Here is a 72,089-nt window from a genome sequence, read left to right as displayed (position 1 = left end):
TGTTAATTGCATCAATAGACCTCCTATTGATTTCGATGCCCCGCTGATGCACCATAAAAGCCAAGAATTGACCTGCCGATACACCAAATGCACATTTATTAGGATTTATCTTCAATCCATGCTTCCTTGTGCACTCCAGTATCTTTCGTAGATCGGTTAGATGTTTTGTGATATCTCTAGACTTAATCACTACATCATCAATGTAGATCTCCACTAATGTGCCGATGTATTCATGAAAAATAAAGTTCATAGCTCTTTGATAAGTAGCACCGGCATTTTTCAAACCAAACGTCATGACTATCCACTCAAACAACCCTACATGACCTGGACATCTGAAAGCAGTCTTGGGAATATCTTCTTTAGCCATGAATATTTGATTGTAACCTGCATTACCATCCATGAAGCTGATAATTTGATGTCCGGCTGCAGCATCAATCAACAAATCAGCAATCGGCATTGGATAGCCATCCATTGGTGTGGCTTTGTTAAGATTCCTGAAATCAATACAAACACGAAGTTTTCCATTTTTCTTATAAACAGGAACCACATTAGAGATCCACTCTGCATATCAACACTGCCGAATAAACTTCGCCTTAATTAATTTAGTTATTTCGGCCTTAATGTTAGGAAGTATATTAGGGTTGCATCGGCGCGCTGGCTGCTGATGTGGCTGAAATCCAGATTTGATAGGTAACCGATGTTCAACTATCGATCGGTCTAATCTAGGCATCTCAGTATAATCCCAAGCAAAACAATCTTTATACTCTTTTAACAAATCAGTCATTTGCTGCTTACACTTGGAATCTAACTTAGCACTAATAAAAGTAGGCCTTGGCCTATCGCCATCACCAATATCTACTTCTACTAAATCATCTGCCGATGTGAACCCTTGACCTAATTTTCCATCATCGGCAAACCTATCCATTAAAACTCTTCTTCAGAACCGAATGCTTGGATCGGTGGAATTTCATAATCAGCAACTCTAAGGAACTCTTTTTCCCAAACTTCTCCTGATATGCACTTAGTTTGCTCATAAGTATCTGTTTCTGCCGATGCAATGATATAAGAAGAATCACCAGGGACAAACTCAATCTTATCCCCAATCCACTATATGAGGCATTGATGCATTGTAGAAGGAACACAACAATTAGCATGAATCCAATCCCTCCCTAGAAGCAGATTATATGCACCCTTGCCATTAATGACAAAGAACGTTGTTGGCAAGGTTTTGCTGTCGATAGTCAATTCGACGCATACTGCCCCCTTAGCCGGTGACACATTGCCTTCAAAATCCTTCAGCATCATATCGGTTTTGGCCAAATCTTGACCTCCCTTACCAAATTTCCGATACATCACATAAGGCATAATATTAATTGCAGCCCCTCCATCGATAAGTATCTTAGATATAGGCTGTCCATCAACTCTGCCTTTCACAAACAAAGCCTTAAGATGCTGTCTCTCGTCATCAGTAGGTTTCTCAAAAACAGCCATCATTGGATCTAGTGTCAACTGAGCTACTTGATCAGAGAGAACAACTTCTTCCTCATTATCAGATAGTGCCAAAAACTCCATTGGCAACATGAATACCATATTAACGTCTGCCGATGGACCCTTATTTTTGTGTTTTACCTGCCACTGCTGATGACCGGACCTCTCATTGGAAGAATTTTCCTCTCGGTATAAATCCTCCTGATGCTCATGTTGCATCCTCCTTCTCTGTGTCTTTGTCAGACCCTCCGGGCACCATCGAGGAAACTTGGTTTTCCAAACTAGCTAATAATTGGTCCTAGTTGATTCTACACGGCGTATATTAGGATCCCTGGAGAATATTTCTTCATCGGGAACTCTTGCGTTTGCCATCTCCTCAAGCTCCTCTTGATTCCTTAGAAAATATCTAGCGCATTTACCAAGCCTCTCATGTACACTTAGTCTGCCTCCCAGCCGATCATGCACTGATGTTCTGCCTCTGATCGGCTCATTAATAAATAAACCCTGATCGCTAGGTTGAAACCTCCTTTCTGACCGATTGACCCCATAATAACCATTGCACTCAGGGCAATTTTCAACAGTTGGCAATTTAATATCTTCTTCCCAGCAATGGATGAAAAACAGGCACCTTCAATGATCTTTATGCCGATGCCATTCTTCCTGACGTCTCTCTTCTTGCTGTTGTCGATATCGGTCATTTCGCTGACGCCAACTCTCCTGCTTGCCTTCGATGGGTAATCACAATGCCAGGTCGAGGAGGATTTTTGGAACTACTGCTTTCTCCTAGCAAACCCTTACTTTTTGCTTCATCGGTAGTTATCCGATGTTGGGGATCCACTAATGTGTTTTTTCTCAGCAGCCTCTGACGTCAATACCTTGGTCTTCCCTTTAGCCTCCAACATATTTGCTGGAAAAGGGTGTTGATCAATTTTCATCAGCTTCTGGGCCTTGGAAGTACCAAACTTAATTCTCCCAGATTCAATAGCCGATTGTAACTGTTGCCTGAACACCTTGCACTTATTTGTACTGTGTGAAGTTGCATTGTGCCATTTGCAGTACAAGATCTTCTTCAACTCTTCTGCCGATGGGATCACATGATTAGGTGACAGCTTAATTTGGCCCTCTTGAAGCAGAAGATCAAATATTTTGTCGGCCTTGGTGATATCAAAGGTAAACTTTTCTAGCTCTTTTTGACCAAAGGGACAAGATATCGACTTTTTATTCTTAACCCACTCAGCTAAGCCGATAACTTGTTCTTCATCAGAATTAGAATCTCCTACTTCTTCAACAAATGATACCTTTTTACTCCAATTCTTTTTAGGTTCAAAAACCCTAGTATCTTGATCAGAGATCCTTTGCACGAGATGACTGAGGCTTTCAAATTCCTGAGAAGCATACGTGTCTTTGAGATGTGGCAATAACCCTTGGAAAGCCAAATTGGCAAGCTGCCGATCATCCAGCACCAGGCTGTAGCACTTATTTTTTACATCTCGTAGCCTTTGCACAAAGCTTTCTACCGATTCATCATTACGCTGTCTCAATTTTACTAAATCGGTAAGCTTCTTTTCATGAATTCCAGCAAAGAAATACTTATGAAATTGTTTTTCTAGATCAGCCTAGGTAATAATAGAATTTGGTGGTAACGAAATGAACCATGTAAATGCCGATCTAGACAAAGATGATGAAAATAATCGAACTCTTAATTCATCTCTGCTACCAGCCTCTCCATATTGAATAATGAAGCGATTGACATGTTCCATTGTTGATGTATCATCTTGCCCAGAGAATTTAGTGAAATCTGGTACCTTGTACCGATTTGGGAGAGGAATTAAATCATATGCAGGGGGTAAGGAGTCCGATAAGAATAAGTATTGACCTTGGGCTTTATCCCAAATTGATCCTTCATAATTTCTGCTATCTTATCGGCCCCAAAAAGCACCAGCCTCCTGCTGATGAACTGGCTGAATTTCTACAGGAGGTACCTGCTGATATCCCTCCACATATCTTTGTGGCCCACAATCTCTAGCAATTGGCATATTTGCCGTTACTTATGGTCCATTAACCTGCTGGAAAAGATTCATCGGCTGAGCTGCCGATGCTTGATTCTGGAAACCAGCTTGCATATGACCTTGTTGAACCCCTGCAACCTGCTGATTTTGCTGAACTGTATGTTGAACAGGTAACTGTCCTAGCCAACCATTATTAGAACTCATCGGTACAAAACTTACCGATGGCTGGTAATTTGCTGACATTGTTGGATAATTATAACCAGCTTGAGGCATGAACTGAACCCCAGTTTGACTCATAGCAGGGGCTTTCTACTGCATCGGCAGTAAGCTTGCCAATGGACTTGAATTGGGTGTTTGAACCAAAGGCATCTAGAAACCTCCTAGAGTTGGTTGCATAGTAGTTGCTGTGGCATATTGAGGCACTTGAGCCATCGGCGAAACAGCCGATGGTATAGGAGCTTTCCTACTGCGTCAAATACTTGAGGTAACCCATGATTGAAAGCAGAGGACTCTGGAGGCATACCATATCCCCACCAATTAGCAGGAATCTGGCTATTCTGAGACACAGGGCCTGACATAGCTGATGCCGATAGATCTGTATTAAGCTGAACTCGTCCTCCTGGTAGTACTGGATCTATCGTATCGGTGTAGATTGAATATTAGGTAAGCCTGCTGATACTGGAGGAGAAGTAACTTCTGTACCCACAACGGCCGAGGGAGCCGATGGAGTATTAACAGATACCGGCTCTAGTTGATGATAGGCAGGCCCAACATAATGCGGTGCCATTTGTCCTTCTTTGAGAGTTCGAACCACAGCATTATGAACAGTATTGGACAACACATTGGAATGATTAATTAAAGCATGATTTACTGTAGAATTAACCATCTCTTGAAGTTTACCAGGATTGGAGTCAAAGGTAACCTGCCGAGGCAACGGCAAATCTTGCTTCTGGATGACTTGTCCACTCTTGTTCAGGCTAAACGATTCAGACAAAGCTGCCTGTATTCTTCTACAAGCCTTTTCCATAGCCTGCCTCTGCTCTTCCTTAAGATCTTCTTCTGATACCGCGATAATATTCTCTGAATTGATCTCGGAATTGAACATATTGATCGGATTGATTGGTCCCACCAGGCGTGCCAAAAGATGTGTTGATGCAAAAGTAGATCTGCAAACACAAAGGGCTAATACCCGAATCGATATCCAAAGCGTGCCAATCGATTTAACCTGTTAATCGACAAGGATGAAGATACGAGCACTTTGGTCCTAACAACAGTGATACGCCCGGAAGTCACGGCCAAGAGGTACTCACGCGGAACTCGAGAATCGCCGAAGGTTGCACTGAAGCGATGCAACTCGCCGAATCAATGAGAACTCGTAAAAAGGAAAAATGTGCAAATTGACGAAGTCGCCGAAAAGTAAGTAGATGCAAATAGGAGTAAAAATTGGTTTTGATATTGATTGATATCTATTTACATTGCCCTTCAATCCATATTTATACCCTGATCTAAAGAGACATAACCAAACATAACTAGGACACCAAATCCATACCTAAGGAAATTACGTGACTCTTACATGAATCATATTCTAATAAATACAGAAAAGGAAATCAACTCCTATCTATTTCCCTGTCCACCTTAATTACGATGGAAATCTCACCGACCTCCTCCATCAGCATACTTCCTGTTTCATCGGCAGTAGTCTTCAAACCTTCCTTCATCGGCATCGACAATAACACCTCCAACCACATCGGCAACGCCCGAGTCTAAATCAACCTTTCCATCGATCACCACCAATCATCGGCAACCATCTTTACAAGCTGACTTTCATCGGCTGTCATCGTATACAGTAACTTTCCTCCTGCCGATTAGTCCACTCCGATCATTTTGACATGTGGCAAAAAACAGTGTCAACATTAGGTCATAAGTTAACCCTACATTACATGTCTCAACATGCTTCTTCTCATTTTGCTCATCCAACAAAGTAGAATGAGCTTTTTCAAGCTTCTTGTGAGCCTTGCGAAGCTTCTCATGGGCTTCCTCTAGCCCTCATGAGATGCATTGAGCTCACCAAAGACTTGCTTAAGGGCTTTTAGTTCCTTACGCAAGCTTTTGCATTCCCTTCTTTTAATGTCAAAGTGTTCTTTAGCATTGTCTAGCATGTCAAGTAGTTCCATCCTTAGTTGGTTCATTATCATCACTATCACTTTCATTTTCATTATCATGTTCCTCATCGCTTCCTTCATCATAAATTTGTACCTTAGTGGCCTTAGCCATGAAACATGTTGGAGTGACAAAGAGAGAAGATTTCTTATTGATAGCAATGCTTGCAAGTGCCTTCTTCTTGTGGTCTTGTCATCATCACTATCATCATCATCACTTGAGGAAGCATAACTATCCTAAGTGACCACATATGGAACCTCTCTTTTTCTTCTTCTTGAAGATCATCTTGTCCTTCTTCTCTTTCTTTTCCTTCTTGTCCTTCTTGTTGTCATCATTGTCACTATGTATGGGTATTGAGCAACAAGATGATCTTGCTCCCGCAATTGAAGCACCTTCTTGATTCTTTCTTGTTTATTGGATGAAGACTTTTTTCTTCTAGCATGGTTGTAACACCTCGGTGCTAAGCATGCATTAATATTTTGTAAATCATGATCATAATCATTATTATGCATTCATAAGCATGACATGAAATATAGAATTGAATATATTAATGAAAAGGTATGTGTACAGTCTTATTTTAATAGATTGGATGCTATGTTTGTTTTGCCATGTGTGTACCTTGGTTGATCACTTAGACAACTTAGAAGTAATTAGAATGCATTTTGGAGCAAAGTTTATATTCAAAATTTTACCAAATTATGCTTTTAAAAATAATTCTTCAAAATTGAGTTTGAATTATTTGATTTTTATTTGTAATTCAAAATCTACTTGGAATTTGATTTTGGTCATAAAAGCAAAGTTGTAGATCTCGAAAAATGGAGCAACTTTCATTTTTGCACCAAATCTTGAAAATGATTTTTTTGTTGCTCAAAATGATGAATTTGGGGCTGTTTGATTTAGATTTTAAAAAGAAAATCGTTTCATTTCCTTAGCGGGCTGCCGCCCTCGCTTCTCGGCCCACGGCCAAAGCGGGCTCGACCTGCCTCCGCGCCGCCGCTGCCCCGCCAGTGACGTACCCCCCTCCTCCCACGCCTTTTTTTCTTCGATTCCCACCCGCCAGCAGCTCTGCCTTGGGTCCCTACCTCGCTTGCGCTCGCTCGCGGCTGCGTCGTCGAGGTAAGGGCCAAGCTTGGCCGCTCCTTTCTCTCCGACGAGTGCGCTGCCACGGTCGCGTGGACCGTCACGCCACCGGGCCAACTCCACCCTTCTAGTCAGTGCGGCTTAGCGTGGTGTGCACGCTGACACTTGCCTGCGCCACCGGAGAGCTCATCGCTTTGTGAAGCACTGGTCGGTGGGGCTCCTCCCCTGCTCTTGGTGTCACTGACCCATGGGGCCGCAGGGCCCAGCCACAGTGGCCGATGGAAGTTCCGGGTGCACAGCAACCGGGTGCACCCAGCGTTTGCGCTCAGCTGATTTTTCGTTTTTGAAAGAAAAAAAATATTTCTGGAAAATTGCTTTTAAAGGATTCTAAATACATTGTTGCTGCTGTGGTGCCCCAATTTTGGTGAAAACAAATTTCTTTGTGTTTCTTATTCTTAGATCTACAATATAAAAATGTTGCCATGTCAGTTTTGGGATACATTTATGTAGAGCTTTATTTAATTCTTGATATTGCTAGCTATCTTGTAAAATGGTTAGTAAATCCTATATGTATCAGAAAAATATGATTCCAAGTTTGTTACTCTTCTTGTGTAATGTACTTTCTGTGAAAAATATATTCCATGCATGTCCTGTAGAAAAATTATGAGGTGTAGTTCAAGTGCCTTTAATGGCTGATTTTTATTATTTTTGATAGAGAGCAAAATTTGTATAAAACATGCATGTGATAATTTTGTACAGTGATTGTATGCTATGAAGATCATGGGAAAAATACTAATCTGTTGTTTGACACTTTTCATAAGACAAAGTATTTCATGTTCATAATCATGCCATAGCTTGTTATTTTTGTGTAGGCTAATCCACTCATTCAAATACCATGAAAATCTGATGGTAGACTACTTAGGGTAGTACTGTGATATGGTAATTTTCTAAGATTTTTCTAAGCAATAAAAATAGATGTTGCTATTCAAACCTATTATTAATAAGGGTTTAATCAAGTGTTGCTTTATGTGTGAATAAGAAATTAGTGAAGCTTTGGTGTATCTTTGAAGCATTTAATGAGAGGTGCTGACTTAGCATATTAGTAGTAGAAGAGAATGCAATAGATGACATGTGCTTGTAGTATATGTTTTTGGATGATGTTGACTACCTTGCATTGAAGCATATCCATTGTATTCATCTCATTCGATGCACTGATTTCATAAGCACTTACGCACATTACATCATACAGGATCGCAAACCGAGAACCTAGTCGTCATACCTGAGGAGCCCGAGGAGCAGCTCGAGGTGCAGCCGCAGGAAGTGCCCGAACCAGACGAGGAGGACATTGAGGAACTTCAGAGTGCCCCGATCACCGCCCGAGCTCCTTCGAGAGAGGCAAGCCCCGGAGCATTTTTCTCCCTAGTTTGCAATTATTAATTAAATGCTTTACTTTAATTGATGCATTATGTTCAGGAGTTGTTTGCAACCGTTGCTGCATTATACCTTGTCTACCTTTGTTATACTATATCTTTGTTACCCTGGTATCTGCAATCGAGTCCATGCTTAGCTGGCTTAGATCGGTAGAAGTTAGGTGATTTCCTATCACCTGCGAGCTATAGGTGGTTACCTAGATCTGCTTGGATAACTATGTAGTCATGGTATAACTAAGTGTTAAATGAAGTTGAGACCGGACGGAGACTTATAGAGTTTTGGACTGTAGTACTTTCGTCTGTTTCGATTAAGGACCGACTATTGTTGGGCCTCGACGTTATGTTGAACGCATGCCTTACCATTTAGCTGGCCAAATAAAGTACCTTTCGACCGTGAAGCTAGGAGATTATTCAGGCCGAGTAGATTGCCCACAGCGCACTGTGCCGGAGCAGGTGTGGTAGGACACGGGGGCGAGATGATAAGACCAAAGTGCAGTCGGTCGGCCCCTGGGTACATGTGGTTCCTAGCAAACTCGAGATTCCTGGATAGTTGACTCGGTGACCGATACCTCACTTTAGCGGGTGAGTGAGGTTTGTGAAAGGAATAAATCATCAGCTGGTTAGGAATCGATTCGAATTGCCATCGCTCCTAGATAGTGAGCACTTGACTTGAGTTACTTCATCGTAGTAATGTTAATAGAACACTTGGACAGTTATAATGAATATGACATTATGGAAGTTGATTAATGATCATTGGTTATCATTATCGGCTTAATCACATGTTTGCTCTAGTATAGGTGCAAATCTAGTCGACAGGTTATAAATAATTAACTTGGCAATAATGTTTTTAGAAAGGTTCTTAAAATGCTAAAAATGCTTCTTTTGGCAAATAAGTCAGCTACCCTACTATAAAGGCATTCATAATCATTGTGTCACTCTTATTTTCGGTTATGTCGGGTAAGTCTAGCTAAGTAACCTTCTCGTACTCAGGGTTTATTCCCACTTTGTTGCAGATGGCAGATGTATATGGCTACTGTATCAACTGCCTTTATCCTGCAATGGGTGATGCTTAGGACCATGGGCATAGTCATTCTTACGCTGTCGTCTGATGCTTTTGTTGGGAGATGATCATAGCTGCACTGTAACACCCCGGTGTTATGCCTGCATTTAGGCACTGCAAATCATACATATCATGCATCATCAAGCATCCTAATCATACATGCCTAATCATGTAAATAACAATTGAAACACTGCTTCGAAACATTTGAAACATGTGTGAAACCTGAATGTTACATACACCTTGTTAGAATTGTTTTGCCCTGATTTTGCTTGCTAGGTTAGTAAAACTTGTTTGGCTATCTATGGTAAATCATCTAGAAATGTTTAGTTCAATTTTTGGAGCAAGGTTTGTATTCAAATTAATTCAAAATTTTGCTTCCAAAGTAATTCCCAAAAATTAGGTGAGTTTTGAGTTAAACTGGACTTTGAATTTTACAATTCAAAATCTAGAAAGAATTTGGCTTTGGTCATAAAAGCAAAGTTGTAGAGAATTAAATTCTAATCAACTTTCATTTTTGGTACATTTTCAACAAGATGTCATTTTCTTGCTCAAATAATATTTGAAAGCTGGCATTAAAAATTCTTGAAAATATAAATGGAAAAGGCTTTTCTCCTTCGGGGCCGCCGCCTCGCTTCGGCCCATGACCGAAGCCAGCCCAGCCAGCCTCCCGCGCGCTGCGTGCCTGCCCTTGGCCCTAGCCCAGCCCCGCGCCGCGCCTGGCCTGCCTCCGCGCTTGCCTGCCCGCTGACAGCGCCGCGCCGCGGTCCCGACCGTGGCAGAGCTTCGCCCGCCGCGTGGCGGCCATGCGCCGTACGACGCCGCCGCACGTCGCAGCCGGCCTGCGCCTGTGCAACAACGCCCCCTACTTCTGCCTGAGCCGTGTGCTCGCTGCTCACTCCCGCGCTGCCTCTCCTCTCCGCAAGCACCGAGCGCCCTCACTCTCCCCTCGCCGCGCCACCGCACCCGCCAAAAATCCACCGCTCCTCCACCTCGGCCAGCATCGTGCGCCCGCAGTTCCGCCTCGCTCTCCGTCACTGTGCTGCACTTGCGCTGTGCTGAGCTCAGGTAGCGCCTCTCGGCCCCCACCGTCCATGGCGCCGCCGTGCTCGGCCGCCATGGAAGGCACCTTCCTCTCTTCTCCACCCTGCCTAGCTACCTTCCCCCTTCGCCTTTCTCGAACCATGCTCCCGCTAGCTCGCCCTGTCATGGCCGGCAATGGCCGCCGGTCGTGGCCGAGCCGCGCCGCCGCGACGTCGCAGCCCGGCGTGGCCTGCCTCGCCGAGCCAGGCCGAGAGGCCATGGGCCGACCTGCCGGGCCGCCTCCCCCTTCCTTCGCTCGGGCCGCAGGCCAAATGTGGCCGTGGGCCGCTGATTCCAGCGGGCTGGCCCAGTAGCGATAGGATGAATTGTTTTCAATTTATTCTTTATTATTTGAAAATAGAAATGGTTTGAAAAATGTTTGGATACTCAAAGTTGCTCCAAATCTGTTGAAATAAATTTTTCTAGGTTCCTTATCATCAGATCTACTTGGGAAAATTATTGCATGTCATTTTTGAGATACTTTGCTGTAGAATTTTATTTAATCATGTATATTGCTGATAACTTGAAAAATATGTAGAAAAATCTATAGGCTTCAGAAAAATATGATTCCAAGTTTGTTAATCTTCTTATGTAATGTACTTCCTAGGAAAAATATGTTTCATGCATGTGCTGTGGGAAAATTTTGAGGTGTAGTTCAAGTACCTTTAATGGCTGATTTTTGTTATTTTAGCTAGAGAGCAAACTTTGTATAAAACATGCATGTGATAATTTTGTACAGTCATTGTATGCTATGAAGAACATAGGAAAAATACTAACTCTGTTGTTTGACACTTTTCACAGTTCAAAGTATTTTATGTCATAATCATGCCATAGCTTGTTATTTTTGTGTAGGCTAATCCACTCATTCAAATACCATGAAAATCTGATAGTAGACTACTTAGGGTAGTACTATGCTGTAGTAATTTTCTAAGATTTTTCTAAGCAAGAAAAATAGAGGTTGCTATTCAAACCTATTATTAATTAGGGTTTAATTAAGTGTTGCTTTTTGTGGGATTAAGAAATTAGTAAAGCTTTGGTGTATCTTTGAAGCATTTAATAAGATGTGTTGACTTAACATATTAGTAGTAGAAGAGAATGCAGTAGATGACATGTGCTTGTAGTATATTTTCTTGGATGATGTTGACTACCTTGCATTCAAACATATCCATTGTATTCATCTCATCCGATGCACCGATTGCATAAGCACTTACGCACATTGCATCATACAGGATCGCAAACCGAGAACCCAGTCGTCATACCCGAGGAGCCCGAGGAGCAGTTCGAGGTGCAGCCGCAGGAAGTGCCCGAAGCCGACGAGGAGGACGTTGAGGAACTTCCGGAGTGCCCCGATCACCGCCCGAGCTCCTTCGAGAGAGGCAAGCCCCGGAGCATTTTCTCCTGGTTTGCAATTATTAATTCAATGCTTTACTTTAATTGATGCATTACGTTCAGGAGTTGTTTGCAACCGTTGCTGCATTATACCTTGTTTACCTTTGTTATACTATATCCTTGTTACCCTGGTATCCGCAGTCGAGTCAATGCTTAGCTGGCTTAGACCGGTAGAAGTCGGGTGATTTCCTGTCACCTGCGAGCTATAGGTGGTTACCTGGATCTGCTTGGATGACTATGAAGTCATGGTATAACTAAGTGTTAAATGAAGTTGAGACCGGACGGAGACTTGCAGAGTTTTGGACTGTAGTGCTTTCCGTCTGTGTCGATTAAGGACCGACCGTTGTTGGGCCTCGAGTCATGTTGAACGCATGCCTTACATTTAGCTGGCCGGATAAAGTACCTTCCGACCGCTGAAGCTGGGAGATTATTCGGGCCGAGTAGATTGCCCGCAACGCACTGTGCCGGAGCAGGTGTGGTAGGACACGGGGGCGAGATGATAAGACCAAAGTGCAGTCGGTCGGCCCCCGGGTACATGTGGTTCCTGGCAAACTCGAGATTCCTGGATAGTTGACTCGGTGATCAATATCTCACTTTAGCGGGTGAGTGAGGTTTGTGTAAGGAATAAATCACCAGCTGGTTAGGAATCGATTCGAATCGCCATCGCTCCTGGACAGTGAGCACTTGACTTGAGTTACTTCATCGTAGTAAATGTTTATGGAACACTTGGACAGTTATAGTGAATATGACAGTATGGAAGTTGTTTAATGATCATTGGTTATCATTATCTGCTTAATCACATGTTTGCTCTAGTATAGGTGCAAATCTAGTCGACAGGTTAATAACAATTAACTTGACAATAATGCTTTAAAAAGGGTCTTGAAATGCTAAAAATGCTTCTTTTTGCAAATGAGTCAGCTACCCTACTATAAAGCCCTTCATAATCCTTGGTGTCACTTATTTTCGGTTATGTCGGGTAAGTCTAGCTGAGTACCTTCTCGTACTCAGGGTTTTATTCCCACTTGTTGCAGATGGGCAGATGTATTACGGCTACTGTATCAACTGCCTTTATCCTGCGATGGGTGATGCTTAGGACCATGGGCATGGTCATTCCTTACGTCTCGTCTGATGCTTTTGTTGGAGATGATCATTCGCTGGCACTATATTTGAACTCCGCGTGAGTGTGTGTGTGGTTTGAACAAATGACTTCCGCTACTTTTATTCGAACTTGTTTTGTAATAACTATGTTGAACTCTGATGTATCTGAGATTGCAAACTTTTATGTAATATGTGATGGTGACCGCTAAACTTATTACGATCTTGGCTGGAATGGAAGTTGGTTTGAAATCCTTCGTGATTTCACGGACTACCGGGTTATACGGGCTTAAGTTTGCTAAATCGTCTGCTCTGGCGGATGATTTTCTTACTTAATTTCGTATAATTGGTCGGTTCTGTTACAGCTGGCATCAGAGCATGGTTTAGCGTGTTACTGTTCACAAGTGTATTTAAAACAAAAAGGCATTTGAAAAACGTGATTTCCAAACTATAAAGTGTGCCAGTGATCATATCCTTTATGCCCAGTTAAGGACTTTAGGTGGCTTAATTAAGTACTGACTTGGGGTTCTTGCATCATATTTCTCTTTCGTCGCTCATACGGCGTGCTATTGTATGAGTGCCACTTGTTTGAGTGGTAGTGTATGGATCAATTGCCTCTACGCCTCGGTAAGTGTGAGTTGTGAGAGCATGATCGGATACACCAGCCGATCTAGGGTGAATGCTTATATGATGCTGGAGTAATTACATGTTCTACGCATGTTTTACAAAGGTATCTCATGTATGGGTCTTCCGTCTGTTGAGGCGATGCCGTCAATAGGACGATGGTTCGGGTAGTTACTACCGTTGTACACGTATCTGGGGATTCGTGTAGAAGCGTGTAGATAAAATTTACTGCTTTTATGCATTCATTGGGAATTGGGCTGAAATGAATCTTCTGCAGGTACATAACAACGCTATCGTAGTAGAACGTATTAGCTTACGTATTTGAGAGATCGTTGTATGCCACCGAATTCGTCGTTAGAAATTATTTATTTCATAAGTTTGTGAGAACGTACGGCACGTACATACATCATATTACTTGTGCATTTCATTCATGTCATGCATTCCTCCCCTTATAAATTGATTATCTCCTTTTGATAAAAGTTGTATCACCTAAAATATGTTTCCCTGGGGTAATAAAAGAACTTTTGCTACAGATGGCCCGCACGAAGCAGACCGCCCGTAAGTCCACCGGAGGAAGAGCACCTCGACGTCCGTTGGCCCTAAGGGAGCACCGCACCACGGACACCTTCTTGAGCGAGTTTGGCATGCCGACTTTGCTTTGGAGAGTGCTCCATGATGTGGGGTACCCAGAGGGTCAAGAACCGGTGTACTCTTGGAATGAGAGCCAGTTAGCAGAGGATGGACTTGCAGTGGTGGAGATCACGGTTCCTGCTCTCGGTGATGCTCCAGATTGGGATGGTTGGCACTTGGAGTTTGAGGGTCGCACTCCTAGCTGAGGGTGCAGAGGGAGCAGCCTTCCGTGTCATCAGGGATATTATGAGCAGATTTCCCAGTGAGCTTGCAGCAGCTCTAGCTGGCACTTTTCCTAGGGATGATCCTCGTGATGCCATTTGGGTTCAGCCTCAGGGAAGTGCATTGGTCAGAGGTCCAGCTGAAGGACAGGCTAGCGACAACCAGGCAATGAGTGCTATGTTCGCCGCCATCAGAGCGTATGAGGGTCTCGAGAGTACCTACTGGACTTTGACTGGCTTGCGTGGTGAGGATAAGCTCAAGGGGAGAAAGCAGAAGAAGAGACAGGCACGTGCTATAGCTAGTTTGCAGGAGCAGTTGGCTGATATGAACTTACAGCGAGATCAGGCGGTTGAGAGAGGTGATAGAGCTATGCAGCGGGTGCATACGTTGACTCAAGCCAACAACAATGCAGACCGCATGATTGGACAGTTGGTTCAGGAAAGGAATGAAGCCTGGGACGAGAGGGACCTTCTGCTGCAGAGGGTCGATGAGCTAGAGGAATACAACGGCAACCTGCACGAGGAGTTTCACGCGCTCTACAATGGGGTTGGCCCATATGCTCCACCAGACGCCGCTGGCATGGACATCGACGACGACAACGAGGACGAGCCTGTAGTTTCACCTGGGGCGATGGTGACGTCTCCGATCCCGACGATGGCCCGAGGAGTAGGCTAGTTGCCTTGCGCTAGTATCTAGGTCCTGTCGCGATGACCTTTCTTTTGTTGGCATGTAACCTATTGTATGTTGCTTCGAACGTATGAGACTTGGCATGTGGTTGGAACTTGATTTCGAATGCGATATCTGAACGCATAAAAAGTCCAGTGTATGTATGCTGGCAATTTGGTTGTATGGACGCGATGTTTGCCGTTGAAGTAATTTGATTAAGTGCTGTTGTTTTAATTGGGATGCGATTGTTGTGCCTCTGTTTTATTGTATGAATTTATTCTCTCCAGTAAATTCAGTACGGCATAATTTTTCCTTCACTCGCAATTATTACAGCTTCACTCAATCATTACTTGTTGCTGAAATATGCAGATGACAAACACTCGCCGAACCACGTATGAGGCCGCTGAGACCGGTGCTAACGGTGCGGGGACCGGTGGTGGTGGTGGTGGAAACCACGGCAACAACAATGAACCTCCCCATGAACCGCATTTGCCACCTCCTCCCCCGTTTACCCCCGAGATGTTCCTCGCACAGCTGCTCGGGAGTCAGCGCAACGCGGAACAATCCCAGAAGAACATGGAGGATTTTCTGCGTACCATCGCCAACAACGTTCAACGTGGTAACAATCAAGGTGGTGGCATGGGAGTGAACCAATATAGCAGCTTCAAAGATTTCATGGACACCAGGCCGCCAGTATTCAAGGAAGCAACAGAGCCACTCGATGCTGAGGAATGGATCAACACGATGGAAGATAAATTCCGTGTGTTGAGGATGACTGAGGTGTTGAAAACAGGAGTATGCTGCACTTCAGTTGCAAGGACCAGCGGGAATGTGGTGGAAGCACCATCGCACCACCTTCCCTCCAAATGCTCAGATTTCGTGGAGAGAGTTTGCTGAGGCCTTCCGTGGAGTCTATATTCCACCCGGGCTGACCGAGATGAAGTTGGGAGAATTCTTGGCGTTAAATCAGGGCACCAAGACCATGACGCAATATCTGCATGCCTTCAACAACTTGTGTCGCTATGCTCCCGACATGGTTGACACAGATGCTAAGAGGATAGCTAGTTTCAAGAGGGGACTCAATCCAAAAATGATGAAGCATGTTGGTACCAACAACCGCGTCAGATTCAATGACTTCATCAGCGACTGTCTGAAGCAGGAGAAGAATAACAACGCCAGCACCGCAGCCAAGACACGCAAGAGAGCCCTTGAAGGTGGTCCGTCCCAAGCTAGAGCACCTATGGGAGGTCGTCCTCCATATCGCCCATCGGCACCTGGCGCTAGGTTCAGGCCACCTCAGCAAAGAAGTCAGAATTTCGTGGACCCCAGAAGCCTTACAAGATGGCAGTACAGCCCAACAAAGCAGGCCGCAACTGCGGTACAAGGCAGTTCCAAGGGAGCTGTGGGATCTGCCGGGACAGTGAGGGGACCCTGCTATAACTGTGATCAACCCAGCCATTTCTCGAGGTTTTGTCCGTATCCCGCCCAAGAAGAAGCAGCAGACTTATAATGCTAGAGTGCATAGTACGAACTGTGGATGAAATTCCTGAGGGAGAGCCCGTCACTGCTGGTAAGTTTCCTGTCAACGAAAACCCTGCAGTTGTTCTATTTGATTCTGGATCATCGCATTCTTTTATGAGTCAAGCATTTGCATAGAAACATGAACAACTATGCACAGAATTGGGTTATGGTTACCGTATAAGTTCAGCAGGGGCTGATGTTTTGACCAACCGGATGGTTCGAGGGGCAACCCTTGAATTAGGTAGCAGGAAGTTCCGAGTGAACTTGATAGTTATGCCTAGATTAGTTTTGGATGTCATTATAGGGATGAATTGGATGAAGGATTGGGGAGCAGTCATAGATACTGGAAGTCGAGTACTTACCCTTAAGGATCCCCTAGGTGAGGGTACTTTCCAAGTACCATTGCCTCAGAGAACAGACCTTATAAGTGTTACATGTGCTACGGCAGTCATTCCTATTCATCAGATTCCGGTAGTGTGTGAATTTCTGGATGTATTCCCGGATGAGCTACCTGGTCTTCCGCCAGGATAGGGAGATTGAGTTTGGAATTGAGTTAGTCCCCGGAACAGCTCCGATTTCAAGGAGACCCTATCGGATGCCTCCAGATGAGTTAGCTGAGCTGAAGAAGCAATTAGAAGATTTATCAAAAAAGGGGTTTATTCGGCCAAGCAAGTCTGAATGGGGATGTCCCGCCTTGTTTGTGAAGAAGAAGAAAGAGGGCACGTTGAGAATGTGCGTAGATTATAGGCCACTCAACGCTGTAACCATAAAGAATAAGTATCCCTTGCCTCATATTGATGTTCTGTTTGACCAGTTAGCCAAGGCCAAGGTGTTCTCAAAAATAGATTTGAGATCCGGTTATCATCAGATCAAGATTAGGCCACAGGATATACCGAAAACTGCATTTTCCACCAGATACGGGTTGTATGAGTATCTTGTCATGTCCTTTGGCTTGACAAATGCTCCTGCATACTTTATGTTTTTGATGAATACAGTTTTCATGCCAGAATTGGATAAGTTTGTGGTAGTGTTCATCGATGACATTCTGGTGTACTCCGAGAACGAGAAAGATCATGAAGAGCATCTGAGAACTGTCTTGACCAGACTTAGGGATCATCAACTGTATGCTAAGTTTAGCAAATGCGAATTCTGGTTGAAGGAAGTTCCTTTCCTTGGTCACATTCTGTCAGAGAATGGAGTTTCAGTCGATCCAAGTAAGGTGCAAGAAGTTATGAATTGGAAAGCACCGACCACAGTTCCTGAGATTAGAAGTTTCTTAGGACTAGCGGGTTATTACCGTCGCTTTATACCAGATTTCTCGAAGATTGCCAAACCGATGACAAGTCTCCTACAGAAGGATCACAAGTTTGTGTGGACAGAGGAGTGTGAAGCAGCTTTCCACACTTTGCGGAAACTGTTGACCACTGCTCCTGTTCTAGCACAACCAGATATCGAGAAACCATTTGATGTGTTTTGCGACGCATCAAAGACTGGATTAGGCTGTGTTCTTATGCAAGAAAGGAGAGTCATTGCCTATGCCTCACGTCAATTGAGGAAGCACGAGGTCAACTATCCAACACATGATCTTGAACTTGCTGCAGTTGTGCACGCCCTAAAAATTTGGAGACATTATCTACTTGGTAATGTGTGCAATATTTTCACAGATCACAAGAGTCTTAAGTACATCTTTACCCAACCAGAGCTGAACATGAGACAGCGCAGATGGTTGGAATTGATCAAGGATTACAACTTGAATGTGCAATATCATCCTGGAAAAGCCAATGTAGTGGCAGATGCTTTGAGCAGAAAGTCACATTACTTGAATGTGCAGCCATTACTTGAAGATGGGTTCGATCTAATGCATCCTGCTATGTTACATAGTATTCAGATTAGTTGCTCTTTGGAGAGTAAGATAATAGAAGGCCAGAAAACCGACAAGGGAATATTCCACATCAAAGAGAAAATAAAAGAAAAGTCGTCTCAACACTTTAAAGTGGATGAACAGGGCGTGTTGTGGTTTGACGACCGTCTTGTGGTTCCCAAGGATCGAGAGCTTAGGAATAAACTCATGGATGAAGCTCACCTTTCTAAGCTATCTATCCATCCCAGAAGTAGTAAGATGTATCAAGAACTAAGATCTCGTTATTGGTGGACCAAAATGAAGAAAGAAATTACAGCATATGTTGCTAGATGTGACACATGTTGTCGAGTGAAAGCTATTCATATGAAACCTGCCGGTATGTTGCAACCCTTATCAGTCCCTAGTTGGAAGTGGGACTGATATAAGTATGGATTTTATCATAGGTTTGCCCACTACTCAAAAAGGACATGATTCAATTTGGGTAATTGTGGACCGTCTTACCAAGACCGCTCATTTCTTGCCTGTCAAAACAGAATATCGACCACCTCAATATGCCGAGAAGTATATCGCAGAAATTGTGAGGTTGCATGGTATACCAAAGACCATAGTATCTGATAGAGGCTCACAGTTCACGGCTCACTTTTGGGAATATTTACACTAAAGGCTTAGGAACTAGTTTGATTCGTAGTACCGCTTATCACCCTCAGACAGATGGTCAGACTGAACGAGTGAATGCTGTTTTAGGAGGATATGTTAAGAGCCTGTGTATTGTCTTCTAAGGGATCATGGGAGTCATGGTTACCTGTTAGCTGAGTTTTCTTATAATAATAGTTATCAAGAAGCATCAAGATGGCCCCATTCGAAGCTTTGTATGGCAGAAAATGTAGAACACCATTGAATTAGGTCGAGCCTGGTGATAGAAGGTATTATGGCATTGACTTTGTAGAAGAAGCCAAGAAGAAAGTTCATATTATTCAGCAGAATATGAAAGCGGCCCAATCACGTCAGAAAAGTTATGTAGACAGAAGAAGGAGACCCCTTGTGTTTGAAGTTGGTGACTATGTTTATTTGAAAATCACGCTAATGAAGAAGAAAAGGTTTGGAGTCCAAAGAAAGCTTGCCACGGGATTCATAGGACCATACAAGATTCTGGAACGAAGAGGTCCGGTAGCCTACAAGTTAGAGTTACCTGAGACAACGAGTACCGTTTTCCTAGTTTTCCATGTATCACATCTCAAGAAATGTTTGCGTGTTTCGGAGGAAAGAATAGAACCTCGAGGTATCCAACTCAAATCAGATTTGGTGTATCGTGAGCAACCAGCCCGGGTGTTAGACACTAAGGAATGTGCTACTCAGAATAGTGTGGTGAGAACATATAAGATATAGTGGGATCATCATGATGAGGGAGATGCAACTTGGGAAACAGGAGAGTATCTACAAAAAGCTTATGAAGATTTTTATAACAAATGGTTCGTAACCCAAATCTCGGGACAAGATTTTTATAAGGGGGGAGGGCTGTAACACCCCGGTGTTATGCCTACATTTAGGCACTACAAATCATACATATCATGCATCATCAAGCATCCTAATCATACATGCCTAATCATGTAAATAACAATTGAAACACTGCTTCGAAACATTTGAAACATGTGTGAAACCTGAATGTTGCATACACCTGTCTAAGAGTTGTTTTGCCCTGATTTTGCTTGCTAGGTTAGTAGAACTTATTTGGCTATCATGGTAAATCATCTAGAAATGTTTAGTTCAATTTTTGGAGCAAGGTTTGTATTCAAATTAATTCAAAATTTTGCTTCAAAAGTAATTTCCCAAAAATTAGGGTTTTGAGTTAAACATGGACTTTGATTTTACAATTCAAAATCTAGAAAGAATTTGGCTTTGGTCATAAAAGCAAAGTTGTAGAGAATTAAATTCTAATCAACTTTCATTTTTGGTACATTTTCAAAAGATGTCATTTTCTTACTCAAAATAATATTTGAAAGCTGGCATTTAAAAATTTCTTAAAAATATAAATGGAAAAGGGTTTTTCTCATTCGCGGGCCGCCGCCTTGTTTCCGACCCACGGCCGAAGTCGGCCCAGCCAGCCTCCTACCATGCCACGCGCCTCGCCTTAGCCCAGCCCAGCCCAGCCCAACGCCGCGCCTAGCCTGCCTCTGCGCTCGCCTGCCCGCTGACGCGCCGCGCTGCGCCTGACCACGGCAGAGCTCACCCGCCGTGTGCTGGCCATGTGCCGTTGATGCCGCCGCACGTCGCAGCCGGCCTGCACCCACGCCCACGCGCCCGCCTACTTCTGCTGGAGCCGGTGCGCTGGCTGGCTCACTCCCGCGCTGCCTCTCCTCTCCGCAAGCACCGAGCGCCCTCACTCTCCCCCTCGCCGCGCCACCGCACCCGCCGGCAAAATCCGCCGCGTCTCCTCCACCTTGGCCAGCGATCGTGCACTCGCAGTTCTGCCTCGCTCTTCATCACGTTGTGCTCATGCTTGCGCTGGCTGCTGAGCTCAGGTAGCGCCGTCTCGCGCCCCGCCACCGTCGGCCATGGTGCCGCCGTGCTCGGCCGCCATGGAAGGCACCTTCCTTCTCTTCTCCACACTGCCTAGGTACCTTCCCACCTTCGCCTATTTCTCGCAAACCTCATGCTCCCGCTAGCTCGCCCTGTCACGGTCAGCAATGGCCACCGGTCTCGTGGCCGAGCCGCGCCGCCGCGACGTCGCAGCGCCGGCGTGGCATTCGCCTCGGCCGAGCCAGGCCGAGAGGCCATGGGCCGACGCACTGCCGGGCCGCCTCCCCCTTCCTTTCACTCGGGCCGCACAGGCCAAATGTGGCTGTGGGCCAGCTGATTCCAGCGGGCAGGCCCAGTAGCGATAGGATGAATTGTTTTCAATTTTTCTTTACTATTTGAAAATAGAAATGGTTTGGAAAATTGTTTGGGTACTCAAATTTGCTCCAAAACTGTTGAAATAAATTTTTCTAGGTTCCTTATCATCAAATCTACTTGGGAAAATTATTGCATGTCATTTTTGAGATACTTTCCTGTAGAATTTTATTTAATCATGTATATTGCTGATAACTTGAAAAATATGTAGAAAAATCTATAGGCTTCAGAAAAATATGATTCCAAGTTTGTTAATCTTCTTATGTCATGTACTTCCTAGGAAAAATATTTTTCATGCATGTGCTGTGGGAAAATTTTGAGGTGTAGTCCAAGTACCTTTAATGGCTGATTTTTGTTATTTTAGCTAGGGAGCAAACTTTGTATAAAACATGCATGTGATAATTTTTGTACAGTCATTGTATGCTATGAAGAACCTAGGAAAAATACTAACTCTGTTGTTTGACACTTTTCACAGTTCAAAGTATTTTTATGTTCATAATCATGCCATAGCTTGTTATTTTTGTGTAGGATAATCCACTCATTCAAATACCATGAAAATCTGATAGTAGACTACTTAGGGTAGTACTATGCTGTAGTAATTTTCTAAGATTTTTCTAAGAAAGAAAAATAGGGGTTGCTATTCAAACCTATTATTAATTAGGGTTTAATTAAGTGTTGCTTTTTGTGGGATTAAGAAATTAGTAAAGCTTTGGTGTATCTTTGAAGCATTTAATAAGATGTGTGACTTAACATATTAGTAGTAGAAGAGAATGCAGTAGATGACATGTGCTTGTAGTATATTTTCTTGGATGATGTTGAATACCTTGCATTCAAACATATCCATTGTATTCATCTCATCCGATGCACCGATTTCATAAGCACTTACGCACATTGCATCATACAGGATCGCAAACCGAGAACCCAGTCATCATACCCGAGGAGTCCGAGGAGCAGCTCGAGGTGTAGCCGCAGGAAGTGCTCGAAGCCGACGAGGAGGACGTTGAGGAACTTCCGGAGTGCCCCGATCACCGCCCGAGCTCCTTCGAGAGAGGTAAGCCCCAGAGCATTTTCTCCCAGTTTGCAATTATTAATTCAATGCTTTACTTTAATTGATGCATTACATTTAGGAGTTGTTTGCAACTGTTGCTGCATTATACCTTGTTTACCTTTGTTATACTATATCCTTGTTACCCTGGTATCCGCAGTCGAGTCAATGCTTAGCTGGCTTAGATCGGTAGAAGTCGGGTGATTTCCTGTCACCTGCGAGCTATAGGTGATTACCTGGATCTGCTTGGATGACTATGATGTCATGGTATAACTAAGTGTTAAATGAAATTGAGACCGGACGGAGACTTGTAGAGTTTTGGACTGTAGTGCTTTCCGTCTATGTTGATTAAGGACCGACCGTTGTTGGGCCTCGAATCATGTTGAACGCATGCCTTACATTTAGCTGGCCGGATAAAGTACCTTCCGACCGCAAAGCTGGGAGATTATTCGGGTCGAGTAGATTGCCCACAACGCACTGTGCCGGAGCAGGTGTGGTAGGACACGGGGGCGAGATGATAAGACCAAAGTGCAGTCGGTCGGCCCTCGGGTACATGTGGTTCCTGGCAAACTCAAGATTCCTAGATAGTTGACTCGGTGATCAATATCTCACTTTAGCGGGTGAGTAAGGTTTGTGTAAGGAATAAATCACCAGCTGGTTAGGAATCGATTTGAATTGCCATCGCTCCTGGACAGTGAGCACTTGACTTGAGTTACTTCATCGTAGTAAATGTTTATGGAACACTTGGACAGTTATAGTGAATATGATAGTATGGAAGTTGTTTAATGATCATTGGTTATCATTATCTGCTTAATCACATGTTTGCTCTAGTATAGGTGCAAATCTAGTCGACAGGTTAATAACAATTAACTTGACAATAATGCTTTAAAAAGGGTCTTGAAATGCTAAAAATGCTTCTTTTTGCAAATGAGTCAGCTACCCTACTATAAAGCCCTTCATAATCCTTGGTGTCACTTATTTTCGGTTATGTCGGGTAAGTCTAGCTGAGTACCTTCTCGTACTCAGGGTTTTATTCCCACTTATTGCAGATGGGCAGATGTATTATAGCTACTGTATCAACTGCCTTTATCCTACGATGGGTGATGCTTAGGACCATGGGCATGGTCATTCCTTACGTCTCGTCTGATGCTTTTGTTGGAGATGATCATTCACTGGCACTATATTTGAACTCCGCGTGAGTGGGTGTGTGGTTTGAACAAATGACTTTCGCTACTTTTATTCGAACTGGTTTTGTAATAACTATGTTTTAACTCTGATGTATCTGAGATTGCAAACACTTATGTAATATGTGATGGTGACTGCTAAACTTATTATGATCTTGGCTGGAATGGAAGTTGGTTTGAAATCCTTCGTGATTTCATGGACTACCGGGTTATATGGGCTTAAGTTTGCTAAATCGTCTGCTCTGGCGGATGATTTTCTTACTTAATTTCATATAATTGGTCGGTTCTGTTACAGACACTGTATTTGAACTCCATGTGAGTGTGTGTGGTTTTGAACAAATGGCTTCCGCTATTGCTATTTGAACTCGTTTTATAATAACTATGTTTAAACTCTGATGTATCTGAGATGCAAACTTTTATGTAATATGTGATGGTGACCGCTAAACTTATTATGATCTTGGCTGGTATGTGAGTTGGTTTGAAATCCTTCGGGATTTCACGGACTACCGGGTTATACGGGCTTACGTTTGCTAAATCGTCTGCTCTGGTGGATGATTTTCTTACTTAATTTCTTATAATTGGTCGGTTCTGTTACAGCTAGTATCAGAGCATGGTTTAGCGTGTTACTGTTCACAAGTGTATTTAAAACAAAAAAGCATTTGAAAAACGTGATTTCCAAACTAAAAAGTGTGTTAGTGGTCATATCCTTTATGCCCAGTTAAGGACTCTAGGTGGCTTAATTAAGTACTAACTTGGGGTTCTTGCATCATATTTCTCTTTCGTCGCTCATACGGCGTGCTATTGTATGAGTGCCACTTGTTTGAGTGGTAATGTATGGATCATTTGCCTCTACGCCTTGGTAAGTGTGAGTTGTGAGAGCATGATCGGATACACCACCGATCTAGGGTGAATGCTTATATGATGCTGGAGTAATTACATGTTCTATGCATGTTTTACAAAGGTATCTCATGTGTGGGTATTCCATCTATTGAGGCGATGCCGTCAATAGGACGATGGTTCAGGTAGTTACTACCGTTGTACACGTATCTGGGGATTCATGTAGAGTGTGTAGATAAAATTTACTGTTTTTATGCATTCATCGGGAATTGGGTTGAAATAAATCTTCTGCAGGTACATAACAACGCTATTGTGTAGAACGTATTAGCTACATATTTGAGAGATCGTTTGTATGCCACTGAATTCGTCGCTAGAAATTATTTATTTCATAAGTTTGTGAGAACATACGGCATGTACATACATCATATTACTTGTGCATTTCATTCATGTCATGCATTCCCCCCCTTATAAATTGATTATCTCATTTTGATAAAAGTTGCATCACCTAAAATATGTTCCCATGGAGTAATAAAAGAACTTTTGCTACAGATGGCCCACACGAAGCAGACCGCCCGTTAGTCCACTGGAGGAAGAGCACCTCGACGTCCGTTGGCCCTAAGGGAGCACCACACCACGGACACCTTCTTGAGTGAGTTTGGCATGCCGACCTTGCTTTGGAGAGTGCTCCATGATGTGGGGTACCCAGAGGGTCAAGAGCTGATGTACTCTTGGAATGAGAGCCAGTTAGCAGAGGATGGACTTGCAGTGGTAGAGATCACGGTTCCTACTCTTGGTGATGCTCTAGATTGGGATGGTTGGCACTTGGAGTTTGAGGGTCGCACTCCTGTTGAGGATGCAGAGGGAGTAGCTTTCCGTGTCATCAGGGATATCATGAACAGATTTCCTAGTGAGCTTGCAGCAGCTCTAGCTGGCACCTTTCCTAGGGATGATCCTTGTGATGCTATTTGGGTTTAGCCTCAGGGAAGTGCTTTGGTCAGAGGTCTAGCTGAGGGATAGGCTAGCGACAACCATGCTATGAGTGCTATGTTTGCCGCTATCAGAGCGTATTAGGGTCTTGAGTGTACCTACTAGACTTTGACTGGCTTACGTAGCCATGATAAGCTCAAGGTAAGAAAGCAGAAGAAGAAGCAGGCACGTGCTATAGCTAGTTTGCAAGAGCAGTTGGCTAATATGAGCTTACAGCGGGACCAGGTGGTAGAGAGAGGTGATAGAGCTATGCAGCGGGTGCATACGTTGACTCAAGCCAACAACAATGCAGACCGCATGATTGGACAGTTGGTTTAGGAGAGGAATGAAGCCTAGGATAAGAGGGACCTTCTGCTGTAGAGGGTCGATGAGCTAGAGGAGTACAACATCAACCTACATGAGGAATTTCATGCGCTCTACAATGGGGTTGGCCCATATGCTCCTCTAGATGCCGTTGGCATGGACATCGACAACGACGACGAGGACAAGCCTATAGTTTCACCTAGGGGCGATGGTGACGTCTCTAATCCCGACGATGGCCTCGAGGAGTAGGCTAGTTGCCTTGCGCTAGTGTTTAGGTCCTGTCGTGATGACCTTTCTTTTGTTGGCATGTAACCTAATGTATCTTGCTTCGAACTTATGAGACTGGCATGTGATTGGAACTTGGCTAGGAATGCGATATCTGAACGCATGAAAGTCTAGTGTACGTATGCTGGCAATTTGGTTGTATGGACACGATGTTTGCTGTCGAAGTAATTTAATTAGTGATGTTGTTTTAATTGGGATGCGAATATTGTGCCTCTGTTTTATTGTATGAATTTATTCTCTCCAGTAAATTTAGTTTGGCATAATTTTTCATTCACTCACAATTATTACAGCTTCACTCAATCATTACTTGTTGCTAAAATATGCAGATGACAAATACTCACTGTACCACGTATGAGGCCACTGAGACCAGTGCTAACGGTGCGGAGACTGGTGGTGGTGGTGGAAACCACGGCAACAACAATGAGCCTCCCCATGAACCACATTTGCCACCTCCTCCCCTGTTTACCCCAGAGGTGTTCCTCGCACAGTTGCTTGGGAGTCAGCGCAACACGGAACAATCCTAGAAGAACATGGAGGATTTTCTGCATACCATCGCCAACAATGTTCAGCGCAGTAACAATCAGGGTGGTGGCATTGGGGTGAATCAATATAGCAGCTTCAAAGATTTTATGGACACCAGGCCGCCAATATTTAAGGAAGCAACAGAACCACTCGATGCTGAAGAATGGATCAACACTATGGAAGATAAATTCCGTGTGTTGAGGATGACTGAGGTATTGAAAACTGAGTATGCTGCACATCAGTTGCAAGGACTAGCGGGAATGTGGTGGAAGCACCATTGCACAACCTTCCCTCCAAATGCTCAGATTACGTGGAGAGAGTTCGCTGAGGCCTTCCATGGAGTTTATATTCCACCTGGGCTAACCGAGATGAAGTTGGGAGAGTTCTTGGTGTTGAATCAGTGCACCAAGACCATGACACAATATTTGCATGCCTTCAACAACTTGTGTCGTTATGCTCCCGACATGGTTGACACCGATGCTAAGAGAATCGCCAGTTTCAAGAGAGGACTCAATCCAAAGATGATGAAGCATGTGGGTACCAACACCCACGTCAGATTCAATGACTTCATTAGTGATTGTCTGAAGCAGGAAAAGAACAACAACGCCAACACCGCAGCCAAGACTCATAAGAGAGCCCTAGAAGGTGGTTCGTCCCAAGCAAGAGCACCTGCAGGAGGTCATCCTCCCTATCATCCATCTACACCTGGCGCTAGGTTCAGGCCACCTCAGCAGAGAGGTTAGAATTTTCGAGGACCCCAGAAGCCTTACAAGATGGTAGTATAGTCTAACAAGGCCGCCGCAATTGCGGTACAGGGTAGTTCCAAGGGAGCTATGGGATCTGCTGGTACAATAAGGGGGCCCTGCTACAATTGTGACCAACCCAGCCACTTCTCAAGGTTCTGTCCTTATCCGCCCAAGAAGAAGCAACAGACCTATAATGCTAGGGTGCATAGTACGACTGTGGATGAGATTCCTGAAGGAGAGCCCATAACCGTTGGTAAGTTTCCTATCAATGAAAACCCTGTAGTTGTTCTATTTGATTCTGGATCATCGCATTCTTTTATGAGTCAAGCATTTGCACAGAAACATGAACAACTATGCACAGAATTGGATTATGGTTACCATATAAGTTCAGCAAGGGCTGATGTCTTGACCAATCGGATGGTTCGAGGGGCAACCCTTGAATTAGGTAGCAGGAAGTTTCGAGTGAACTTGATAGTTATGCATGGACTAGTACTAGATGTCATTATAGGAATGAATTGGATGAAGGATTAGGGAGCAGTTATAGATACCGGAAGTCGGGTACTTACCCTTAAGGATCCCCTGGGTGAGGGTACTATCCAAGTACCATTGCCTCAGAGAATAGACCTTATAAGTGTGACATGTGCTACTGAAGTCATTCCTATTCATCAGATTTCGGTAGTGTGTGAGTTTCTAGATGTATTCCCAGATGAGCTACCTGGTCTTTCGCTAGATAGGGATATTGAGTTTGGAATTGAGTTACTCCCCGGAATAGCTCCAATTTCAAGGAGACCCTATCGGATGCCTCCAGATGAATTAGTTGAGCTGAAGAAGTAACTAGAAGAGTTATCGAAAAAGGGGTTTATCCGGCCAAGCAAGTCGGAATGGGGATGTCCCGCCTTTTTGTGAAGAAGAAGAAAGAGGGCACGCTGAGAATGTGCGTGGATTATAGGCCAGTTAACGCTGTAACCATCAAGAATAAGTATCCCTTGCCTCATATTGATATTCTGTTTGACTAGTTAGCCAAGGCTAAGGTGTTCTCAAAGATAGATTTGAGATCCGGTTACCATCAGATCAAGATTAGGCCACAAGATATACCAAAAACTGCATTTTCCACCAGATATGGGTTGTATGAGTACCTTGTCATGTCCTTTGGCTTGACAAATGCTCCTGCATACTTTATGTTTTTGATGAATACAGTTTTCATGCTAGAATTGGATAAGTTCATGGTTGTGTTCATCGATGACATTCTGGTGTACTCCAAGAACGAGAAGGATCATGAAGAGCATCTAAGAATTGTCTTGACCAGACTTAGAGATCATAAGCTATATGCTAAGTTTAGCAAATGCGAATTTTGGTTAAAGAAAGTTCCTTTCCTTGGTCACATTCTGTCAGAAAATTGAGTTTCAGTCGATCCAAGTAAGGTGCAAGAGGTTATGGATTGGAAGGCACCGACCACAGTTCCTGAGATTAGAAGTTTCTTAGGATTAGCCGGTTACTACCGTCGTTTTATACCAGACTTCTTGAAGATTGCTAAGCCAATGACAAGTCTGCTATAGAAAGATCACAAGTTTGTGTGGACAGAGGAGTGTGAAGTAGCTTTCCACACTTTATGGAAACTGTTGACCACTGCTCCTATTCTCGCACAACCGGACATTAAGAAACCATTTGATGTGTTTTGCGACACATCGAAAACTGGTTTAGGCTATGTTCTTATGCAAGAAGGAAGAGTCATTGCTTATGTCTCACGTCAGTTGAGAAAGCACGAGGTCAACTATTCGACACATGATCTTGAACTTGCTGCAGTTGTGCATGCCCTAAAAATTTGGAGACATTATCTACTTGGTAATGTGTGCAATATTTTCACAGATCACAAGAGTCTCAAGTACATCTTTACCCAACTAGAGCTAAACATGAGACAGCGAAGATGGTTGAAATTGATCAAAGATTACAACTTGAATGTGCAATATCATCCTAGAAAGGCCAATGTAGCGGCAGATGCTTTGAGTACAAAGTCACATTGCTTGAATGTGCAACCATTACTTGAAGATGGGTTTGATCTGATGCATCTTGCTGTGTTACATAGTATTCAGATTAGTTGCTCGTTGGAGAGTAAGATAATAAAAGGCTAGAAAACAGACAAGGGAATATTCCACATCAAAGAGAAAATAAAAGAAAAGCCATCTAAGCACTTTAGAGTGGATGAACAGGACGTGTTGTGGTTTGACGACCGTCTTGTGGTTCCCAAGGATCGAGAGCTTAGGAATAAACTCATGGATAAAGCTCACCTTTCTAAGCTATCTATCCATCCGGGAAGTAGTAAGATGTATCAAGAACTAAGACCTCATTATTGGTGGACCAAAATGAAGAAAGAAGTTATAGCATATGTTGCCAGATGTGACACGTATTGTAGAGTGAAAGCTATTCATATGAAACCTACCGGTTTGTTGCAACCTTTGTCCGTACCTAGTTGGAAGTGGGATGATATAAGTATGGATTTTATCTCGGGTTTGCCCACAACTCAAAAGGGACATGATTCGATTTGGGTGATTGTGGATCGTCTTACCAAGACCGCTCATTTCTTACCTGTCAAGACAGATTATCAACCACCTCAATATGCTGAGAAGTATATTACAGAAATTATGAGGTTGCATGGTATACCAAAGACTATAATATCTGATAGAGGGCCACAATTCATGGCTCACTTTTGGGAACATTTGCACAAAGGCTTGGGAACTAGTTTGATTCGTAGTACTGCTTATCATCCTCAGACAGATGGTCAGACTGAATGAGTGAATGCTATTCTAGAGGATATGTTAAGAGCCTATGTGTTGTCTTCTAGAGGATCAAGAAAGCATCAAGATGGCTCCATTCGAAGCTTTGTATGGCAGAAAATGTAGAACACCATTGAATTGGGTCGAGCCAGGAGATAGAAGGTATTATGGCATTAACTTTGTAGAAGAGGCCAATAAGAAAGTTCATATTATCCAACAAAATATGAAGGCAACACAATCGCGTTAGAAAAGTTATGCAGACAGAAGAAGGAGACCCCTTGTGTTTGAAGTTGGTGACTATGTTTATTTGAAGGTCACACCAATGAAGAAGAAACGGTTTGGAGTCCGGAGAAAACTTGCCGCTAGATTCGTAGGACCATACAAGATCTTGGAAAGAAGAGGTCCAGTAGCTTATAAGTTAGAGTTACCTGAGATAATGAGTACCGTCTTCCTAGTTTTCCATGTATCACATCTCAAGAAGTGTTTGCGTGTTCCGGAGGAAAGAATAGAACCTCGAGGCATCCAACTCAAATCAGATTTGGTGTATCATGAGCAATCGGTCCGAGTGTTAAACACTAAAGAACGTGCTACTCGGAATAGTGTGGTGAAAACATACAAGATACAGTGGAATCATCATGATGAGGGAGATGCAACTTGGGAAACGGGAGAATATCTATAAAAAGCTTATGAAGATTTTTATAACAAATGGTTCGTAACCCAAATCTTGGGACAAGATTTTTATAAGGGGGGAGGGCTGTAACACCTCGGTGCTAAGCATGCATTAACATTTTGCAAATCATGATCATAATAATTATTATGCATTCATAAGCATGACATGAAATATAGAATTGAAATATATTAATGAAACATGTATGTGTATAGTCTTGTTTTAATAGATTGGATGCTATGTTTGTTTTGCCATGTGTGTACCTTGGTTGATCACTTAGACAACTTAGAAGTAATTAGAATGCATTTTGGAGCAAAGTTTATATTCAAAATTTTGCCAAATTATGCTTTTAAAAATAATTCTTCAAAAATTGGGGTTTGAATTATTATTGATTTTTATTTGTAATTCAAAATCTACTTGGAATTTGATTTTGGTCATAAAAGCAAAGTTGTAGATCTCAAAAAATGGAGCAACTTTCATTTTTGCACCAAATCTTGAAAATGATTTTTTTGTTGCTCAAAATGATGAATTTGGGGCTGTTTGAATTTAGATTTTAAAAAGAAAATCATTTCATTTCCTTAGCGGGCTGCCGCCCTCGCTTCTCGGCCCATGGCCAAAGCCGGCTCGGCCTGCCTCCACGCTGCCGCTGCCCCGCCGGCGACGTACCCCTCCTCCCACACCATTTTCTTCGATTCCCGCCGCCAGCAGCTCCGCCTTGGGTCCCTGCCTCGCTTGCGCTCGCTCGCGGCTGCCGTCGTCGAGGTAAGGGCCAAGCTTGGCCGCCTCCTTTCTCTCCGGCGAGTGCGCTGCTGCGGTCGCGTGGACCGTCACGCCGCTGGGCCAACTCCACCCTTCCAGTCGGTGCGGCTCAGCGTGGTGTGCACGCTGGCACCGCCTGTGCCACCGGAAGAGCTCGCCGTCGATGAGCACCGGTCGGTGGGGCTCCTCCCCTGCTCTCGGGTCACTGACCCGTGGGGCCGCAGGACCCAGCTGCAGTGGCCGGTGGAAGTTCCGGGTGCACAGCACCGGGTGCACCCAGCGTTTGCGCCCAGCTGATTTTCGTTTTTGAAAGAAAAAAAGATTTCTGGAAAATGCTTTTAAAGGATTCTAAAATACATAGTTGCTGCTGTGGTGCCCCAATTTTGGTGAAACAAATTTCTTTGTGTTTCTTATTCTTAGATCTACAATATAAAAATGTTGCATGTCAGTTTTGGGATACATTTATGTAGAGCTTTATTTAATTCTTGATATTGCTGATATCTTATAAAATGGTTAGTAAATCCTATATGTATCAGAAAAATATGATTTCAAGTTTGTTACTCTTCTTGTGTAATGTACTTTCTATGAAAAATATATTCCATGCATGTCCTGTAGAAAAATTATGAGGTGTAGTTCAAGTGCCTTTAATGGCTGATTTTTGTTATTTTTGCTAGAGAGCAAAATTTGTATAAAACATGCATGTGATAATTTTTGTACAGTGATTGTATGCTATGAAGATCATGGGAAAAATACTAAATCTGTTGTTTGACACTTTTCATAAGACAAAGTATTTTCACATTCATAATTAGGTCCAAGCTTGTCATTTTTGTGTAGGCTATTCCACTTATCCAAATGCCATAAAAATCTGATGGTAGACTACTTAGGGTAGTACTGTGCTATGGTAATTTTCTAAGATTTTTCTAAGCTATAAAAATAGATGTTGCTATTCAAACCTATTATTAATTAGGGTTTAATCAAATGTTGCCTTATGTATGATTAAGAAATTAGTGAAGCTTTGGTGTATCTTTGAAGCATTAATGAGATGTGTTGACTCAGCATATTAGTAGTAGAAGAGAATGCAGTAGATGACATGTGCTTGTAGTACATGTTCTTGGATGATGTTGACTACCTTGCATTCAAGCATATCCCTTGTGTTCATTTCATCCGATGCACCTTTTGCATAAGCACTTACGCACATGCATCATATAGGATCGCAAACCGACAGCCTAGTCATCATACCCGAGGAGCCCGAGGAGCAGCTCGAGGTGCAGCCACAGGAAGTGATCGAAGCAGACGAGGAGGACGTTGAGGAACTTCCAGAGTGCCCCGATCACCGCCCGAGCTCCTTCGAGAGAGGCAAGCCCCGGAGCATTTTTCTCCCCGATTTGCAATTATTAATTAAATGCTTTACTTTAATTGATGCATTACGTTTAGGAGTTGTTTGGAACCGTTGCTGCATTATACCTTATCTACCTTTGTTATACTATATCCTTGTTACCCTGGTATCCACAGTCGAGTCAATGCTTAGCTGGCTTAGACCGGTAGAAGTCAGGTGATTTCCTATCACCTGCGAGCTATAGGTGGTTACTTGGATCTGCTTGGATAACTATGTAGTCATGGTATAACTAAGTGTTAAATGAAGTTGAGACCGGACGGAGACTTACAGAGTTTTGGACTGTAGTGCTTTCCGTCTATGTCGATTAAGGACCAACTGTTGTTGGGCCTCAGGTCATGTTGAATGCATGCCTTACATTTAGCTGGCCGAATAAAGTACCTTTCGACCGCAAAGCTAGGAGATTATTCGGACCGAGTAGATTGCCCGTAGCACACTATGCCGGAGCAGGTGTGGTAGGACACGGGGGTGAGATGATAAGACCAAAGTGCAGTCGGTCGGCCCTCGGGTACATGTGGTTCCTGGCAAACTCGAGATTCCTGGATAGTTGACTCGGTGACCGATACCTCACTTTAGCGGGTGAGTGAGGTTTGTGTAAGGAATAAATCACCAGCTGGTTAGGAATCGATTCGAATCACCATCGCTCCTAGATAGTGAGCACTTGACTTGAGTTACTTCATCGTAGTAATATTGATGGAACACTTGGACAGTTATAATGAAGATGACATTATAGAAGTTGTTGATGGTCATGGGTTATCCTTAATTGCTTAATCACATGCTTGCTCTAGTATAGGTGCAAATGTAGTCGATAGGTTAATAATAATTAACTTGACAATAATGCTTTTGGAAAGGTTCTTGAAATGCTAAAATGCCTCTTTTTGCAAATGAGTCAGCTACCCTACTATAAAGCCCTTCATAATCCTTGGTGTCACTTATTTTCGGTTATGTCGGGTAAGTCTAGCTGAGTACCTTCTCATACTCAGGGTTTTATTCCCACTTATTGTAGATGGGTAGATGTATTATGGCTACTGTATCAACTGTCTTTATCCTGCGATGGGTGATGCTTAGGACCATGGGCATGGTTATTCCTTATGTCTCATCTGATGCTTTTGTTGGAGATGATCATTAGCTGGCACTGTATTTGAACTCCGTGTGAGTGTGTGTGGTTTTGAACAAATGGCTTCTGCTACTGCTATTTGAACTCGTTTTGTAATAACTATGTTTAAACTCTGATGTATCTGAGATGCAAACTTTTATGTAATATGTGATGGTGACCACTAAACTTATTACGATCTTGGCTGGTATGTGAGTTGGTTTGAAATCCTTCGGGATTTCATGAACTACCGGGTTATACGGGCTTAAGTTTGCTAAATCGTCTACTCTAACGGATGATTTTCTTACTTAATTTCGTATAATTGGTCGGTTCTGTTACAACGGTAGCTCTTTTTCATCACGAACTTGCCAAATCTCTTGACAAAGAGAGCCATCTTCTCATCATTCATCTCATTAAAGCTCAAGTCTTCATCTTCACTTGATGATTCTTGCTTTGTCTTGTCCTTGGATGATGTGACCCTGGATGCCACACTCTTCTTCTCATCCTTCTTCTCATCTTTCTTCTCCTTCTTTTCTTTCTTCTCATCATCATCTCTATATGTATCATCGGTCATTATATCTCCCAACACTTGGTTTGGTGTCATAGTGTTTAAACCACTCCTCACTAGAATAGTGACCAATGTGCCAAATCTTGAGGGTAAGCATCTCAAGAACTTATGGGAAAAGTCCTTCTCCTCCACCTTCTTACCAAATGCTTTGAGATCATTGACAAGCACTTGTAACCTATGGAACATCTCTGGCACACTCTCATCCTCCTTCATCTTGAAACTAGCAAACTTCTCCTTAAGGATATATGCCTTGGCACCCTTCATGGCTTGAGTGCCCTCAAATGATTCCTCCAACTTCTTCCATGCTTCATGAGCCATATCAATGTTCTTGATTTGCTCAAATGTTCTCTCATCAATAGAATCATGAATGGCACTAAGAGCAATGCCATTGTTTGGAGAAGCACTTCTTTGGCGGTGGTGGGGTTCTCCGGATCCTCTATCTCAATCTTGGTCTCCACCACCTTCTAAACTTTCCTATTGATTGACTTGATATATGTTGTCATCTTAGCCTTTCAATAGGTATAGTTTGAGCCATCAAATTGGGGTGGCTTCTTGGTGTTGTTGATTTGAGCTATTTTTACACCGAAGGTTGTTACGCCTCAAATCACGGTGACTACGGCTCCGATACCACTTAAAAGGTCCTAATGGCTAGAGGGGGGTGAATAGCCTATTAAAAATTTCTATAACAACACTAAGACAAATGATTAGTTAATAAGTTGGCGAAGCAAATTTTGCGCTAGCACTATACTTAGGGTTGTAAGCCACCTACCCAATTCTATTTTCTATGATCTCTAGTATATCACAACAAAGCTATGTCACTAATATACACCTAGGTGATCAACCTAGTGAGGGTAATACAATTCAATGATACACTATCTAGTCTTAACTACCACTAACTCTATTCAAGTGAATGTATAATAAAATACAAGAGAGTGGTAGAGAGGTATATCGCCGTGGCAAGTGACCAATGAGTGAATACCAAGGAGACAATCAAGATACAATGATTTTTCCTCTGAGGTTTACTTGCTTGCCGGTAAGCTAGTCTCCGTTGTGGCGATTCACTGACTTAGAGGTTCACGTGCTAATTGGTATCACACGCCAAACCCTCAATAGGGTGCCGCACAACCAACACATGATGAGGATCACATAAGCCACGAGCAATTTACTAGAGTACCTTTTGGCTCTCCACCGGGAAAAGATCAAGAATCCCTCACAATCACCATGATCGGAGCCGGAGACGATCACCAACCTCCGCTCGACGATCCTCGCTGCTCTAAGCCATCTAGGTGACGACAACCACCAAGAGTAACAAGCTAAACCCGCAGCGAAACATGAATACCAAGTGCATCTAGATGCAAACACTCAAGCAATACACTTGAATTCTCTTCCAATCTCACAAAGATGATGAATCAAAGATGGAGATGAGTGGGAGGGCTTTGGCTAAACTCACAAGGTTTCTATGTCAATGCAAATGGCCAAGAGAGTGAGCTAGAGTTGGCCAAACGATATTTATAGACACCCTCAAACAATAGAGCCGTTGGCTCAATTATTGGACTGACTGCGGGACGATCGGACGTGCAGTCGTGTGTACCGAACGCGTCCGGTGTGGTGACCGGACGCGTCCGGTCGCAGCCTGACCGCCACGTGTCCCTTTCAAATTGTTTAACCATTGGCGTCCAACGGCTATCTCTGTGCATAGTAATACGACGTGATCGGACGCATTGTTAGAAAACGACCGGACCTGGGAGACGCAGCGTCAGGTCGAGTCCAAAGAGCTCTCCGAGCCGCTCTGGGCCAACCGGACGCGTCTGATCACACCGGACCGGACGCTCCCAGCGTCCGATGAATTATTGCGCTGAAAACCCGAGACTTGCTGGTTCATACCGGACACGTCCGGTGTGGCGACTGGGCTCTCTGTAATCCTACATCAGGCTATATCACTTTGACCTAGAGCTGAACAGTAACTCGTCAGCGTTCGGTCACTCCACTGAGCCAGAGTCCGGTCACTTTCACTTAGTCACTCACCTCGGGTCCAAATATTGGACGAGCCCGGTCCTGATTCTAGACATGTCCGGTCACTTCTGTCTAACTACCCCAAGACTGGATAAAATAACGGACGCGTCCGGTCCCAATTTCGAACGTGTTCGGTCACTCTGTGACCAGTGCGATTAACTCATTTCCAACTCTATCTTCTTTACCCTTGCTCAAATGTGCCAACCACCAAGTGTATCACCTTGTGCACATATGTTAGCATATTTTCACAAAATGTTTTCAAGGGTGTTAGCACTCCACGAGATTCTAAATGCATATGCAATGAGTTAGAGCATCTAGTGACACTTAGATAACCGTATTTCGATACGAGTTTCACCCCTCATAATAGTACAACTATCGATCCTAAATGTGATCACACCCACTAAGTGTCTCGATCACCAAAACGAAAAAGTTTCTATTAAGTTATACCTTTGCCTTGAGCTTTTTGTTTTTCTCTTTTTATTTTCCAAGTCCAAGCATTTGATCATCACCATGCCATCACCATCATCATGATTTTCACCATTGCTTCATTATTTGGAGGAGTGCTATCTATCTCATAATCACTTTGATAAACTAAATTAACACTTAGGGTTTAGTTAATTCACCAAAATCAAACTAGAGTTTTCCCTGGCTTATCAGCTGCAGAAAACATCAGCTCCTTGCACAAGGCGAAGAGCCAAAAATACAAAAATACTTACTACACGTCAGTGTTACTACTCCATATTTGGAAATGAAGTTTAAGCTACCTACTGGACGGTTGGACTGTCGGGCGGCACTCAGCTCAGCACTTGAGTTCACTAATTTGACGACTATATATACTAGTTCAGACGGCAGATCTTGCAGAAACCAACACGATTCGATCTACGAAGTGGGAACGTAGGATACCCATAAACTACATCGAGATTGGATCGTACGTGAGCCGTACGGTGGTACCCGCGGGTCCCCACTCCCAGTCCCAGGCAGCACACACAAGCTTCGTCACGTGACCGGGAGGACACGCACGTTGACACGGAGCATACATGCATCAATTCGGCTTTTGGGTCTTGACGAAGGGATCTTCTCTGACCAGTGACCACACATCCGTGGTAGCGTGCAGGTTAATTTAGCCTGCTATACACAATAGATTGGGCCTCCTAAACGGCCAGTGATAGCCCCCTAAAACCGCCCGCAGGACACCTATACTACTCTGCAGTCTCCAGTCTCCAGTCTCCAGTCTCCAGTCTCCAGTCTCCACGGACCGCACCTTTCTTCAGCAGTGCAGCGGGCAATCGCCGTTGGCGAAACCGATGGCCTACTAGCGCAATTACGCCCCCGATGGCTCACGGCTGCTACAAACTAGCCTGATGGCGTGGTGTGGTGTCGTAACGCAGTACGTGGTAGGCAGCAGGCGCGCCACGGATCGGATCTGCCCGACACGTGAAAAGGACCGCGACCCTTGTATTTCACTGGAGACGACGGGGGAATCGGCGTACACGGGCACCACACCGCTACAGCAGTGGGCTCTGCTCCTCCCCTTCCGCCGGGGACCCTGGCGCACACAGGCGCGCGTGCAAAAAACTAGGGGAAACCCGCGTCGCACGCCCACCACGACGCGGATGCGCCCGGTGCCCCACAGCCCCGTCCTGCTCCTGCCCAGGGCGCGTGAGAGGATCGATCGGACGGAACGGCAGGAGGAACGCGCGCGCGGCCCCCGGCACCAACCACCACGCGTGATCCATATGCCGGAGGCGGCAAGCAGAACGTGCGAGCCGCGCGTGATCCCCTCGGCACCACCACGCGTCCCCTCCGGCTCCGCAGACCGCACGGCCGCGCAGCCGTGGTGCCGCCACCCCAAGCGACAGCAAGACGGGCCGTCCGGCTCCCGCGGCACGCCCCCACCGACCGGTTCCCGTCGACGCCACGGCAGCGCCACAGAGACCACCGGCTGGGCCCCGCACGTGCTGAGCCACTGCCCACTGACACGGGGTGAATTGCGCGCAGAGAAACGGAGTAAAATACTACCTGTCCTCAAAATAATACAACTGGATGGCGTCCACTAAAAAGTGGTTCACGTTTAAACCAAAATTCCAGTGAATAATATTCATATTTATGACTTTAAATTAATTTATTATGAAAATATAATGCGTAACTCATCTAATGATATTTATTTGGTATCGTAAACATCGATAATTTTTTTTATCTATAATTGATCAAACTTAAGGGAGTAAAACGTGACACTATGCTAGAATTGTATTTTTTTAGAGATGAAGGTAGTATCACGCTGCTAGGGCTGGACCGACCCCGTCGTTTTCGCGGAAGACTCCTTGCGGGGTGCGTTTGGTTCGAGGACGAAGTTGGATGGGATACGACGATCCATGGATATTGAGATAAAGATATCCATGATGCATGTTTGGTTGAATGAATGGAATGCGTCATTTTTTCTATTTGGTTGGATAGATGAAAGTGGATGGGATAAGAATAGTTCACTAATTATATTTATTATTTTAAAATAATAACTAATTAGATCCTGATAAATATGCACTAATACTAATTTTGTCATGATAATCACTGATTAAAATAAAATATGTTAATTAGCACCATTAATATCCTAATTAGCACGTAGAACATGCACTAATCAACGTATTAGTACTATCAAAACTAATCCTACCCTCATAATTACTAAGTAATAATATATCATACTAATAATCCTTAATTTGTTTACTAATGATAGAGATTAGAAGATTTAGATAAGCTGATGCGCGAGATTTTTCCAAAATAGGAAATCCAACATCTTCTGGTATATTCTCTATCCAGAAATTTCCTCGTTCTGAGTGATCCAACGAACCAAACACTATCAATTCAATGATGATCCCATCCCATCCATATAAATCAAACCAACCAAACACATCCTAAATGAGACAACACGATGGGGGAGAGCAGAGCCTCGCTTTCACCAGAGTCTAACTACAGTTCACTGGCCGTCTCACGTCTGGCCCTGCTTATATAAAGCCCGTGCGGCTAAAGCGTCGTCTCATCATCATAAGCCAGAGTTAACTCCTCCATCCAAGTAGAAGGGAGACTCTGAGACAGGCTCACTAGTGGGAGATGGTGACCACGACGATCGAGGACCTCCACGCCGACGTGCTGGGCTGCGCGCTGCGGCGCCTGGACGGGCGGTCGCTGGCCGCGGCCAGCTGCGCCATGCCCGCGCTCCGGGCGCTGGCCACGGACCCGGACACGTGGCGCGCGCTCTGCCTCGCCGAGTGGCCGTCGCTGGCACTGCCGCCGGCCCAGCAGCTCGCCGCGCTCCCGCCGCAGCGGCTCTTCGCCGACGCGCACCCGTTCCCGTCCGCGGACGCGGACACCGAGTGCGGCCTCCTCCGCCTCCCCGTTCCCGCCGGGGAGCTGCTGGTCTCCGCGGTGGACGTCTACTACAGGGGTGCTCCCCTGCTCTCCCGCGTGGTGGAGACGCCCGCGTCGTCGTCGTGGTTCCTCGCCTCGCCGTTCCGCGTCGAGGCCGTCGAGCGGAAGAAGCCGCCGCCCGCTGCGGCGGCAGCGCCCTCGCCGGCGGAGCTGGAGCTGAGCTGGGTGGTCGTGGACCCGGCCCGCGGCCGCGCGGTGAACGTCTCCAGCCGGCGGCCCGTGGCGGTGGACCGCCACTGGTACACGGGCGAGACGCTGGCGCGGTTCGCCGTGGTGCTGGGAGGGTGCAAGTTCGAGGCCACCGTCGCGTGCTCCGAGGGGGCGGCTGGCGGGCACGCCATCAGCGAGATCACCCTGGCCGTGGAGGACGCCGACGGCGCGGCGGTCAGCGGCGAGGGCACGCTGCGGCTCCTCGCCGCGGCGATGGAAGCCCCCCGGAAGGGAGGGGAGAGGGAGCCCGAGGAGGCCAAGAGGCGGTACCTCGAGTTCGTGAAGCGCAAGAAGGGGAGGAAGGAGAGCAAGGCGCGCCGCGAGGCGCTCGTGGACCTCTGCTGCTCCGCTGCCAGCGCTGTCGTCGTGCTCACCTGCCTCGCCGCTGTCGCGCTCCGGTGACCGGCGGGCTGACTGCTGGCCGGACGATCGAGCGCATGTACCGAGACTGAGAACTTGACTTGATAAACCTTCGAGGGCACAAAAGACGCCATTTAGTCAGGAGTATTAGCGTACAACAACATCGAGCAGCGATCTTTTCTGTAACGCTTTTTCTTGCCGGGAACAGTTAGGAGGAAATGTACATCACCATGTCCTGCACTGATGTGCATCGTTTTCCTATATATTTTGCCCCTGTTCGTTTTGCTGAAATTCGGTTGATGCTGATTTGCAGTCCGTTCGGCTGCTCAGTTCTCAGCTTGTTCTCTCTCACAGAATACTATTGTAAGAGGATTCACTGAAAAGAACTGCTGAAGTAATACCGAAAAACATGACGTTTATCATATAACAAACAAACAACGTGACAACAATACAGAAGAAAATATCCCCCTGTCGAGAGCATTGCCATTCACTATCCAGATTCCAACTTCCAGGGACCAGATCCGCCAAAAAGAAAAAGGAATTTCCAGGGACTATAGGAAGTTTAGAGAAGTACAGATGCACTGCAAAGCATTGGTTCCAAACACAGTGCAAACTGGGCAACGTACTGTTCTAGAATAGAACAGATTCAAGACGACATGCAACTACCATCCGCAGCCTGTAACATCTAGTAGATGTTTCGTGTGGCTAGCATTACGGATTTAAAGCAGCACCTGTCATGACAAGAAAACACAGCAGCATCTGATCCGGACAAGCATGTTACGAGTACTCAGGATGTTTAAGTGAACTTTATTTATGTTCAAGCATAACCTCGAAATTCCGCAGAATATTGCACATCACGTTTCATCTAAGAGCCCCCATATCTGACAATTGAACTAGCATGCCAGCTGAGGGCGGGAGGGAAGTATGGAACTACACACCAGGCCTTCCTGTCAGTCATTGCTAATTGGCTTAGGAGGACCTCTCGCTATTGGGAGAGCATCTGTAGCACGGTCCGGTTTGGCCTTTGCGATGTCCACGTATATGACCCGACCGTTCAATGCCTGTCAGGAGCTCGCATTGCTCAGCTCTTCTCCAGATAGCACAAAGAAAAGAAAAAAGAAGAAGAAGCAACAAACAGTAATATTTAAGGAGTAGAAATCTTGCCTTGCCGTTCATCTCTTCCCTCGCATTATTGGCTTCCTCCGGGGAAGCAAATTTCACGAAGCCGAATCCTTTTGGTATGTCGGTCACCTTATCCCTGATGACGGTAGCTGCACTCAAGCAAGAAGCCCAGCTTTGATAACAACTAACAACAGCAGTCAGAATAACTATAGGTATCAGCAGAAGTGTGTTCGGGCAAGCGACGAGGATAGACCTTCTATTACTTGTCCGTAACGTGAGAATGCTTCTGCTAGGCTTTCCTCCGTTGCAAATTGTGATAAACCTGCAAAAGGGCAGAGGACTCGGACGAGGTTATAAACAGCTGTGGACAGTTGCCCAATGGTCCCCGTGATTCTCAGTTGTGTACGGTGTTAGTGCTTTAGCTCCCACTTAGCTCAGGTAGAGCTCGTGCAATATCAATATCATATTTTGAATAACATTAACAATGTGTACTTGCAAGAACAACATGACTAGCAACTGGTATCAGTGTGAATATGTGAACTTAGTTATTTGGCATAGTTAAGAGTAAGGCAGCATAGATTAACAATATACGAACCCTTGCTGGAATATCTAGGGATGGCAGTTTTATTTTCTTAATAAAAAAAGAAGCAGTATAAACTAAACAGTTAGTTGGGATCCACTAGAATTCCGATGCTCAGTAATATACTCCTATCAAATCGACAACTTTAAAATGTGCTCTTTGTAATTTATTTCTTTCTATAAGGCATAAAGGCTTTGTTGTTGTTGTTGTTGCTGCTATAAGGCATAAAGGCATATAAAGCACTCTGAAACTAAGTGTCCCAGTCCTAGATAACAGGCAGTCCTTCTACAAGGGTGCCAATATTTGGAGTAGATATTTTTTTTTCTCGAACACAGCAACACGCAGGAGAGCTGCAAATGATTATATTAAAAACAGAACAAAAACATGGGGAAAGATCCCTTACAAAAAAAAGCCACACAAACCCACACCAAAACCTATGTTGTTATACAAGAGATCCTTCTGATCAAAGATATTGGCAGTTTGGTACCGCATCAACTTCCAAGGAACATTTTAATTCCTTGAAAAAAAATGGACTAGACGCTAATGGCAAAAAGGTCTACTCCCTCCGTCCCCAAAACAATGTACATTTCACTTTTCAAGTGAAAAAAAAGCAGTATAAACCTAAACAGTTAGTTGGGATCCACTAGAATTCCGATGCTCAGTAATATACTCCTACTACATCGACAACTTTAAAATGTGCTCTTTGTAATTTATTTATTTCTATAAGGCATAAAGGCATATAAATCACTGAAACTAAATGTCCCAGTCCTACATAACAGGCAGTCCTAGAAGGGTGCCCACATTTGGAGTAGATACTTTTTTTCCTCGAACACGCAGGAGAGCTGCGTATTATTATATTAAAAAGAGAACAAAAACATGGGTAAAGATCCCTTAAAAAAACCCACACAAACCCACACCAAAACCTATGTTGACACAAAAGATCCTTCTGATCAAAGATGTTGGCAGTTTGGCACATCAACTTCCGAGGAACATTTAATTCCTTGAAAACAATGGACTAGACGCTAATGGAAAAAAGGTCTACTCCCTCCATCCCAAAAACAATGTACTTCACTTTTCAAGGAGTTAAAAACAATTAAGTCTAACTAAATATACAAAAAAATAATAGACCCAAGTGCTTGGCTATAAGTCAAGTTATACAATAGTTGTCTCCTATTTATCTACAATTTTTTTATTACTATGTGGTACCATGTATCACATTCTCTTTCCTATTTCTCCTCACATATACTTGCTACTTGGCCACTACTGCATAGACGTCGTGTCCAGCTTATTGCTTGCATGAGAGCCAAGTTCTCCTCTCTTCTCCTCTATATCAGCATTAGATTAGCTATAATACCATTATTATACTTGCTCTAAGTGAGATTTATGCTAGGTGGAACAGAGAGAGGAGAAAGTAGAGAAGTAGGATGCAGTTATAGCCAGCTGATGCACAATCTCTAAGAAACTTTGTGAGAGACACAACCTAGAAACTATTGGACAGTTTCCATACTAAGTCATGTTGGCACTACACAAAAAAATCATATTCATAATGGATGGTTTTCTTAAATAAAATAGATTTTTGTCAAATCATATGTCTTCCTCTCCTATCATCTACCTATCACATCTCATTCTATCTTGTTTCTCGTGCGGACATAATTTCTTATTATATAAGACACTATCTCTATCTCTCTCTTTCTTAAATTCAATGTCACATCACTATTCTGCTTAGTTGGCACACTATTATATGCATAGGCGGAGCCAGCGGGTGGCACGGGTATGGTGCAGCATACCCTAGGCTGATGCAAGTTGCAGGGGCGAATCCAGCAATATTTGCGTGGTGGTCGCCAGACCTGGCGAACATCTCTTTCTCCTTCACAGACAGCTTCACCGCTTCAGCTCTGGCCTCTGGGGTCTCAGCGGCGCGGCGGCGTGCCCGTCGAAATTGCGAGGAACTGACGAAGACGCAAAGGAGAAGGGGAACAGGAAACAACTGATACACATTTGGGCTCCTGGCCTATCGCCTCCATCTGGACCAAAAATGGGCCGCGTAGCATTCACATCACATGAGCAGAGTCGTAGGCCATAGCCCAAAAGCGTCGTAGGCCAGTAGATGGGCATCGTAGCATCAACATGCATGCATATTTGCTGATGTTTTTTTTTCCCATTATCGATAACATTTATACTTCATACAAATGTGGCACTCCGCAAGTTTGCTCAATAGATGAAAAAAAATTATAAGCTGTTATTACATATCAATCATCATTAACTGATGTTAGATTTCATCATTTCTTGAAGGGATACTTTAACTGCATTACTACCATTTGTTTTTCTATATACTTCATCACACATACTTTTGTGGTATAGAAAGTTCACCATAGGATATGAGAATTTTGATGCATTATTACCACACACATATTTTTGTTTTCCTATATACTTCATCACACATATCTTGAAGGGATACCGTAAATTTACTACATCACACATGTTAGATTGCATATGAGAAATTTGATGCGGCATACCCTATGCCAAAATCCTAGATCCGCCACTGATTATATGATGAAAATTTCATAGATGAGTTATACATGTACATATAGCCAACATTGAGTTTTATTATTAGCCATGCTCTTAGAAGCCAGAGACTTCGAGACGCACTAGTCTCTCACAAGCAGCAGAGACGCAATCAATGTGCTGCCACACATTTCAAGATTCAAACTGCATGTTTCTGATTTTGCGTATTTTGTGGTACGAAATTGTAGGAGTAAATTTCACAATTTGGCGCTACTTTCCTATGATTTTGATTTTGATTTTGGTGTTACGACTAGATTATTTTTTGCAGACCGCGTTTAGTTAGAAACTAAAAATCAGTGTAACTATAAATGGTCTCAATGGGGGCATCAAGCCGACCGGCCTGTACCGGCAGGGCATTCCGTCGAACACTAGGCACGCGTGCCCTGGCGACGAGTCAGGCACTCAACAGATGTGCTTCCCTCCACCAGCGAAATGCAAAAGAGGGAGCAGAGCACTCGACTGGTCAAGAAGTAGAGGGACGCGCGCGTAAGGACTGAGAACTGGGGGAGGAAATGGGCAATTGAGGCAAAAAAAACCAACCTCCGACGAAGAGCTTGTAAATGATGCCGCGCGACTGCGCGAGGAGCATGGGTCGCGCGGCCGCAGGGCTCCCCCTGGACGCCAGGCAGCGGGAGGCCTCCCGCAGCGCCGCCATGGCCATGGTTGCCCCTTTTATTCGGAAGTCTGGAGCCGCGTGTGGAATGGAAGCACGGAGGCGAGGCTAGACTGGGCGAGGGCACGAGACGAGACGGCGCACAGGCAAAGCTCGGCTCTTAGGAGCACGTGGCGTGTGTATCATCGCTGCATATGGGCTGCGCTCCCCGGCACCGGCAGTCCGGCCCGCAGCCCCCGTCTACAAAAGCAAAAAATCCATTTAACTACCTTGGCCAGCTAGTCTAAAACCAGCCCCCGTCTACAAAAGCAAAAAATCCATTTAACTACCTTGGCCAGCTAGTCTAAAACCAGACATATCAGCCTGTTCGTTTGGCTGTGGCTTGTCGTAAATGATTGTAAATTTTCAGTCAGAACAGTATTTTTCTCTCACACAAATCAGCCAGCAGTACTTCTTCACGAACCAGCAACGATATGAACCAGCCAACCGAACAGGCTGTGTACTCCCAAAAGCCAAAATCATCCATTCAAACTATCTCCCTGTCTCGTTTTAAAGTGGTTTTAAAAGTGATTTTTACTTAAAAAGTCTAGTAACTACTTGTTAAGATTACTAAGCCACAGAAAATATCTATAAGCTTCTAAGACTTTCAAACAAATTCTAAAGATAGATCGGGATACGAATAATTCAAATAAAATATTTATAACTCATGAAAATGTCTCTAGAAGTTTTTAAAATTTAGGGCTTGTTTAGCAGGGCTCATGTCCGGCTCTGGCTCCTCCAAAATAGCCCTACCAAACAATCTAGGTGGAGGAGCCATTTTGAGCACTTTTTCAGTGGAAAAAGGAAGAGCTAGAACCGTTTTGGAAGAGCCACAAATGGTAGCTTGCCAAACATATCCTTAGATTTAACTCTACAAAAATAAGTGAAATATCTAGAAAAAATCCCAAAATGTTCTATTTGATCTATACAAATGTTATGAAAACTTTGTACAACAAAAAACATAAGACACAGCCAGAAGAATGTATATCATCGATGTATGTTGCACTCATGCTTGTTGCAATTAATATTTTTGCCGCGTAAAGTTTACAAAACATGTTTAGACATCGATTACAATGTTTTGGTTTTTTTTGTTTTTTCTGGATGTTTTCCTTATTTTTCTAGTGCTAAATAATTTTTTGGAGCTTATAGACATATTTTCATGAGTTATAGATATTATAATTAGATTCTTGGTATGCCAATCTTCTCTACTATCTTTTTCAAAAAAAAAAAAGAAGCTAAGAGACATTGTAGTTTAAAAACTTTGTCAAGTATTTAAAGATTTTTTTTAACTAAACAAAAGACAAACTACATTCAAAACCATCTCAAAGCAAGGCAGTGAAGTAATTTGAATGATTTGAGAGTTCATGGGTCAGATGTCTAGTTTTGAAGTCCAGGAAGGAAAATATCAACAAATATTCAATGAGGTAAAATAGACTCTCTCTCTCTGCAAATGGTGATTTGATTTACAATGGGAGTTTAGATAAAGTGCAAATGGGCATTTGGGCTCTGTAGGTTAAAAAGGCATGCGCAATCGTCAAAAATGCATATGCGAAACACATATGTTTACATAAAAAAAACAGCCGAGGGTTTGGCACCATCGAAATGAGCGTGGCGACCCCGAATTTGACCCAACTCTGGCATCTGAAAATGAATTAGGTAGCTAAACAAGAGATGTCTTAAACTTCCTATCTTTTTATAGGCCGAGCAGATCCATCATATATGTTTTGCACACAAAGCATAGACACAATTTCTCCCAGGTCGCCGATGTGCACGACAACAAATGTTTCGCTCAAGATTAGCTTCCCAGTTCCCGCAAGGATCACACAATGGGTGGCACCACCGCACCAGCGTGACCCACCACCAATTTTCACGGAATCTCAGCCACCAACTGCTATTAATAAGCACGGAATCCCAGCCACCAACGGCCATTAATAAGCACTAGACAGCATCGAAAAGTCTCAAGTCATGAGTTCCATTTATTCATCACCCATAAGGTAGCAGGTATATCGACATCTCAACTCACAGGACTGTCATTATCTGGTATGACTTATGCCCAACGACTTCGATCAACAACAATTGCATTCACAGCAATGAAGGTGCACACATCACTCAGCAGCCTTTCCTTTCCGGCGATTGCTACCACCTGCTGAGGCTCCGGTGCCTCCGGTCTCCACCAGGTAGCAGACCATCGAGTCCACGTCCTCACCGAATATGCTGTAGGCCTCCATGACCTGGATGTAGCTGAAGCCCATTGCCAGGAGCAACTGCATGCTGCGAGTCAGTACAGTGTCTGGGAGCACAAAGTAGTCCTCGCTGCCTCTATCTGCTCCAGCAACTGAACGGGAGGAATCACTAACTACAGAACAGCAAAACATGCCAGTTTCAAGCAAACTGATTGGCGGTACACTTAAGAGTTCTCAAAATGCCCCAAAAAAAAAGACGATCTTACTTGCGGCAGATGAAGATGGCTCTGCCCCTGATGTCGATGACTCCCTAATGTTAAGTTTTTTCTCCTTGGCCAGATATTCTGAACGCGAGGCGTCCATCACCATCCGTTCAATTTCCCTCTCTGTTAACTCCAGATCGGAGTAGAATCGCCCTTCCGCCAAAAGTGCCTGACATTGCCAAAACAAGAATTAACTATGTCATGACATTCTTAGATGATAGGCTTGTTTGATTTGTGAGCATATCAGGATGGCAAGAACACATGGAAATAACTTGCAGTACTTACATTCTCAATTTGCTGGTCTTGCTGAGCTTTTATTGCAGCCTTCACCTGGTCCCTGTCAACATTATTGGTCTACAAAAAAAGGGAAATGAAAAGATTATTTAACAAGGCCACCAACCTGACACAGTAAACCGTTATGATTGACAACATAACCATTTATATCCAGAAAATGACTAAATGTGTACTGACTACTACATGCAGACAAAGAAAAGGTTCAGTGAAGTGAATTACCCCTCTAAGTGAGCTAAATCCAAGGCCTGCCCCAACTGTCTGTCGGCGGGGATCAACCACTGAATTGTAATGATTACCATGATGGTAACTTAACCTAATTGGAGGAACGTCTGTGTTATAGCTTCCTTGAAAAATGTTAATGGGCTCTGCGATAACAGCAAACATGTTAAAGAGCTGATACTGGCTAGCATTAAACAATGAGCAACAAGGATAAAAAATCTTCAAATGCTTGAGCAAAGTTTACCTGAACTGTAGGAATATATGTGAATGGGACGATTGTACATCTCTGCAAATGCCTGGATCTCAACATTGTTGCCATAAACCTAAAGAATTGAACAACCAATTAAGATAAGAGCTTTGAAAGAAATGGGCAACAATGCTAAATTTCTCCTTTTAGAATTTCCTATTCTGTTAGGTCATATTATAAAGGCAGCTGCTCACTGTATCCAATTAAGCGCTTATTTAATATCGCTGAAAGGTTTCCAAAGTTAGGACAAAATCAATGCTCTGCTGCATGTAGGCATGTATTAGTAAATATTAATGCAGATCCAAATAGGTCCCCGATGCTTGACAGGGGACAAGAAAGCACCAGAAGAAAAAAAATTATGTACAACAGTTGTTTGACCAAAAAACTATAGGTTTTACAACTCACAAGGTTATATAAAAGAACTGCACACAATCACATCATAATACCACCATATAAGGTTACCCACACTGAATTAGATTGTTGTGGAAAGAAAATGAACTAATAAAGAGGTGGGAAGCAAATAATTTGCATAGCATATATATAGTAAATTAGTAACTAACCTTATCTCTCCTTTTCCTCTTACAGTATAATGTAAAACTTTCAGTTATGAACTGAGAGAAATGATCCCGTTCCCTTTCCTGAAAATGGAATAGAAAATGGCGATGAGTGTTTCGACTGCATGAATAACAGAGTAACGGATAATGAATGCAGAGAGATATCTGGTTACATTAAGGATGAAATGATCAGAAATGATATTACAAATACAAAACAATCGGAAATGATATCATAAATTTGAAAAATGATTTGGAAACAATTAAGATTATCCGCGCCATTTTCATCTCCTACCACATATAATACACACGCAGATACTCAAATTTGGAGAAGAAAACACTTGTTCCTTTTTACAACCTAGTAGACCCACATTGACAATAATGTTTAGTCACATAGAAAGACATAAGAATCTTTACTCTTAATGATTCCATCACATACCAAATGGCTGACTATCAAAGGAGACAAGTGGGCAAACAACACAAAAAACTGAAGTGGAGTGAAATCAAGACAGGAAACGATGGATATGCCATACACGCCCATACGTTGAGGCTTGAGTTGGGACTTTCTTTGTTCACTCAAGACAGAAGATTCATAGGATTTAGCAAGGTTTTGCATCGTTTTTACACAAAAATATAGTAATATATAATATATAATATTCTTAATATGCCCAAAGGTAACGAAAAGATGGATATGCCATACACGCCCATACGTTGAGGCTTGAGTTGGGACTTTCTTTGTTAACTCAAGACAGAAGATTCATAGGATTTAGCAAGGTTTTGCATTGTTTTTACACAAAAATATAGTAATATATATAATATTCTTAATATGCCCAAAGGTAACGAAAATAGCAGAAACTTTTTTTTGGGAACAGGCATAACCCCAATTTTGTAATGGCTCATCCATGCCCTACCTAGATTTTGAGTCAAGTTGCGGGAAACCACCTCTGCAAACATCCGTGCCCTATCTAGATTAGAGCTGGAGCCGGTTAACCAGCCAGGCAGAAATCATTACTTGCTATCAGTTGGAAGCATGGAACCAGGTGGCAACCATTTTCATAACAGTCAGATTGCAAACTTGGTCATCTCAACTTCTCAGAGCACTGTTTACCTCGCATCAATTGTGTCTCATGAGTCACCAAGGTTATTAAGGCAGTACGGTGAAGCGCGGCGAGCCACCCCCTTCCAAATGCCTAGACGTTTAAAGCACGCGGCGAGGCGACGCCATACAAACATCTTAATATATAATACCTTAATATTGTCAATTCTTAGCATGTAATACCAATATACCATATTAAATAGTGCTACTAAGTACTAGTGCACAATATAAAGTACCAAAATAACAAATAATACCTCATCTCTCAACAGTAATAAATTAGTCTCTCATCTCTCAACAGAGCACCAGACATGCACTCACACACAAGCATAAGCAGAACTTCAGAACAGAGCAGCCTAGTAGTGTAGAGGAAGGAGGGGGCAGGAAGAGCTAAGGAGGGGGCAGAGAGCAAAGGAAGAAGCAGAGGAGAGCAGAGGAATGAGCAATGCAGAGCAGAGCAAAGGAATGAGCAATGCAGAGCAGAGCAAAGGAATGAGCAAAGCACAGCAGAGCAGAGGAAGGATGGGGGAGGAAGAGCAAACAGGGGAGAAAAAAGAAGGAAAAATGAGCAGAAGGCGGTGGAGGCGTCGCGAATCAAGAAGGAGCCAGGGTCATGGATGGAGGTGCGCAGGTGCCACCGCCAGGTACGAAGTGCTCAGCTGCCGGGTTCCAGGTGCTCCGCCGCCTTCTTCTCTTTCCCTCTCTCCTCTCTTTCCTTCCCACTCTCAAATGGCGCAGATTCCAGATTAGGCACCTCTTGGTAAAGGAGTAGGCGCGTGAATCCCTCTCATTTTCCCCCACGTGCGATGCCTTTTCCTCCTACGCGCCCGTTCTCCCACGTGCGACGCCTTTTCCTCCCCCACGTGGCACCTTTTTCTCCCGCGCGTTCGGCATCCATCCAACGCCTTGGCGGGTGAGGTGACGCCATAAGCACGGAAGACACGGCAGGCCTGACAGCTCACTTGGAAAATCGTCCAGACGCCTAGGCGACAACTAGACGACACCTTAAGAAACTTGCGATTCACGACAGCGTAAAAACTAATGAAGCTAAGGATTTAATGTTCATAAATAAGTGCAATATATTAAGACGGCTTGCAAAAATGGCAAGACATGTCAGAACTTTGATAATTAATTTATTAATTAAAAGAACTGGGTAAGCAAAAGACTGCCCTAATAACAAGATATAAACTAGAAGATTACTGCTGGATGCATAGACGAAACCTACCATATAATCAACACACATCTGCCTAGCCATGTCATAAGCTTCTGCGTCTCCATAAACTTGATCAGCAACAGCTCTGAATAGACAGTTCCCGTCTTCGGCCATCTTTCTGATTTCCAACCCTTTCACTCGCCTTAGGTCATGCTCAAACATATGCTCCCTTTCCTGAGGCACAAAATAAATTAGATGAGAAGTTGCGAAAAATATGATCGTACAATATTAAACCGACTCGTGTACACAACATAAACCGTTACTATATAAGCGAGAGAAAAATGAGCTTTCTTGACCAAGAGCTGTGCCTTCCTATGTTCACACAAAAAAAAGTAGCTAAAGTAAGAACAATGCTTCTGTTATCTGACACCAGGAGGAAATATAAAATTCATATTCAAATTATCAATCATACACATAGAAAACACAGCCAAGCTACCTAGGAGCATATTGTCTAACTACAAGGATGCTAAACATCTAGAATTATATACAATAAATGGTGATGAATATAGTACTGCTGTAAATGTCATAGGAGGGATTAAAGCTCATATAAAAAAGCAAAACAAGAAATGAAAATCATACCGAATCATCATAACTTGAGGGGTAACAGGGGCCCTGTTCATCAGCACTATTGTAACCTTCGCCATCGACGAGTGACCTAGGCGAAGAGGGCCGAGAACCTGAAGCAGATGTCCGGGCTGCCACTGGTGGCCAAACTACTGGCCTTCTTGAAGATCCAATCCGCACACTGTTCGAACTTCCAGGCCCCATTCTCCGCAACCCATTACTCCCCAACAATGGTTTTGGAGGTGGAGCTGGCGGTGGCGGCGGGTGTGATGCTGCACCCACCATCTGTGATGAACTAGTGCCTGACGGCACAGAGTTTCCATGTTCAATCTGATCAGGGATCTGGAGCCCTGTCAGTTCCTCTACTAACAAAGTGGGGTTGATTACATTAGAGTCATCCTTAGGAGGCTTCTCCCTGGCAGCCCTCTCCTCTGCGGAGCTCGAGCTCTCTGAAATGGTGTCATCCGCCCTCAAAGGCTTATTGCTGCTACTGCTGTTCTCGCTGCCCTCATTTAAATACTCAGTTGTATCATCTATGGCCAATAGCTCCGGCAGCTGTGGCTGAGGTTGCAGCGGCAACTCCTCCTCCCGGGCAGCTGCTGCCGGCTGCTGCGCTGGCTGCGAGCCCGAGCGACCGGAGCTGGACGAGGAGCCGGCTGTCCCGCGCTGCACGAAGATCCTCGTCATCTCCCGCCAGGGTCGTCCTCAGCGTCGAGCATGGGGGTTCGAGCTGAAACCCCAATCTTCCTAGAAAATTAGCTACACCCGCACCTTAGCTTTCCAATCCCTCGCGTCAGCTGAGGTCGATCGACCTCGCGGGCGTTGTCGAAGATGAAAATCCCATCCGACCAAATTAGGGTTCCTTACCAACGAAGGAAATTCCAAGCCCGGGTTGATCTCCACTCCGACGCCAATCCAATAACAGTGGAGGAGGAGACGGAGGAGGTGGACGGCCGCGCCAGCGATGGCTGCTAGGTGACAGCTCCTTCCGGGAGACTTCCGTGCTTTCGAGGGTGGGAGGAGGCTGGTGGCGGGTTCGTCGGCGCTGGCCAAGGAGAGGACGATGGTGTGTGTGTGATATGCTAGACTTTATTACTCAATAATAATGTTTATAGAAATAATATCAGAATATGGCGGCCAGTCCGCTTTGAGGTCACTAGGGCCGGTCTGGGCCGTGTTTGGCCTGAACCCGACCAGCGAAAATAGATTCCAAGAGCAACTTACGAGAGTCCTTTTATATCCATCCACTTTATTACGAATAGAGATTTTAGTAAAATATCTTGGAACAGCCTCTCCAATCGGATTTTTTTTTTTTGCGAAAGTCTCCAACCGGATCTCTAAATGTTGTCATTTTTTATTTGTGGTTTCACGCTAGCAAAAAGAAAAAAATAGAGAATAAGGATTATTACTCTCTAAAGTGCATACAAGATATAGAGAAGTTATCGGAGGATGAAAAGATATAGTGTGAATTTTATTCAAATAACTCTCCAAATGTGTATTTAGAGAATGAGTTTTAAAAATATTGTTGGAGATGCTATGATATCTTCTACTTAACTATTCTCTACAATAAAATATCCTAAAAATTGATGGGTTCTTCAATAGCCATTGTAAATTTCCTATTTTATATATTCAAAACTTTCTGACCCAAACACTCACTTCCTCAATGGACACGTCGGACTCGCTTGGTGTATTAAGGGCTTGTTGGGACAGTTCCACCACCGAAAAATTGAATTTGGAACTGGGATTTATCGCGGAGCAACTCAATAGTACATCTAAGATTCACCATAGATCTAGCGGGAAGTGTTTGGCTACACAGCATCTTCAGATCCACACAAGGGCATATTCATTGGAATGAACTGATTTGCCCTTGGGACAGGTCCCACATGTCAGCGTTCGGGAAAAAAAATACCAGTCTTCTACTTCCTCTAGGAGGATGACGGCACCATCGGGCACAACCCCCGCCCAGTTAGGTATGGAGCCCTCGATGCATACCTTGACAAATTCATACACAATAGGTAGCTAGACTTCTAGACAAGCTTATAGGCGCCCCGAGCATACGAGATAAGAGATCGACTCCAATATACATAGGGTGCATAGTATCTAAACCAATATAAATCTTGTGGCTGCCTTTGTCGACTCGTCATCTCGTGGCAGCCTTCGTCGTCAACCCGCCATGGCACTCGTCATCAACACATTGCAATCCTTGTCATCCTTTATCTATGACCCAAAGTTTAATTTGTCATCGACTCATCATTCCTCGTCGACACCTCAAAGTTCGTCATTGACTCATCGTCCCTCATCGATGGCCCAGAGTTCCTTGTTGATTCGTCGTCTCTTGTCAACTCGCCATCCCTTGTCGACAGACTAGACTTCCTCGTTGACTCGTCGTGTGCCATGGGTTCATAACCACGACAAGCATCGGGTTGTTCGACATAGGCTGATATGTGTGCCTCAGGTGGCTTAAGCACTCAAAACACACTACTACAGATTGACCTATCACTAACACCTTTATCACCGTCGGTATCATTAAAACCGTTGGTGATAGCTATCACCAATGGTTTATAATACGAACTGTTGGTGATAAGAGTATCACCATCCGTTCGTAAGAACGTGCGGGTTGATAACTATCACTGCCGCTTCGTCTTACCAATCGATGGTGATAGTCCATCATCACAGCTGCTTTGCACCACCAACCGGCGGTGATAATGTGCTCCTCATCACTACCGCGTCGCCATATAAACCAGCGGTGAAGATATTTTCACTGCCAGCTTATTGTATGATACGGTGGTGACAACCATGCTGCAGTATAAATAAATTTATAACTTTTTCAAATAAAGTCAGATGAAAACAAACTTTATATAAAAGTTGTAGACCTCGACAAGATTGACAACTTTGTAGTTGATGACTTTTTCATTTGAAACCATTTACGGTCCCAGAATTCTATTTAAAGCACTTAAATTTTGAAATTCAAAAATTTCAAATTGTACAAACGACCTTACATGAAAAAATGACCAAAACTAAAGTTGAAGATCTCGATGAGATATACAACTTTGTAGTTGACAACTATTTTATTAGAAATTATTTATAGTCTCAAATATATATCTGAAGTTTTAAAATTTTAAAAAGTAAAATTTTCAAACAACCTTGGATGAAAAATCAACCAAAACTAAAGTTGTAGATCTCGATGAGAAGAACAACTTTGTAGATGATGAGTTTTTCATTTGAAATTATTTGAGGTACCAAAAGTCTGACTGAAATTTTGACGTTTTGAAATTCAAATTTGTTAAACGACCTCGGATGGCGAAATAACCAAAATCAAAGTTGTAGATCTCGATTAGAACGATAAATTTATAGTTTATGACTTTTCATCTAAAGCCGTTTAGGGTTCTAAATATTTATTTTAAATCCTGAAAAGTGAATACTAAGGGAATAGATATGCTATATTGACATAAATAACTTAGGAGTGGAGTGGTTAGAATAGCAAAGAACAAAGGTCTCAGGTTCGAATCCCAACACCGCGTACCATGAAAAATAACATGGAGTTAGAGCTGGAGCAGCTTCCCGATACCATGAAGCTAGAGTTAGGGAGCTTCCCAGGATTGAAACAAAATTTTTATTATTTTTGGGTCTATTTTTGGGAATTTTGAAAATTCAAATCACCGTCGGTTGGTAATACGAACCGACTATGATAAGCTATTATTATCGCCGGTTGCAAACAGTCTGTGATAAGAATGTCATCACCACCGACAGCTTACTGCCGATACAAAAAAACGCTAGTGATGGGCTTTACGAATCGCTTGTTATAGGTCTGAATATAGTAGTGACACTCAAAAGCACAAAGGATTTATCCTAGTTCGAGCTTTTGAGCCCTATGTAGTATGTGTTCTTCATGTTAGGAATGGTCAATCGAGAGTTCTTACAATGGAGGAATCAAGAGAGGTGTAGAAGGCAGCGTATGCGAATCTATCATATTCTCGGGTGCGGCCGATAGACCCGTTGTCTATAGGAGCCCATTCCTTCCCTTCTATACTGGGAAAGCGATGGGAGTACAAATCAAATGGTTTCTCTAGGGTTTTTCGCCCGATGCTTAGGTCTTCTTTTTGTTGGCGCCGTCAGGTCCTTCCTTTGTCTTATAGTTGATTGTCAACAAAACCGCAACCACTCCCTAACACTACTGCAATAGTCAGGTGTTGACCATCAAGTGTTGTCTACTGTAGCCATGCCTCCCTTGGATGAGCCTTCTCTCGACTTCTTTAGCATGCTAGGCACCCCTCCCCTGCTCGGAGGGGCTACCAAGCGAGCTCGGAGCCTCCAACTCTGTGGGCTTGGGGGAGTTCCTTGTCCTGATGCATCATGCTCCGTGTGTGACCTACCAAGGGAGTGGTGAAAGGTCCTAATATGGCTAGAGGGGGTGAATAGCCTATTTAAAAATTTACAAATCAACTAGAGCAATTTGATTAGTATGACAAATAGTGAAATGCAAACATGCTCTAGCTCTACAAGGGTTGCAAGCAACCTATCCAATAATTCTAGTTGCAATGATTACTAGGCACACAACTTACAATGTTACTACTCACTAAGAGCTCTCAATCTTGCTACTCTAAAGAGCTCCACTAGATGAACTTAAAATAACAAAGCAAGCTCTCAATTCTAATTACACTAAAGAGCTTTCCACAACTAGTATGCAAGAATATAAAAGAGTGAGTAGGGTGATTATACCGCTGTGTAGAGGAGTGAACCAATTACAAGATAAATACTAAATCAATTATTGGAAGAATACCAAAGGGCAAGAGACAACCAATTTTTCTCCTGAGGTTCACATGCTTGCCGGCACGCTAGTCCCTATTGTGTCGACCAACACTTGGTGGTTCGGAGGCTAAGAGGTGTTGCATGAACCTTGTCCACACAATTGGACACCACAAGAACCTACCCACAAGTGAGGTAACTCAATTACATGATCAATCCACTAGAGTTACCTTTTGGCTCTCCGCCGAGGAAAGCACAAGACCCCTCACAATCACCACGATCGGAGCCGGAGACAATCACCAACCTTCGCTCAATGATCCTCGCTGCTCTAAGCCGTCTAGGTGGTGGCAACCACCAAGAGTAACAAGTGAACCCTATAGCGAAACACGAATGCCAAGTGCCACTAGATGCAATCACTCAAGCAATGCACTTGGATTCTCTCCCAATCTCACAATAATGATAAAACAATGATGTAGATGAGTGGGAGGGCTTTGGCTAAGCTCACAAGGTTACCATGTCAATGCAAATGTCCGAGAGAGTGAGCTTGAGCCGGCCATGGGGCTTAAATAGAAGCCCCCATGAAATAGAGCCGTTGGGCTCCTCACTGCACTGAACATGGGCCGACTGGACGCTCCGGTCAGATTGACCGAACGCAGGGCCTAAGCGTCTAGTCGTGCGATGTGCGCCACGTGTTATCGGCTTCAAACGTCGATCGCCCGATTTCAACGATCAAGTGATGACCGGACGCTACGGCAGAAGTGACTGGACATTAAACCCCAGCGTCCGGTCGTTTGCAGTAAGCTTCCAGAGACAGCAAATCTTGACCGGACGCGTCCGGTCAGTCTCCTTGACCCCACTACTGCTACATCAGCTCTGACCGAACGCTGCCTTCTAGCATTCGGTCAGTCTAAGACCTAGCGTCCAGTCATAAGACTGATGCCAGGTCTTCATTGCCACGCTTGACCGGACATGCCGGTCCCTAGAGACCAGCGTCCGGTCACTTTGTGAAACAGCGAGGCTGACCCTCTTTCAACTCTATCTTCTTCACCCTTGCTCAAATGTGCCAACCACCAAGTGTATCACCTTGTGCACATGTGTTAGCATATTTTCACAAATATTTTCAAGGGTGTTAGCACTCCACTAGATCCTAAATGCATATGCAATGAGTTAGAGCATCTAGTGGCACTTTGATAACCACATTTCAATACAAGTTTCACCCCTCTTAATAGTACGGCTATCGATCCTAAATATGATCACACTCGCTAAGTGTCTCGATCACTACAACAAAATGGCTCCTACACTTTTTACTTTTGCCTTGAGCCTTTTGTTTTTCTCTTTCTTCTTTTCCAAGTTTAATCATTTGATCATCGCCATTCCATCACCATCGTCATGATCTTTGCCATTACTTCATCACTTGGAGTAGTGCTACCTATCTCATAATCACTTTGATAAACTAAGTTAGCACTTAGGGTTTCATCAATTAACCAAAACCAAACTAGAGCTTTCAAGTGGCCAACACCGCCTCACGGTTGTGATGTTGGATGGTGGTGAGGTGCTTCTACGCCTGTGAGGATCTGACTGCCTGGCATATTCTTGGGGCTAGTTCCCTTCTTGGCTCGAGGTGAACTTTCACCCTAAGCCAAGGTTGGGGCGACTACGGGGGACTTGGCTTGGCCAGGGCTCTCCTAGGCCAGGAATTCCCTACGCCTTGGCCAAACCCCCGAGCAAGGAGTAGCTTGGATTGGGGAAAGGAGTCTTGGCTTGCACTTCGACCACTAAGGCCCCCAAGAGAGCTAGCCTTTGGAGACACATCAAGTCATCCAGAGATAGCCTGAAGTGTGCGCAAAACACACACGATAGGTGCAGCCCCTGAGCTCGCGACTGATTTGGAGAATTAGTCAGGGGTTAGCTGCACTGGCATGCCCTTAATTGGGGTTTTAACATACCCCTATGTTAAACTGTTGTTAGGAGCCACTGAGCCCTTTATAGCCTCCTAGGTCATATCTAGGATGGCGATGAAGGGCTTTCCTTAATAACGACTAGCGGACTGGCGAAGGGGGGTTGAGTTCTCTTGGCCTTAGGTCAGATATCTGTCTAAGGACGTGAGGGACACCTTCACAACTTCTAGGCCGAGTAACACCCTCGGTGAGCTTCAAAGAGCTAGAGTGTGAGTGAGGGCCCAACAAATCCTTTAGGGGATTGCTGGCTTTGGGTCTCGATGAGGTGCTCTGCTTACCTAGCCTACCATGGGTCGAGCAAGTTGGCTCGGTGCCATGTCGTTGCCATTCGTCCCACTCCTCTCGACAGGCTCAGAGACAGGCTATCTGGGCTTAGGCTGCATGCTACGAGCAAGGTGCTCTGCGTTATGGATAGTCAAATAATGGGAAAATTGGATTCAATTATCATCCGGTCCTATTGAAAATAGGATTGACTATAGATTCAAGCCATAGCACATGGTTTCATAAAATTTGTATGCCCTGAGGCTAGAGAGTAGAGACCGCTGGTGGGCCCGTTGTGTAGTCCTTGTCACTCTCGATCCTCTAGTTTGGGAGTGACCATGTGCAATTTGCTGGCTAGCCTTCGAACTCCTAGTGTCACGACTAGAGGAGCTTGGGTGCCCTTAGTGGTGCCAGCTTGTCAGCGAGCAGGGCAGTATAACACCCTGTGTGTTTTCATCCTATTAAATTCACTAAAAATTTGAAATTTTTATTTTTTTCACAACAAATTAACTTTTGAATAGTTATTTCCTACAAAACCATTTTAGCAAAATCTTTCCAAAAACCTTGCATCAAAATTCACCATGTGCACTTTGTGTTTTGAATGCTTGTGTGCTTCTCTAGAATTTATTGTGGCACAAAAATATTTTCCTTCAAAATTTCTCCTCGAATCCAATTTGAAATCTTCCCAAATAAATTTGAATAAAGCCTGGAAAATAGAAAAGCATTTCTAAAAGGAAAATGTCCCTCAGGCTCAAATCTCTCCTCTCTCTCTTCCCTAGACGCGAGGCGTCCCACCTCCCCCTTCTCCTCCACATGGGCTAGCTCGGCCGCTCAGCCCAACTGAAGAGCCCGCTTCCCTCTCCCATCTCTCGCTGACACCACGGCCCCTAGCTGTCAGCCATTTCCTTTCTCTCTTCTTTCACCGATGAATGGGAAGCAGCGGTCAGCTCTGTCATCTCTAGGGCGAGACAACGCGAATACCGTGTCGCCTACTTCTACCTCAACCTCGTTGCCACCACCTTGCCCCAGCACCTAAGCGGATAAGATCGAGGGAGTCGCATGTCTCCTCCTGAAGCTTCACAACACCCCGCTGCTTCACCTCCTCCTAGTCTCCCTACCACACGGCAGCGTCCGCTGATTCGACCGTTGCCGCCACCATGGCCACGCCCTGAGATCGCCGCATACCTTTGGCCAAGCATGGGCACAAGCATACTAGCGCACCGCCTTTGAGCCCAAACATGTGCGTAGAGGAAGAATATTCTCGATGGATGCCAAAAATATTCCAACACCGCACGCCGCCATGGCTGGCCTATAAATAGGCCCGACTAGTGAGCCCCGACGTCATCCATCACCACTGCGAGCTCCGCTATGAGCTAAAACATACAATCTTCCTCTCATTTCCTCTCCTTTCCTATGAGCTCCCTCTCATTTCTCCCCAATCCAGGTGCCGTGGCCGCCATTGAAGCTGAGCTCCACTCTTTCCCTCTCTAACACATCTTAGGTCGATTAGAATAGTTGGTGAACTTCTAGACCTTTCCTCTACCTCCTCCGCCAATGCTATCCCTCTCTAGCTTCCTATGATGCCCTGGCTGCATGTGTAACCCACCGCTGAGCCACCATTGCCACTGGCTAATGTCGGCAAGGCATGACAGAGAGTAGCAATGCCCTCTACATGCTCATGCTTGTATCACAACCACGCCGTACACGCCCTCACACGCTCAAACAACTCGCATGGGGCAAAACACCGCTACCGCGCCACCATGACCACTTGAAAGGTCCAAATGGCTAGAGAGGGGTGAATAGCCTATAAAAATTTCTACAAATTGACTAGAGCAATTGATTAGTACAACAATTAGCGAAGCTTTTGCTCTAGCTTTAATAGGGTTGCAAGCCACCTATCCAGACAATTCTAGTGAGTATGATCTCTATATTACACTCAAAGGCTATGTCTCTACTTTGCTATCTGGTGAGCAAGCTAAGAACAAGAGCTACAACTTATTTATACTCTAATCAACTAGCTACACTAGCTACTTCTACCACTGCACAAGTATATCAAATGTAAGTATAAGTGATAGAGATAATTGCCAATCCCGACAAGAGACAAAGAATCAATATCGATGAATACCACAAGAAATCCAAGGAGACAAATGACACAACGATTTTTCTCCCGAGGTTCACGTGCTTGCCAGCACGCTAGTCCTCATTGTGTTGACCGTTCACTTGTTGGTTTGGCGAGCTAATAGGCGTTCACAAGCCTAGCCCTGCATAAGGGCACCACAAGAACCAAACACAAATGAGGGACTCAATGACACGAGCAATTTACTAGAGTACCTTTTGGCTCTTTGCCGAGGAAAGGTCAAGAAGCCCTCATAAATCATCGAGAGATGGCCACGAGAATAGTCACCAACTTGTGCCAATCCTCCTTCGCTACTCCAAGCCATCTAGGTGGTGACAACCACCAAGAGTAACAAGAAATCCCGCAGCTCACACGATCACTAGTTCCACTAGATGCTCAAACTCTAAGCAAATGCACTATAATCACTCCCAATCTTACAAAGATGATGAATCTATGATAGAGATAAATGGGAGGTGTTTAGCTTAGCTCACAAGGATGTATCAATGATCAAAGTGTCCAAGAGAGTGAGCTAGATCTAGCCAACATTTACTTATAGAGCCCCAACAAGTCACATACCTGTTGGCCCTCTTATCCTAAAATATGTGTGTTGACCAGACTCACACGTAACGACCAGACATGTCCGGTCATGACATCCGATCCACAAAAACATGCCATGTGTAGTTACCGTTTGAACTTATCCATTGGTGCCCAATGGCTCCAACGCGTGCGCTCACTGATGCCATCGACTAGATGCACCAGCTCCCTGACCAGACACGCTAGCCACCAGCGTCCAATCACGATACAGAGAGGTCCAGAACACATTTTTCTTGACCAGACGCGTCCAGTCACCCATGACCAGGCTCGCTCAACGTCCATTCATGCCTCCACCACGTTGTCATCCTGTGAACAGTGCAAGCATCGTGTCTAGTCATTTGCTGCTTTCGGCCAGAGCTAGGGTCACTAACCAGACTCTCCCGTCGCGTCCGGTTGTAGAGTCCGATCACACCCAGTGACCTCCTTCTTTTCTTCACTTCATCCCTTGTGCAAATGTGTTAACTCCACCAAGTCCCATCACTTGTGCACATGAGTTAGCATTTCACAAACATGTTTTCCAAGGGATTTTAGTACTCACTAGGTCCTAATGCAAATGCATGTAGTTAGTTCACCTGGTGGCACATAGATAACCGTATTTGCATCGAGAATTCCCCTTTTAATAGTATGTCTATCTATCCTAAACCCACATACCCTCTATGGTGTCTTGAGTGGCAAAACAAAAGCCTATTTGATACCTTTGCCCTAATCATTATGGTTTTTGTTTTTTCTCTTTCTTCTTTTCTAAGTTGGAGCACTTGATCTTCGTTTGTGGTCACCTCCATCACCATGACCATCACCTTTTAGCTCCACCATTTGGCTTGGACCTCCCTTGCTTATCTTCACACTTAGACAAAAGGGTTAGTGAAGGGCCGAGATGGCGGACTAGAGGGGGGATAAATAGTCCTATAAAAAATCGCACCGGCTAATCGAAACAAATGCAGAATTAAAACTATTGGTCTCATGAAGACTACACCCCTCTATCTAAGTTCTCAAGCACCTTACAAAGTTTGGTAGAACCACCTAATCTAATGCCTCCCAAGAGTGCTCGTCTTCCATTAGACAATAAGCACCCAAGGAAGAACACTAAATTACTTGGTTCCATCGGGCACACCCTAGGGGAGAACCCGAAAATCTACATTTTTGCCATCAGGATCACAAATAAGAGAATAAAGCTTACATCATTCTTAACTATTTTTTACATCACTTTTAATACAACATCAGAGTATAATATTTATTATTCTAACAGCGGAATGTAATCATATTATCAGAGTTATGAACAATTTAATTGAATAGCAGAATATAAACATGTGATCGGAGTTACTATGGAAATAAATACCTATTCATGAAATGACAAAGCATTGATATATAAACTATGACAATAGATTATAATACTTTCATTCATAAAAGTGTTTAGTGAGAGTTATAAATAAAAACTATGATAGCAGTGTAAAGGAAATCCTCTCTGAGCCCACTATGAGGTATCCACACACAATGGTCAGCTCTAGTATCCACATGTCACCTACAACAGGGGGAATAAAACCCTGAGTACTCAATTATACTCAGTAAGACTTACCCGACAGGAGAAAAGAAAAGACTCCAAGGATATGCAAGGCTATTTGGCCTGTGGGTTTATTGCATTTGCATGAAGCATTACTAAGCGTGCGTCCTTATTTTTGATTTTTTTATTAATAACCGCATTGGTTCACTAACTAACCATTTTATGTAAGCACCTGTGCTACTTTCAAGTAGGTGGTAAGCAATCAGATTTCCTTTTTCCATTCCATCTTTTATCTTTCAGTTCTTACTACGGTGCTATGCATAAGACAAGCCGTACCGACTCGACGATGATTCGTGAACCAATGTCCCTAGCTGGGTACCCCGAGAACACATACCCCGCTTGTACCCAAGGCACAAGCAGGACCACCCCATCACCCTCCTGTCCTAGGGTCCTAGGTCCTCGTCCAAACTGGACTCAACACAGTGCAAGGACCTCCTCTACCAAAACAAAACCCTGACAGTCAGTCCGGAAAGAGCCAGAACCCATGATAAGAGAGCAACAAGTCTTCCAAGCACCCATACACAAGTATGTGCTCGGGATAATAAATCTGTGACTTGCCTCGATGGCTTATGCAATGACCGGTCCTTAACCGACACAGATAGGGAAAGCAGTGTAACCAAGCCATGCCCTGCGTCCATGGCGACACAACCTCTTACACCCACCAATACCCAAACCATATCCCTGCCCGATCACCATTTTTCCTTTCCACCATTTATATTTTCCAAGTGATAATGATATAGTAACATATTTCCTATATCTCACGAGTGACAGGCAATCACTCAACTTCTACCGGTTCCGGTAGCATAGCAATCTACTCGATCCTGTCATACTAGTAAGGCCCATAGGATAAATATATATATATATATATATATATATATATATATATATATATATATATATATATATATATATATATATATATGCAAGTGGGTTTCATTCAACTCCTTAAAACTTAATGCACAAATATAATTTAAACTGCAGAAAAGTAGAGGTTATGCACCGAGGCTTGCCTAGGTAAGATATATATATTAAAAAGTTAGTATCTGCATCTTTAGATCATCCACCATCAACTGAATAGAAAACCCATTGCATCATCTCCTAGAGAGAATACTATTACACCATTCAGATTCCCAATCATCCTTCAATTGATCCGTTGATCCATCATCGTACCTATATGATATGCAATGCGATGCAATGTAAGAAGCAATTAATCAACTACAACCGTGATTCGTAAAATACGATTTATGCCTCTCAAGTTAACGAGCTAGTTCTAACGACAACCGTACTTATCTATGTATCCATGCTGTCGAATAAGGCATTATTTCCCAACAAATATTTTAGTTATACAAACCCAAGTTATTTCTTTATTCTATTCTATCAATTTAATCTTTATTCACAATAGGACATCATTATCTATCTAGCAAACTAATTATTCTGGAGCTACAAAAATTACAATGAGCAGCTAATAATATTAGTAATTTATTATAAAGTTTTTAGAGTCAACACTATCATGATTTATCACTGAAATTCCTACAAGTTTACATTTTAATGATATTAAGCATTCTAAATAAATTAGAGCAATCCTAAAAACATACCGAATCTATGTGAACAAAATACACTATTAGATAGATCATGATTTTAGGAACTAAACAAAACTGGTTTGGCATTTTTACGATTTTCTATGATTTACTATGAATTTTACAAGTTTGTTTTCGAAACTAATTAACACTTGCTTTGTAAAACTAAATGGGCCAGCGGCCATCTATTCAGCCTAGCGGTGCGATAAGGGACGCGATGGCCCAGGCGGAGCACAATGCGCGCGCGGCTAGAGGCCCAAATGAGGCATGCGGCCAGCGGCCCACAGGCGCTCGCGGGCAACAGGCTGACCCAAGTCGCGCAGGCGGCGGGCCAACGCGGATGGCACCAGGCCAGGTGGGGCACGCGAGGCCCAGCGTGGCACGAATGATGGCCCAGGCACGGATGGCCCAGCGAGCAGGCAACGGCCCACACGCAGACGAGCGTGGCCCACATGGCCAGGGCCAGACAGCGGTGGTACCATTTTGCAAATACGTCCCCACGTTTCTAACAAATCGCCCCGCAGTATATCAGCACTATTCACTTGTGTCACGTACTTTGCAATAAGAACCCTGTATAACAATCTTGCTTGGATTCATACACAAAGGCACCGGACGGCGGCGGTGGCAATGTGCTGCGGTGGCCGAGCAGTAGGCCAAGGCAACGATGCTCCTGAGCTTGGTGGCGCGGCTGGTTCCAGGACGGCGTGGCATCGGTGGCTCCGGCGCTGTACACGGTGGGGGCAGTGAGGTGCTACAGCCGTTAGGGGCAGCACGATGCGAGTCCATGTGGCTTGAGCGTGGATGAGTAGCGCGCTCTTGCGGGGCTCCTGTGCGAGGTAAGTAGAGGAGGGGCGACGCGTGCTCTCGCGTAGGGAGGGAAAAGCGTGGTTGAGCAGCGGCGAGGCCATAGCTGAGCTCAGCGCGGATGGACCGACAAGGCACGATGGTGGCACGGGAGGACCGCACGGCGGGCTATGGTCCAGCATGGAAATGAAGGGGCAGTGCTCGCGCACGGTGCATGGCAGCGTAGAAAAGAAACAGGGTGGAGATGTGCACGGTGCCTTGGAGCTACGGGTCCGGCACAGTGGCGCAAGGCATGGTGACATGGTGGTGGGGTAAGGTGCGGAGCACGCAGGGCTCGGTGTCTGGCCGGGCAACAGTGGCTCCCAGCATGGATGGCGACAGCGCGGGATGCTATGAGCTACGGTCCAGAGCGGGCCACGGGGTGCAGCGACGGCCAGGACTAGCACGAGGCAGCAGGGAGCAGGGAGGTGCGGTAGTGGCTTGTGTGCCTATGTGTGCGATGGCCGACGATGATGAGCGACTACGGGCACGGCCATGGTGTACTACGGACACAGCGGGCGCTATAGCAGTGGCGCTAGGGGCGCAGCGTGGCTCAGGCGTTGGGCAATGGAGATGGAGCGGAGTAGCTCGGCTCGACACAGGGGTGGCAAAAGCAAGGAGAGGTAGACAATCAAGGCCGACAGACAGAGGCAGAGACCGTGAGAGTAAAAGGGAGCAGAGGCAAGGAGGAAAAAGGTCTGCTGCAGCTATGAAGGCTCAACTACTTGTACTGTAAAGTGCACTGGTCTTATCTTACGCGACGCAACTGAGCGGCACACGCTAGCACCGCGGACACATCAGGTGCTCGACACAGAGATAGATAGCAGTAACAACTTGACCTCGGCATAGAGACAGATAGCAGTGGCAGGTAGCAAGGACAAGCAGAGATAGACTAGCTCAAGATGAACAAGCAAGGAGACGCATGCGGGCTTGGTTACTTCTTAAACACGACGGTAGGACGGCCTAGCCCAATGTGGCCGGCAGGGCTTGCCGGTTGGCACAGACAAGACCGTGGCCTTCATTGCAGCAGAGACGATGTGATGAAACGGGTAGTCGAATGGTGGTGCTCACTTAAAAATATCGGACATGACGCAAACGAGGGAGAGGGAGCAGCGACACGATGATGGGACTCGACGACACGGTGCGACGCAAATGTGAACAACAATACGTCATCGGCACTTCAAAAGATTTAAATCCTATCGACCACCATCCCTAAACATTTCACGCGACAGCTCCTACTCCATACCTAGCCATAGAACAAAATATTAGGTGTTATGTAATTATTTTACGTAAAACAATTGGCCACAATTAATGATTTAAAATATAATTTCTGATTTTTACCGTTGACGTGAAAAACTAGTTTTTAAATTTTAAAATCCAAGAAAATCGGTTTGGTAATTTTTCTTAGGCCTAAATCATGGTGCTAAACAAGCTCGTAACACCAGAGGTGTTATAACCAACCCCCCTTAAAAAGAATCTCGTCCTGAGATTCGAAGCAAGAACCAGAAGAGGGAAAAACGCGATCACATTCCGTACATCAGGGATTACACGAAAGATTACACGACTTCAAATCCTAAACCACACGGGGATTTAGGGATACATGGTTAAGAGCAACCTGGTACAACCGAGACTTAATCCAGAAGTCGAGATAGACGAGGGCAATGGAGAAACAATAAGATAATGATTATTCAAAAAATGGCGTAGCACCAACAGATCCAAAAACAGTCGACTGAGAAGTAAAACATCGCAAACCCAAAAATCGAGCTATCCGAAGGTAGACTTGAACTTCTCCAAAAACCAGATCCTTTCTGTCGACAAAATTTTTTTGACTCTGTGCCGAGGACACACGTAGCAAGCCAGAAGGGTCCGCTCGATAGAGCAGATCCGCCTAGCTTCAACACAAGGGTGATTGATCCTGCGCAATCCTCCCGAGACATGCCAATCAATTTGACCCTGTAATTGACAAGGAGAGAAAGCTCATCAGTAATTAAAGGGCGGAACGTACCGGTGTTGCTAGACAGTCCCGAATGTGCGTCTCTGAGAGCCGATATGAGAGGAGATCGACTAAATAGTCGATCCCAACATATTTACAAGAATGAATCGGTTAAAACTCATGGGGTTATATAAGAAGAATCGGTTATTATTCAAGATAAATGTTATTTAAGCAAATATTAATCAATAGCAATAAGGTATCAGCTGTGATCGGTTTGTACTGAGCCAATGATTATAAGTAACCGAACTCCTTTTTATATAAAGAAACAATTCAACATCACTTAACCATTTAATAAAGATAAATCTAATGAACATGTTAGATCTCATCTATCGTCATGACTAGTGGGGCATGAGGCAGAATCATGCAGGCCGTAGAAACAACAATAGACTCGATGACCCTAACTCATTACTAATATTAGTGGGGCATGAGGCAGAATCATGCAGGCTGTAATACAATAACAAGATCATGGGGCTAACATATCTTTCAACTTATCTCTACTTCAACAATCTTGTAATACGAACTATTCGTGAAAGCATTCGATATCGGCTAAACAGCCGATTCAAGCATAGCGCACAGCTAAGGTCATGCCTTCTCAGGAATGGGTCTACCAACTAATGATCCCCGCTTCACGGTGCCAATAGTGGGGTGAGAGGCAGAATCCCACAGGCCGTGATGATGGGCCATGGAACGGTTTTCATTAGCTAATAGATCTACTCAAGATCGGACATGCCTTAACCACACGCTATGCATGATTAAGATTGACGCAAAACAGCCAATAAAAACATAACTCATCGCTTAAGATGTAGATTAGATCAGTTTTAAATTAGCAAACGATGCGTTAAACAAGATGTAAGGCAGATCCAGATCAATCTCAATCGGGCATAATGATATTGCTGTAATTAGATAAACAATGAAAGCAATAAGCAATATCAGTAACTTAATGAATCTACCAAAGACTGCCATGCTAAGGTAGAGCCGATAACTTGACCTTGATCTAATTCAAGCAATGGGGTGTGAGGTAGAATCACACATGCCATACTTGAATTAGACAAGAGTCGATAACTAGCCTATACTAGAGTCATAGTGGGGGTCGACCGGATCGTTGCAGCCATATGAACAGAGGTATAAACCATGATGGTACTTATAGACAAGCAGTGGAGGTCGATCAGATTGATGCAGCCGTACTTGCTGAAGAACTCGCTGAGATCTACTCTACTCCTACTCCTAAGGGGTGGTTGGAGCCAAAAAAGTAATTAACTTTGTATTTGATTGGTTGATGCCTTTACAATAGCCAGGATTTGATATTTACACCCAGAGTCTAAACATGAACCTTATTTGAGTATGACTCAATACAATCTTTGGCATAATGAAAACATTCCTATTTTAAGATAACTTGGACTCTAATCTTTCCCTTTTTGTAGAGTCCAGCATGTCTCGTCCCAATGCCGATCGTAGCCTATGTTGTCATCTACTGGTGCTATCTGAAGAAAGCCGATTCTGGTGCGTCTGAATCAACTAGCTCCGATCTCCATGCAATTGATTCCTTGACATGATTTTTGGGAGCTTCCAAATCCCTGCAACTCTTCTTCCAAATTCTGGTGTAAACACATGCCCCCCAATTTTAGAATAAAAGTAATTTTATTCCAAAATTATCACGTCTTCATCTTTGATGGGTCTGCAGTCACAGGTAGAGAATTTTGATCTGGGGTCTACTGTTTGTCACTGCCTATGTCAGCTCATGAGCCCATGCTTCACAACTTTTACAAGAGCATCATCGCTTCACGGGCACTTGGTTTCATCCTTCCATACTGGCTATAAAATGCCTATCTGCTCCCGGTGAGAGCAGCTTAATGATTCAGCTATGTTTCTCTTTTACCTGCCTTCTCGAGCTCTAACTTCGCTGAACCCCCCATGGTCCATCTTTTTGCTGTGAAGGTCTTGAGTGTCTAGAAGAATTCTTGTGTATAGGGTGATTGTGTCACTCATTCTAGCGCCTTGTCGAGCAAGAGAATCAGCTATTGTGGCTAGAAGAAGTCTTGTGATACCACCTAAGTCTTCTCTCCATGCTCACAAAGCTGTTCTAGTATTTGCATAGGCTAAAATGTGTGGACACCTTCCCCTTGTTTGCTTCATCAAATGCCCACTGGGAGAGCCACAAGCTTCTTTCCAGCAGTTCCTGATCACCAAGAAACTAGTTAGGAGTCTGCCAAGCGGGTGGCCTTTCCCCTCCTTCTTGTATAATTCCATTATCCGGCCAATGTGACCTGGTTCATGATGACCTTTGGCCTTGTGGGGGCTCGGACTCCCTTCAATGCAAAGAAGTCTTGGTGGGTTGATTTCTGGTTAATGTAAATTCTTCGTATCCATCCCACGACATTTTGTAATTTGGGGAAGCAATAAGTCCGAATCTGTTATCTCTTCGTTATCTCTCCTCTAAAATTCCAGAGTGCCGATCCGCTTCTGTATCTATTTTTAGTTTTCATACTCTCAGCGAAATCCATCCCCTCGCCTCCCCGGGCTATATATGCGGGCCATGGCTGGGGCTCGGAAAACTACCCATCTCATCTCAAACCTTCTGCGTCTTTAGCATAGTTCCTGCTCTTCTGTAGGTTTGAGATCATGGAGAATAGCAAGAGGCCTACTGAGGAAGTTCTTAATGGGTCCGCATCATCGCGCCAGCATCTTCATCGCCGGGAAGGTGCTACTCAGGATGTCTCCACTGCCCTAGAGCATAGGGTTGACTTGGTTCAATCTTTGAGATCGTCTCCAACACTGATTTGTCACTAGCTTCCCAGTCATCCGAGGAGGCAGATCGATAATGACGATCTAATCGCTTCCATTGATTGGACTGATCAAAGTTTAAGCAACTGTCTTTCCCTCGTGGAGTCGGCTCTAGCCATGATTCAAATCCAATCATCCTTCGAGGTTGATCTGAGGGAACGGTTGGCCAGGGCTGAAGCCAGAATCATAGGTAAGACATCTATCACAATCTCCTTCGCTTTTTCTTAACTTTGCCTTCGAGATCCTCTGATCAACCTGTTCTTTGAAATTTTTTAGATCTAACTGCTCAGTTGGAAAGCCTTAGATCAGCCACAGATCATGTGGCAGGATTTGTCAATGCCAGGGGCACCGTTCTGGTAGTCCGTTTGCATGACATTCCAAACCGCGTCAAGGAGGTTGCTCTCCATGGCGTTCGCCATGGTGTTGCTATAGCATTGGCTATTGCACAAGCCCGCTCTGGTCATAACCTTCAACTTCTCCCTCATGGTTTCCCAGATGCAGTGCCTCCCGAGGATCATGATCGTTTGATTGAGGAATTCTGTAGCGCCGCCAGCTCTGTAGCTTTCAATACTTTGGCCGATGATGTTTTTAGCAAATTGTTTTCCGGCCCGTAGCTTGTAATAGGTGATTTTTAGCAAACAATTCCCTTGTCTTGAATGATCTTCCTTTGTCTCGTATTTTGTATTATACGTATCACTTCACCCATGTTTGCTTTCCTCCTATAGGCGATACGCATCGTATCGGCTTCTATTCTTTTGGGTTCATTTTTTGTACTAGAGGCGATACCTTTCTAATATCGGCTATTAGAGCTATTGACCGAACAAATCAGCTAATTAAGTGTTAATCCAAATGCTGGGATAATATTTCTTTAGATATTTCCCATTGATTGCTCGACCGAACTCTTCTTCTCCTCCTAGTGTCTCCAAAATATAAGCATTACTAGACACATAACGTTTGATCCAATAAGGCCCTTCCCAATTGGGTGACCATTTGCCAAACTTACTGTCCTTTGACCTGATCGACAATTTCACTTTTCATACCAAATCTCCTTCAAAAAATTGCTTATTCTTGACCCTTTTATTGTAATATTTTGTGACCCTTAGTTTATTGGCTTCAATATTTTCGAGAGCGCACAACCAAAGGCAACTCAAGTCTTCTAAGTCATCCATCATAAGATTTTTGTAGACTTCGGCTGTCAAATCATTCTATAACATTACACGCCTCGATCCGGTCTGAACTTCCCAAGGAAGGACTGTGTTATGGCCATACACAAGTTCATAAGGTGATGTTTTAATTGATCCATGATAGGCCATCCTGTATGCCCATAGTGCCTCATTAAGCGTCGAATGCCACTTCCTAGGCTGTTCCTCAATTTTCTTGATCAGCTTAATCATAATTTGATTGGATGCCTCTGCCTGACCATTAGCCTGAGCATAGTAAGGAGACGAATTTAGTAGCTTGATCCCTATACTGGCAGCAAAATCTTCGAATTCCTCTGATGTGAACATGGTCCCTTGATTGGTAGTGATGGTTTGAGGAATTCTAAAACGATACACAATATGCTCCTTGACAAAATCAACCATGTTTTTTGAAGTTACCGTTTTCAAGGGGATTGCTTCAACCCACTTGGTGAAGTAATCTGTTGCTACCAATATAAACTTATGTTCTTTGCTTGAGGGCGGAAAGATCTGTCCAATTAAATCAATTCCCCAGCCCCAAAATGGCCATGGCTTGATTATTGGGTTCATG

The 72,089-nt window shown here is 44.1% G+C and overlaps 3 protein-coding genes across 3 annotated transcripts; 1 reads left to right on the top strand and 2 right to left on the bottom strand.

The window, feature by feature from the left end:
* The first annotated feature begins 39,153 nt into the window (after positions 1–39,153).
* Positions 39,154–41,004, top strand: LOC136494914 (probable F-box protein At2g36090). Its single transcript, XM_066491085.1, has one exon. The coding sequence runs from the start codon at positions 39,480–39,482 to the stop codon at positions 40,407–40,409; it is 930 nt and encodes a 309-aa protein (XP_066347182.1). The 5' UTR covers positions 39,154–39,479; the 3' UTR covers positions 40,410–41,004.
* Positions 41,005–41,157: 153 nt separating this feature from the next.
* On the bottom strand, positions 41,158–45,472 carry LOC136494915 (small RNA-binding protein 11, chloroplastic-like). The gene is made up of 4 exons (XM_066491086.1): positions 45,175–45,472; positions 41,743–41,811; positions 41,532–41,638; positions 41,158–41,428 (listed from the first exon to the last, which is right to left on the bottom strand). Exons 1-4 carry the CDS (start codon positions 45,293–45,295, stop codon positions 41,318–41,320), a joined length of 408 nt encoding a protein of 135 aa, XP_066347183.1. The 5' UTR covers positions 45,296–45,472; the 3' UTR covers positions 41,158–41,317.
* A 1,759-nt stretch (positions 45,473–47,231) lies between these two features.
* LOC136494911 (OVARIAN TUMOR DOMAIN-containing deubiquitinating enzyme 6-like) lies at positions 47,232–53,009 on the bottom strand. The gene is made up of 9 exons (XM_066491083.1): positions 52,781–53,009; positions 51,929–52,672; positions 51,362–51,523; positions 49,053–49,130; positions 48,490–48,568; positions 48,246–48,391; positions 48,018–48,086; positions 47,736–47,901; positions 47,232–47,642 (listed from the first exon to the last, which is right to left on the bottom strand). Exons 2-9 carry the CDS (start codon positions 52,598–52,600, stop codon positions 47,392–47,394), a joined length of 1,623 nt encoding a protein of 540 aa, XP_066347180.1. The 5' UTR covers positions 52,601–52,672; positions 52,781–53,009; the 3' UTR covers positions 47,232–47,391.
* Positions 53,010–72,089: the final 19,080 nt, after the last annotated feature.

This window comes from Miscanthus floridulus, chromosome 11, assembly GCF_019320115.1.
Source record: "Miscanthus floridulus cultivar M001 chromosome 11, ASM1932011v1, whole genome shotgun sequence".
NCBI classification, from domain to species: Eukaryota; Viridiplantae; Streptophyta; class Magnoliopsida; order Poales; family Poaceae; genus Miscanthus; species Miscanthus floridulus.
Note: the sequence above shows the minus strand (reverse complement) of the source record. Positions and strands in the feature narration are given on the sequence as shown.

What these genes read in the sequence shown, in the direction of transcription:
- LOC136494915 (XM_066491086.1), bottom strand. Translation starts at nt 45,295, where the DNA reads ATGGCCATGGCGGCGCTGCGGGAGGCCTCCCGCTGCCTGGCGTCCAGG. An exon ending in TTACAAGCTCTTCGTCGGAG is followed by an intron (nt 41,812 to 45,174) that starts GTTGGTTTTTTT and finishes GCCCTTTTGCAG; the next exon opens with GTTTATCACAATTTGCAACG. An exon ending in TTACGGACAAGTAATAGAAG is followed by an intron (nt 41,639 to 41,742) that starts GTCTATCCTCGT and finishes GCTTGAGTGCAG; the next exon opens with CTACCGTCATCAGGGATAAG.
- LOC136494911 (XM_066491083.1), bottom strand. Translation starts at nt 52,600, where the DNA reads ATGACGAGGATCTTCGTGCAGCGCGGGACAGCCGGCTCCTCGTCCAGC. An exon ending in CCTCAAGTTATGATGATTCG is followed by an intron (nt 51,524 to 51,928) that starts GTATGATTTTCA and finishes TTTGTGCCTCAG; the next exon opens with GAAAGGGAGCATATGTTTGA. An exon ending in AAGACCAGCAAATTGAGAAT is followed by an intron (nt 47,902 to 48,017) that starts GTAAGTACTGCA and finishes TGGCAATGTCAG; the next exon opens with GCACTTTTGGCGGAAGGGCG.
- LOC136494914 (XM_066491085.1), top strand. Translation starts at nt 39,480, where the DNA reads ATGGTGACCACGACGATCGAGGACCTCCACGCCGACGTGCTGGGCTGC.